Source organism: Pinus tabuliformis, chromosome 2_2, assembly GCF_031772625.1.
Source record: "Pinus tabuliformis cultivar Carrire ecotype Pingquan chromosome 2_2, CPIR1, whole genome shotgun sequence".
NCBI lineage: Eukaryota > Viridiplantae > Streptophyta > Pinopsida > Pinales > Pinaceae > Pinus > Pinus tabuliformis.
In genome coordinates, this window is record NC_142300.1 from 580,986,315 (window position 1) to 581,058,403 (window position 72,089).

General features: G+C 34.8%; 3 protein-coding genes and 1 pseudogene across 6 annotated transcripts; all 4 read left to right on the forward strand.

The window, feature by feature from the left end:
* Positions 1-13,538: 13,538 nt before the first annotated feature.
* Positions 13,539-14,018, forward strand: LOC149194002 (uncharacterized). Its single transcript, XM_089407503.1, has one exon. The coding sequence runs from the start codon at positions 13,539-13,541 to the stop codon at positions 14,016-14,018; it is 480 nt and encodes a 159-aa protein (XP_089263629.1).
* A 17,875-nt stretch (positions 14,019-31,893) lies between these two features.
* Positions 31,894-36,194, forward strand: LOC149194003 (uncharacterized). Its single transcript, XM_089404990.1, has 7 exons — positions 31,894-32,269; positions 32,367-32,411; positions 33,237-33,525; positions 33,765-34,206; positions 34,305-34,365; positions 35,926-36,012; positions 36,150-36,194. Exons 1-6 carry the CDS (start codon positions 32,036-32,038, stop codon positions 35,944-35,946), a joined length of 1,092 nt encoding a protein of 363 aa, XP_089261116.1. The 5' UTR covers positions 31,894-32,035; the 3' UTR covers positions 35,947-36,012; positions 36,150-36,194.
* On the forward strand, positions 36,069-36,929 carry LOC149194004 (protein DETOXIFICATION 41 pseudogene; annotated as a pseudogene). The gene is made up of 3 exons (XR_016255068.1): positions 36,069-36,206; positions 36,472-36,710; positions 36,820-36,929. The product of XR_016255068.1 is annotated as a protein DETOXIFICATION 41 pseudogene (transcript).
* On the forward strand, positions 36,836-39,391 carry LOC149194005 (uncharacterized). 3 transcript variants are annotated; one of them, XR_016254490.1, is made up of 4 exons: positions 36,836-37,226; positions 37,383-37,494; positions 37,763-37,925; positions 38,837-39,391. XR_016254490.1 is itself a non-coding variant. In XM_089404992.1 (3 exons), exons 1-3 carry the CDS (start codon positions 37,163-37,165, stop codon positions 37,851-37,853), a joined length of 267 nt encoding a protein of 88 aa, XP_089261118.1. In that variant the 5' UTR covers positions 36,836-37,162; the 3' UTR covers positions 37,854-38,061. The 3 variants fall into 3 exon arrangements, 2 of the variants coding, with proteins under 2 accessions (XP_089261118.1, XP_089261117.1); XM_089404992.1 differs by lacking the exon at positions 38,837-39,391 and having other exon boundaries at positions 37,763-38,061; XM_089404991.1 differs by lacking the exons at positions 37,763-37,925; positions 38,837-39,391 and having other exon boundaries at positions 37,383-37,717.
* The last annotated feature ends 32,698 nt before the right edge of the window (positions 39,392-72,089 follow it).

Genomic DNA, 72,089 nt, shown 5'->3' on the forward strand with positions numbered 1-72,089 from the left:
AAGCTTACCACCATATTTCTTAACAAGTTGTAGTGAGCTTCAAGGCTAGCAAATTGTTCTTTTTTTATGTAAGTGTAACTATAATAGAAACAAATTGAGAAATGGATTGATGTTCATTGTCATGTACTTTTGAGGTGATCGAGAATATAGAAGTTTTGCCACATTGGATTAATTCTTTATGAGATCAAATAATTCTTCTAATTTCTTGTAGCTCTTTGAATTCCATTAACACTAATTTAAAACTAGAGAACCAAACTAGAGCGTCAAACAATCCAAAAAACCCATAGAATGACTCTAATGACTTCCCTAAAGTTGCCAACAAGAAAATTAAGAGTGAAATTCAAATTGCAAAGAAAAAATAAAATCGAGGTTGTAGACGAAATTCAATTCTTGAAATAGGGGAAACCATCTAGTCCACAAAATCTCCACCAAAAGTCCCCACAAATGTCAAAATTTGAGAATGAAGAAGCTTCAAGATTCTAAACAAAAAAGATGAAATAACAAAAGAGATAACCCCCCAAATCTTAGTGTGATTAATCTAGTTGAAGAAATCTAGACCAAAGAAGATAAGGTGTAATTCAAGAAAAAAAAAATGCAAAGCTAAAATCTCCCATGTACTAATATAAATCAGAGAGAATAACCCTATTGAAATCCTTCAATCTTCGAGATTTTTGGGTGATATTGAGAGCTAGGGTTTGCAGCAGAAGAGCAGGGTTGGGCACCATGGAGAGACGAGAGGGGGGAGTTCCACTCCCTCCTACAATCAGGCAGTATCTAATAGATTCAAGAAACCTCTGGAGGCAGAAACAGGGGTTTCAGAAGAAGGGAAACAGGAAAACAGAGGCACACAGGGGCAGGAAAATACGCAGGAAGAAGCCAGTAGAGAAAAACGAATAGAAGGAGAGAATCAGAAAGCTGACACCAGAAAGCGGACTGGACCTTGTAAGCCTAGGGCAACCATCATACCCCGAGTGGTGTTAAGTGATCCAGTGCTACAGGCGCATCGGGAACACATGGCGACTTATGCAGTCATTTGTAAATTCATGGGGTTATGGCCTACGGAGAAGGCTTTACAGGCATGGATGAAGAATCATTGGAAACCTAAGGGGGATATAGATCTGCACCTTGGATCCAAGGGTTTCTTCATTGTAGTTTTTGCAAACATTGAGGATAAAGACAGGGTGTTTGAAGGAGGGACCTACTTCTATGCAGCTGCAGGCCTCTATATGCGGCCTTGGGTAATGAATTTTGTCCTGGAGCATGAGACATTCACATCGGTCCCGGTGTGGGTAAGGCTCTACTCCCTACCACTAGATTATTGGTAGCCAGAATCATTGAAAGCAATAGGAAATAAACTAGGGCATTTTGTTAAAATATCAGAGGCCACTATGCGGGGGAAGTATACCTCCTTTGCCTGTATATGTGTAGAAATGGACCTCTCTAGAGCTCTACCGGATGAAGTAATTCTGGAAGTCTTTGATGAAGAATGGGTGCAAGCGGTGGACTATGAGCATGTCCCTTTCAGATGCCGCAAATGCCATGAACATGGGCATCTATTCAGAGATTTCCCCTTAAACAAAATGGAAAACAGGACTAAAGCTACCTCAAGGAAAGAAACTGAAAGCTTTAACAAAGTGGGGAATAAAGGTAAAGGAGTGAGAAGGTACCAAAAAAAAATCAATGAGGAAAAGCAGCTGAATCAGAATAGGTACAAGGTATTAGAAGAAGAAGAGGAGCAAGATAAAGCAAACCAGGCTCTGGAGGACAACCCTGTAGAGAAGGAAAAGGAAGATAGCATGGAGGAAACACATGAAAACAACCAGCAAAAGAAGGATCTGCTGAACACTATGGAACTGGATAGGGACCAAGAGATGACCCCTAGTGAGGTGGGTACAGAGGATCATGAACTGCAAGATATTCTTGAAAGGGAGCATCTAGATCTGGAAAAGTTTCTGGAGCAAGGAACTACCAAAGGAATGGATTCGCTACCACAAGAGGAGTTCAATAGAGTACAACAACTATTCCTATGGAGAACCCAGGCGAAAGGTTTGGGAGTCAAAAGAAACCATGATAGTCAGAACAATGAAGGGTAAAAGCAATGAAAGCAACTTCGGGACTAGCTCCTAGGAACCCAGGCAGAAAAAGAGGTAGGAAAAAATAGAATGAGCTGTTGCTAGAGTGTGGAAAACTTATGATTGATTCAGGTAAGATGAAAGACCTAACTAGTTACTCATTTACAAATCTTTCTTAATGAAGCTCACAACATGGAATATCAGGGGTCTAGGAAGTAGAAAGAAACAAAGAAATCTTAGCAATAGAATGAAAGAGGAAAATCTAGATATGATTTTCATCTAGGAAACAAAATGTTCAGTTGGAAAAATAAGAGAAATACACAACAAATGGCTGATTAAATATGAATATCTAGAAGTTAAAGCAGATAAAATAGCAGGAGGAATTCTTACACTTTGGAACCCTCTGAAACTAGGAATCATTGATGCTGAAGCATCCAAAAACTACCTTTCAATGGTTATTCAACCTTTGGGGGACAAGGAAGTTTATTTGACCACAAATGTTTATGGTCCACAGAAGCCTGAAGACAAACTCAGGCTTCTTACCTCACTTGAGGATCTAAGAAACAGACATTCGGACATCCCCTAGATTTTGGGAGGGGACTTTAATATGATCAGATCCCTTTCGGAAAAAAAAGGTGGAACTAGATCACTAGGCAGAGATTCCATAGAATTTCATAATTTTATAAACAATATGAGGCTAGTAGACACAGAGACAAGTAATGGAATCTTTACCTGGAATAATAAAAGGGGAGGAGAGTCCCAGGTGGCTTCAAAACTCGACAGATTTATCATCTCGGAGGACCTTATCCTTACAGGCCTTGACCTGTCAGCAAGGATACTCCCTTTTGGTGGCTCGGATCATTGGCCTGTTCAACTTGAAGCATCCTTTATAGGAACTCCAAGAAACAGACCTTTCAGGTTTGAAAACATTTGGCTCACCCATTCGGACTTTATCAGCAATATTGAAAAATGGTGGACAGAGGATATGCATGTTCAGGGCACTAAAATGTTCCTCCTGCATAAAAGATTGAAACATATCAAACTCAGGCTTAAAGATTGGAATAAGAATGAATTTGGCAACATTTTTGAAGCCAAAAAAGTTGTTGAACGGAGGCTACATGAGATTAACCAAATCCTCATCACAGATGGCTTCAACGAGGGAAGCAAGAAACAAGCTGAACACCATCAACAGGAATGGGAGGAATTATGCAAGCAAGAGGAGATATTCTGGAAACAGAAATCAAGGGTACAATGGTTAAAAGAAGGAGAAAGGAACACAAGGTTTTTTCACAAATCCACCATGGATCACAGGTCTCATAACAGGATCTCAGTCATTAAAGATGCTCAAGGAAAGCAACTCAATACCCACAAAGAAATAGAAGCAACACTGGTTCAACACTTCCAAGGCATTTTCGAGGAACCTCTATTAGATAGATCACAATTCATCAATGACTTTACAAAGCACATTCCTAAGCTTGTGACAAAAGAAGACAATTACAATCTAAACAGGCCTATGAATGAAGAGGAGGTCAGCGAAGTCATCAAAGAGATGCAAAATGGGAAGGCACCTGGTCCAGATGGTTTCAATGTTGACTTCTTCAAAGCATGTTGGGGAATTGTCAAGCGGGATATCCTCGATGTGGTGGAGGACTCAAGGAAAAACAGAACTGTTTTGAAGGCCCTCAATACCTCTTTCATATCCTTGATCCCTAAGCAGGATAATGCTATGACACCAGACAGATTCAGACCAATAGCATTATGCAATGTGGTGTACAAAATTATTTCCAAAATAATAGCCAACAGGCTTAAGCCCCTTCTTCCTACTCTCATTTCGGCGGAACAAACTGGGTATGTGGAAGGCAGGCAAATTCTTGACAACATCATTCAAGCTCACGAGGTGGTTCACTCACTTAAGAGCAAGAGGCAGGTAGGTATGATTATGCAACTTGACCTAGAAAAGGCTTATGATAAGCTAAGTTGGACTTACATCAGGAGAGTTCTGATAGCTTATGGCTTTGACCATAATTGGGTAAGATGGGTAATGGCCCTTGTAACTACCTCGAGTTTTTCAATCCTGTTAAATGGCTCACCATCCAAACCCTTTAACCCTACGAGAGGTCTCAGACAAGGAGATCCACTCTCACCCTTCCTCTTTATTCTCATGATGGAAGGGCTTGGCAAAGCTATCAATTCGGCCAAAGCAGAAGGCAAAATCTAGGGTCTCAAACTTACCATGAACGGAGATGCTTTGACCCATCAACAATTTGTGGACGATACCATGCTGCAGGGTATACCTATGGTCAGAGAAGCTCTAGCCTATAAACAAATCCTGAAAAATTTTGCAATGGTTGCAGGCACAAAGGTAAGCCTTACCAAATCAAATATTTTCTTTTTTAACACTGACACTGCTATCTAGAGAAATATATCTAGAATTCTAGGCTTTCAAAGAGACATGTTACCCTCCAAATATTTGGGAGTACCACTAATAGAAAAATCCCCGAGCAAGACAATTTGGGATTCAATGACCAATAAGCTACAAGACAAAATTCGGAAATGGAAAAATAGGTCTTTGAACTTAGCAGGTCGGCTAGTGCTCACAAAAGCTATCCTACAAACTATCCCCATTTTTATGTTTTCATCCCTTCCAGCTCCTAAAGGAGTCATGCAGCAATGCAGAAATATCCAAAGAGATTTTCTTTGGGGCAAAGGGGAAGAGAAAAGAAAATGGGCCTTGGTGGCTTGGGAGAAGATCTGTAAACCCAAGACACATGGAGGTTTGGGACTGGATGATCCTGAAATGCTAAACAAAGTTTTGGGGGCTAAACTATGGTGGAGATGGCTAAAAAATTCAGCTTCCCCTTGGGCCCAAATTTGGAAACAGAAATATGCAATCAATTGGCAAGACAAGGACCACATTAGAATGTTTGGGCTCATTAAAGGCTCCCACATACAGAACACTACAACAAAACCCTATGATTAGCATCCCTTTTTGCTTCCTTTTTGCGTCTAGAGACCATTTTTGGTGCTTTTTGTGTCCATTTATCAAATATGGTGCAAAACTTGATGCAAAGTTTGCACCAAGTCTTACATCAAGTTTAGCACCAAGTATTGTAATAGGTTTTGCACCAGATTTTACACCAATTTTTACGCCAGGTTTTATACCAAGTTTTGTGTCATCCTTTGCACCATGTTTTGCATCAAGTTTGGCACCTAATTTTGTTTCACCAACTTTTGAATCCTCTATTGCATCCACTTTTTGCGTCTACACTTGCATCAATTTTTGCATCATTTTGTAAATAATTCTTTGCATCCCCTTTTTTCCAAGTTTTGCATCGAGGTTTGTGTCTAGTTTTGCATCTAATTTTGCATCTACTTTTGTTGCATTGACTTTTACATCTTGTTTTGCATCCATATTTACATCCTCTTTTTCATCTGTTATTGTGTCCACTATTGCATCCATTTTTCTTGTGCCAGAATTTGCACCTAGTTTGACACCTCCCTTTGCACCCTTTTTTGTTTCTAAATTTTCATGCATGATTTCATCCTCATATACATCTAGGTTTTCATCAAATTTTACATCTATTTTTGCATCCCTTTTTATATCCACTTTTGTGTCAAGATTTGCATCAGGTTTTGTGTCTCATATTGCATCTACTTTTGCATCGAATTTTGTTGCATCAACTTTTGCATCCTATTTTACATCCATTGTTGCACCCATGTTTACGCCCACTTTTACATCCCTTTTTGCATCTTATTTTGCATCTTCATTTTCTTCTTTTTTTGCATCTATCATTACATCCACTTTTGTTGTGACACAATTTGTGCCATGTTTTGTACTTATTGTTGTACCCTCGTTTGCTTCCAATTTTGCATCCATCTTCACATCCTCTTTTGCATAAAATATTGCATATATTTTTGAATCTACTTTTGCTTTGGGTTTTGCGTCTCATTTTGTATCTTCTTTTGCATGTACTTCCATTGCATCCATATTTTGCATCCAATTTTGTTTCTTTTGTTGCACTCGTGTTTGCATCCACTTGTACATCCCTTATAGCATCTTGTCTTGCATCTAAGTTTGCATCCTTTTTTGTGTCTATTATTACGTCCACTTTCTCATCCACTTTTGTTGTGCTATGATTTGTGCCATATATTCTTCCTATCATTGCAACCCACATTTTCTTCCACTATTGCATCCTCTTTTGTGTCCAAGTTTGCATCAAATATTGTTTATGTTTTTTGCATCCCATTTTGAATCTACTTTTACATCCACTTTTGATTCGTCCAATTTTGCAACTAATTTTGTGTCCACTATTGCACCCATGTTTGGCCCATGTTTACATCCCTTTTTGCATCCAAGTTTTCCTCCTTTTTGCATTCAAGTTTGTGTCTTTTTTTTTTACATTCATTTTTGTATCCACATTTGTTTCACCACAATTCATGCTAAGTTTTATGCCTACTATTGTTCCCATGTTTTCTTCCACTTTTTCATCCATGTTTGAATCCTATTTTGTGTTCAAGTTTGCATCAACTATTGCATCTACTTTTTCATCCACTTTTGTGTCAAATTTTTTGTCTTGTTTTGCATCTACTTATGTTGTGTCCACTCTTCATCCAATTTTATGTCTATTTTTACCCCCATTTTTTTTGTTCACTTTTGCATCCCTTTTCCAACACACATCATATTTTTTGCATTGATGATATTTCTTATGACATTGAAAATTATGAACAACTGATGACAATGTTAATAATTCTAATGATGATGATAACAATGACATGAATTGTGATTGCTATGATAATGACAATGATTATAAAGACGTTGGGGGTTACAACGAAAATGATGATGACGATGCTAATGACCTTGGCCATTCTTCCCAATTTTTAAATGTTGTCAAGTGTCGTCTTTCAAGTCATCATCATCTAATCATCATTATCATTATTTTCATCTTGGTCATCATCAACAACAATAATGACATGAATGATGATTATGATGTTCATGATGAAGATGAAAAACAATTATGATAAAAATTATATTAGTTATGATGATGGGGATGATGACAATTATAATGATGATGATAATGGTAGTGATGATGATGTCAGATTATCATCGATCATCTCTAAAAAATAAAGTTGTTATTTCTCTTGCATATATCATGTGTCCTAACAACCATTTTCGAGCACTCGTAACATTTTTTGGGTTGATGATATTTCTTACGATACCTATAATTATGAAAAATTGACGATAATGTCTATAATGATGATGATGATGATGATGACATGAATGGTGATTATGATGATAATGAAATGCTGACAATAATGATGACGGTGATGGTGGTGATGATGGCAATAATGAAGATGATGACCCTCCCTCTAAATTAGGGAGGTACTGATAATGAGACAAAAAAGTACTCTCAAGTTGAAATATTCATATAAGAAGGGATCTGGATTGATAAGCATCAATGATGATTTACATCATCATAGCCAACATTGTCCAGATAGCAAGGCCTTGACTAACAAGTTTATCTCTCCATTAGATCAGAGCACAAGGTTGGGAGGCATAAATTTGGACACCATTGCCTCTCTAGGCACTTACCCCACCACGATGTTCACCAGGTATGTCCTCACATGATCATTTCCTAATCCATTATCATAATATTTGACACCAAGAAATGTCAATCCTCATGACTATTCTTATCTTGGATTAATGTACTTGACTTATGGCAGTTAGTCCTAGTCAAAGTCCAAATTCTCAAAGAATATTGGTCCCAGATGTTTATCCAATCCACCATTCTCCCTACTGGTGTCTTTACTAGTCTTACGACTATTAGTCTTGGCCATAGTACATGACACATGGATAATATGGTGTTTACCCTCACTCCCTCTCAACCAGAAAGGAAACATCCACAAGCATAAGATTTTCTTAAGAATACCCATCATTTTAATAGAGAATAACATAATTAATTTGTTTTCATCACATGATGCCTTTATGATTAAGCATTCATAGATTTGTGGCAAAATATTTCCCCTTTGTCATTTGTGATGAAATAAAATCAAAAAGTGAAAGCCAAAATCATTAAAGATACATTATACTGATTTATCTAAGTCTAAGCTCTAAGATTGAAGTGAAAATTCATGTAAATGTTATATCTATGAGCTGTGCCAAAATTATGAAAACCTTATTCCCTATGTCCTATACACAAGAGAAAGAAAAGAAAGAAAAATAAGGTCCAATGAATGGTAACTCATGTATTCACTCCCTCTTTGGAAAATATATGAATATATACACTCCTAGTCACACTTTATCACATGTTTGTGATGGTTAGATAATGAAGTCCTCTTTTCCCCTTGCATTTTAACTTCATCATTTAAGCACCTAATTGAGGATCTAGGGAACGTTTGTTGCCTAAGGGTTTCATGTCTACTCCTGGTTTACTTATGTCACACTACTGTCAATTTATGTGATGGAGTGAAATACATAAGTTTGTGGAGTTATTAGAACAGTGTATTAAGTTAGTCACCACACACACATGTATTACATCTCATTGATCCACATGTGTGAGTTGGAGACTCATTGCTTGACAACTTTAATAGAGATTACTTTTTGGCTTTAATGGTTTACAAAAGATCTTGTTAAACATTGTGATTCATCCTTTCTTTTCCTCGAGACACTTGATAATATTTAAGTCACTCCCAATAATCCATGGAGATGGGGAGTATAAATTATTTGTGCTAGAAATAGAATTGGGAAATAGAGGTTTTCCATTCGCGATATTGGAGTCATAGACATTGGATACATGGTAGTAGTCCTCGATGTCAATTAACTAAAATTGTATTGTCATAATGCGAAAAGAGGTAAACATATTGGTAACCTTGATGTCTTGATCATTTCAAATAATAACTATTCCACCCAAGTATCTCTAAGCATCAATCGCTACTACTTGGAAATTCCTCCCCCATTTGCTAATTATATGAGGTAGAACCTCACTTAATATTTTTGTTTCTTATATCAACATTATTGATGGGTGTTTTGCGTACCATTTTTCTTTGAGGATTCTTTGTTTTCCTTTACTATTGAGGCCCCTCATGTTCCATGAGACTATTTTCATCGAGAATTTACACAGAAAGGAAGTATAATGTGACTAAAAAAAACATGTCTCAAGATTTAAGTGCTTGGACAATTCCACTTCATGACTCCTATATTTCCTTAACCTGGGATTGAATGGTGAACTTGATGGCCTTAAGGGAAATTGCTCAAATGAAAATCTAAAAAAGAGGTGACTTTTGACTTTATCACATACAATTCAATATATTAAAAAAAATATCCATAAAAATTTCATCAATCAATGAATCATAAAAAAAAAAATATCCAAAACAATTTCATCAAGCAATGAATCGTTGCATTATAAAATGCAATCTATAAACCTTCTGGGAATGTTTTGCTAAACCATGCTAAAAAACCAACATATTTAATATTAATATTTAACAATAATGTGGACAATAACACATTTTGATAAATTAAATAACATATTATCAAGCCTAAAAAATGTCACTAACAGAAAACTATAAAGCATGCAACTAATGGAAGTGACGACTCAAGGCCACCATAAGACAACTAATCTATTAAGACCAAGATTAATGAGGACAAAGATTTACAAAGGAAAAAGGCAAACCTATTTTAACTTTATTGTTTTATTAGGTTCAAGATGAACATTTCAAGATATAATGAAGAACATAATTAGTTTTATTGCATTAAGAAAACCCAAGCACATTCTATAACTTATCAAGGAAGAGATGTATAATACCCATCTCAGTGACACAACACATGGCATTAAGTTACTTTTTTTATACATAATTTAAACTATTTTCATAAAATCACAAATTTAGCATGAATGGAATGTTTAAAATCCATTTTTATAAAAACAAAATATAATTTTTCTTATAGAAAAAAAATACCAAAAACTAAATATATTTTTTTAGAAAATAAAAAATAACTAAAACTAAATATATATTTAAAAAAAACAAAAACATAAGCAAACTAGAATTTGAATTTGACACTCTTGTTCACTTTCGGAAACTCATATGGTGGAATGTGATCTCTTTATCCTCATCTTTAGCTTTTTCCTAAAAAATAAAAGCATACAAAAGTGGGAAAGAGCCATAAACCATGGGGAAGCTTTTTTTTAAGCACAAAAGCATCTAAAAAGAGGAAAAGGCCATTTTTATATGAAGAAATATTATTCACCCAAAAGATTTTGCCCAAATTGAACTAATGATGAATTTGGGAAATCTTCATAGCCTTCACTTTCCTATATATTGGAGGCTTGGCCATTGAAAAAATGATGGGAATTCTTGTATTGTCACGCTGCTCAGATCTATCTTGAAAGGGAGAGTTTTGGAGCTAGGAGTTGGGGGAGGTGCTGCTGCAGCTACATCTGATTGTTGTAACTTTCCTCCAACTCCTTTATTAATATCGATCAGTTGTCTTCCTTCCATATGTTTCTATTCATTCTTTACTTATTTTGTTTAACTAATGAATGTACGGGATTTTGGTTTATATTTATTTATTCAATAATATTTATATGTTTATGATAGTTTCAATTATCAAGATATTATGCTATGAATATTGCTTTATTTTCTCTCTTATGTGTGGGACCAAGCTTTAGAGCTAGCTAGGAGTGCTTCCTAGCTATAGTAAAAACTCCAGGAAGACTTGCATGCGAGGACTCACAAGAATTCCTTCTCTTTTTATTAATCTATACTCTACATCTTGTTCTATTAAGAATCCTGAGCCTTAGAACAACCTTTCTCTTAATTGGTCTGTCCTAGGTTTCTGGGATAAACTGAGAGGGTTTTATGTTCATTTAACCGTGCATTAAATCCTACAGCAAAATAATATTTAGAAACTTTAATATATTTCACTATGTAAATGAAATTATTAAAATGAACCCATAGAGGGGGTCATAAATGGAAATAAAAGTAAAACTCTAAACAATAGGCAAAAAGTAGATTTAACCATCAATGCAAAATTGGGAGTAGAATTGGATGTGAAACTAGCCATCAAAACAAGATGCAAACAATGACACAAAAAGGGTTTTAAAGTAAAATTAAAAAAGGGTGCAACACTAGACACAAAGAAGGGAACAAAATAGGGCATATGAAAGGATACCAAAATGGGTGCAAACAAGGATGCAAAAATGGACACCAAAATGAGGATAGAAAGAATGGTGTAAAATTAGGATGCAAAATTGGGTGCAAAAAGGATGTAATAAAATACACAAAACAAGATGCAAAATGGGACTAAAAAAGGGTGAAACCAAGGATGTAAAAAATGATGCATAACTAGATGAAAATTCAAACTAAAATCTAGGTGCAAAATGAGATGCAAACGTGGACACAAAATGTGGCAGGAAAAATGATGCAAATTTGGATGCCAAAAAGGATGCAAAATTAGATACCAAAAAGGATGAAAATTTGGACATAAAAAATGGTGCAAAATTGGACACAAAAAAAGAAAAAATGGTGCAAAAATGGGCATAAAAATGGCTCAAATTTGGATGCAAATTGAGATGCAACATTGGATGTAGAATGAGGTGCAACAAATAATTCAAAACTTGGTGCAAAAACAAATGAAAAAGTAGACAAAAAAAATCGCTCAAAATTGAACGTAACAATAGACACAAAATGGGATGCAAAGGTGGATGCAACATAGGGTTCAACATAGGATGCAAATTTAGATGCTCAAAAGGATGCAAAATTGGATCCAAGAAATGGTGTGAAAAATGATGCTAAATTGGATGCAACAAATGATGCAAAATTAGATGAAAAATATGGTGCAAAATAAGATGCAAAAAAGGGAGATAAATAAAATGCAAAAGTGGATGCAAAAATGCATGCAAAATATGGCACTAAATCAAATTCAACATATGGTGCAAAATTGGATGGAAAAAATGGTGTAAAAAAAGACAAAAACTGGCGCAAAAATAGATGTAAAAATAAGTACAAAATTAGAAGCAAAAAATGGCATAAGACGATATGCAAAAATTGGCACAAACTGGATGTAAAAAATGCACTAAATCAGATGCCAAAGATGGTGTAAAACTCGATGCAAATTATGACACAAAACTAGAAGAAAATAATGCCACAAAAGAGGAAGAAAAAAATGATGCAAAAATAGAAGCAAAAAATGGCACAAGACTAGAAGCAAAACCTGTTGTAAAACCAAATGAAAATCTTGGTGCAAAATATGATGCAAAAAATGATGGAAAATTTGGCGTAAAAAAGATGCAAAATTTGGTGCAAAAAATGACGCTTTAAAAATTATACAATAGAGCCAGATTTAGCGCTAGGTTGCTCATCCCAATTGAGAAAAAAATGCACTAATATCTGGTGCTAAATCTGGCGCAAATTGTCTATTTTGTTGTAGTGGAACAAAGCTTGGGAGAATAGAGCCATTGTGCAGAAACACAGTTTCTGGGAAATAAGAGATGGTAACCTTGCTTGGTTCTAGGAAGATAATTGGCAACAGGAACCTAAACTGTTAAGAGAAGAATTCATCAATCTCAAGAACGATACTGACAACAAAGGGTTACACAAGGTAAAGGACTTCTGGGATCAAGAACGAAGAGAAGAAAAATGGAGATTATGGAAGAACCTAGTTTACAGTGATGACTCCCCGTTAAAGGCACATGCAGAAGCTTTAATGGACATCTTGGAACATCAACAGATTTAGACCAGCTGAGATGGGGCAATAACAATGAAGGTAACTTTAACCTCAAAGAGGCCAAGCACATAGCCCGCGGACTTGACTACCCTAACCTTGATGGGGTATGGAAGGACCTATGGCAGAACCAAAGTTGGATGAAAATCAAACTGTTCATGTGGTTAGTGCAGCATAAAAGTATTATGACCTGGGAAAATCTTAGGAAAAGAGGGGTACACGGTCCATCTAGATGCCAGCTATGTGAATTACAAGAAGAAACCATGGATCATCTACTCAACCTCTGCCCATTCACTTCCACCTTGTGGGACGGGGTAGCTTCAATATTCAGACAAATAGATAGGGACTTGAGCAGCATTACCAGTACTCTGAAGAAATGGAGGAAAAATTTCTCTGACAATGAAATAATCAACAAAGCTTGGGCATTAGTTCCAGGCTTTCTAATATGGGATGTCTGGAAAGAACGCAACAACAGAATTTTCAAGAACAGAAAAGGTTCTCCCTAGAACATCATGGCTCAGATTTTAAGACAGCTCAAGGAGACAATAGGGACCCTCATTAAAAACCCCCCAGAGGACCAACCTAAAGAGTAAGGATGTATAGATACTACGACACTTGGGTCTTCAGGGGCTTGCCCCATAGGGCAAAAACAAGAATGTAAGTCATATAATTACTGATAAGGATTTCTGGCAACCACCCCCTCAGGGATTTTAAAATGCAATATAGATGGGGCCTCTAAAGGTAACCTGGGTATGGCGGGGTATGGAGGAGTAATAAGAGATGAAAATGGTTACATAAAAACCATCTTTCATAGCCATTTGGGTAAAGCCACTAACAATATGGCAGAGCTTATGGCCCTTGAGAAAAGTCTAGAAATCTTGAAGGACTTAAATCTTCATAATGCCATAATTGAAGCTGATTCCGAATTGATTATTAATTTGGTCAGGAAAATTTGCTATGGCTCTGCTCCAGATAAAGTCTCGAGACACTGGCGGCTTCTGCAAGTTTATCAATGGATTCAATCTCACCTGCAGAACATGAGAACCCTTAGTTTTACTCATGTGCGCCGTACTGCCAACAAAGTAGCAGACATTCTAGCTAATGAAGGCGTGCGCTGGGCCAAGAGTAATAAAATTTATGATTGGATAGAGACACCCCAAGGCAGATTGAGGGAAGAATGTCTCAGACAGGCTAGCGCGGACAGGGAGCTCTATCAAAACAGGGGAAACTAAAAGGATTTGACTAAAGGAAACAGGGGAATTCTGATTTTTTATGGTGAAGCAGTGCATGGATAACAGGTCTTTGGGAGGGAATTTGCACCCTGAATTCTTCATCCCCAAAGTTATCGGGTGGTAGTCTTTTTGAACCCAAAACTCTTCATGAAAACTAAATTCCCTAAAGAAGAATCAGCTTTGTCGGGTGATGGTTTAACGTGCTCGCAGTTAGGCAGATTTGCTGCAATCCCAGGGATTTCGCAAGGCAACTTGCAAGGTGGTTACCGTGCCTGTGTGACACGAACTTAAATTAAATGATGGCTTTATTTGACTTTGGGTCCGGGTGAGGTGTTATCTTCCGTGCTTGTTTCGCTTCAAGGTGGGAATCGGTGGATTTCAGGCGGACTACATGCTCGAGGGTTATCCCCCCATTCAGACCCAAAATCCTTATAGAGTGGTCCCTATTTCCTCATCGGGTCTGATTCTAGTTTTAAAGTGTTTGCTTGTTTTCGCCCCGATATGAGCCTCATCTGTCAGATCTCTGAAGGCGGATCGAACGGTCTCGGCTTTTGTTTGTATTTCGAGGGTATTGTAGTTATGTTTGTGGGCCCTTGGCCCGGTTTTTAAGCCTTTGGCTTGGTGCCCTAGGCTTTAAGCGAATAGTTATTTCTATGGCCCACAGATCCTTTGGGACTGTTGTAATTTATGTAATTTGTTTTTATGATTCAATAAAATAGAAGGTACGACTCTTACTTCAGCAAAAAAGAAATCCTTCAATCCTCATTTTCACTAGATCAAGAATGATTGTTGCCAATTTGTAAATAGTAGTAATTCTGTCAAAGTAGCTAAGTAGGTGAGATAACATTCCATAGTCCCTTTGACACCTTACTCGATATTTTTGCATAGTCCCACCTTGCCTATGATATAATTCATACAAGAGTTCAAATCACAATTTTTCCATGAGCTCAAGCATGTGAGGGGGTATCTCAGGTCTCTTCATGTTTACTGCCTGACATTGGAAATGAGGCAAGTGTGTGATTGACATGTGGATTATTAATGCAATGATACTTACCATGTAATGCATAGAGTTTAATTATGGTATGGCTTGGCAGTTTGTTGAACAATTAGTCCTTAATCTCCCCAACTTCTAACATCTTGGCTTCATTTGTAAGAGGATTTTTGTTATATACCTAGGGGGGATAATATGGGGTACAAAGGGAGGTACCCAAGGTAATAATGTAATAATGGGATGGACCATAGTAATAAATAAGGTGGTTAACCCATATCATGTAAGGGACCACAAGTAGTTAGTAATAATGTAATGGGCCCATGGTATTAGTTCGGTGGTATGAGGGAACCATGGTAATGACCCATGGTATTATATGTATGAGGCCTATATAGAGGCTAGAGACTCCACATGGAGAGATGTCAAGGAATATTGTATGAACAGGCATATGGCTTGTGGAGTGTTCTCCTTCCTTAAGGAGTGAATGTATGGTGTGGCCCTACCTTAAGGGTTTTGATATCAGACCTTATTATTTCTTGGGTTTATTTCTATTATCATATATTTCTGGGTTAGATCTATAACAAGTGGTATCAGAGCTATAACAAGTGGGATCAGAGCTATAACAAGTGGTATCAGAGCACTTTCTTGGGCCAAAAGTGGAGAAATATTTTTTTTTTTATTTTTTTTATTTTTTATTATATCTATATCTATATCTATATCTATATATATATATATATATATATATATATATATATATATATATATATATATATTGCAGGAACTTTCTGGGGTGGCGAGTTTGCAGATTAGATCTGTACGTTTTGGGGAAAAATCTGCAAAATCTAATTGTAGATCTGGATTCTTTGTGAAAAAATACCCGATTCAAAAAAAAAATCGGTTGAATCGGAGTCCGGATGAAGGAGATATCGCTGATCTAAAACTCAGTGGGGTTGCAGACAATTTTTTGAGGCAGCGAGTTTGCGGCACAGATCTGGATGTCCTGATGCAAGATCTGAAAAATCTAATTGCAGATCTGGATTCTTTGTGAAAAAATACCCAATTTAAAAAAAAAAATCAGTTGAATCAGAGTTCGAATGAGGGAGATATCAGTGATTTAAAATCAGCGCTTTTTTCAGAATTTGGGTGACAGCGGGAGAGTTGCAGTGCAGATCTGAAATTCTAGTGCCTGGATTAGGATTCCTATCACATGGGCAGATGCAGAATGGTTGTTCCATTTCCAAAAATAGGTCATAATAGGGATTCTGAGCAATATTGACGGACTTGTGGCCATTTTAAATTTTCGCCAAGTAAGTGAAATTTTTTCAAAATATTTTTCATGGCGGATCCTAAGTTTACAGGGAAAGATGATAGCCCTACTATTGAAGAATTCATACAAAGAATAAAGTTCAAATATGGGGTATTTTGGAAGGCTATAGTATGGCTTAATTTGACAGAAGAGGCTGACATATGGTGGAACTCACTTGGCATCAAACAGTGGTCCGAATTTTCGGATGAAGAATTTGAAAAACTCCTTATGGACAAATGGTCTTGTGCTAGAAAAATGAATGAGACACGTCAGGGGTTATGTTCTATTGGTGTCTCCTTATTGCAGGTTCATGGATTGATTCAGAAGGAGAAAATAATTGTGTCTATAAATTCAAGTTGCAAGCAAAATCTCGTAAATGTCAACTTGGCAAAAAAATTACAAGCGCCAGCAAAACACATTGAAAACACACAGGATGTGCAAGTTTATAGAGATTTGAAGCTTTCTATGGATAAGTATGTGTTTCATGGTGATTTTTATACTTCAGATATGGGTAATATGGATGTTGTTTTGGGATACCCTTGGATGGAATCAGTGGATACTATCAATATTAATGTGCAAAAGAAATTCCTGAAGCTCTGGTATAAAAAGAAGAAAATTACATTACAGGATATTTCCATTAATAAACATGTAGAGTCCACGAAGGTTGACGCAGGAGATGTTCCAGGGACTGACATCTCAGATGATGAGCAGTTGATTATCGACAATCAAAGACAAACAGAGGCTGAAGCTGAAAAGGTTACTGGTGCTGACACATCTGATGAGGGTTCAGTGGTTGAAGTAATATTAGAAGATAAGACACCACAGCAGGCACCACAACATGCACCAGATAACAGTCAAGCTCTAGTAAGGGGTGAATTAAAGAAAAAGACACCGTGGGTTAAAACTTCAACATATCATCACCCACATCACCCCGCAAGACAACAACCAACAAGATGGCAACCAATTAGCCACAAGGACAACAACCCCCACATGACAGATAAAGAGGAGCGAAGATCCACCAACTACACATCAACACAGAAGAGTTGTCACGGTCAACTCCCATCTCAAGCGAGCAAGGCACCAGCGATATCGAGGGTTCGCCTTTCTCTTGGATGGCTAGATGCACGTGCATGGTAATGATTTTCCTATTGATTGTTTTCCCTTAGGATCTTATCGAAGGAGATCATTGGAAACTGTTGACCTCTTCGTGAGCTTGGCCAATAAAGAAGTAAGCTTAAAATCAACTAAGATGGCTTTCATGGTCATCAACTCTATAATTATGCTTAAATATCCCACCATTGTAAAATATTGAATTCAATAATCTAGAACCATGAACATATCTTGATGTAAAACATATGCTTAAACTTAACTAGTAACTAAGGTTCGTAATTCCTATATAGAAGTTCACTTAATTTTTCCTACAAGATCAATGAAGATCCTCTATAGTTACTACCCCTCATCATATAAAATTGTTACCTCTCATATTCTTAACTTTTTATGATAATATAAAAGATTCCTTTAACATGGAATGAAAATGTCATCAACTCTCACACTTTTTTTCTTGCTATATGACAATGTCAAAAGGCAATTTTTTTTGTAAGCTCTAATTATTGTATTAACTGAATAAATATGTATAATACATAGGTTGGGATGGCGCCTCAATTAGCCCTGATCCATCAATCTGGAAAGTTTACCATAGACAATAATCGAGACCTAATCCTAAGTTTATCAAAATGAACTTGTTGTGCATGACATAGCAGGTGATTACATCACAAAAAAATGGCATCAAAGCCATGAAATTGTGTCACCTGAGAACATAAAACATAAAGACTAGATAACATATAAATAAAAACGATAATTGTTGGTTGCAACATACCCAATGAGCATGTTGAAGCCAGTTATCTGGAGCAAGACACACAAGCTAGCTTCGAGGTGGAAGGTCTCTATTATGATGATTGCTTCCATTCTTTACATGCACTCATCCATAATTTGGTAGAATAAGCATAACTCTTCCATGTAGAGGAGAAGCTTGTTGCGTCTTTCGTTGCGATCAAAGAGGACCTTTCCAAACAATTTCTAAGGTGTTGGTATAGATCAATGGTGTGGAGATACCAATTGTAATGTGCTCATAGAGTACCCAAGTTTGGAGCCCAATTCACCACTTCCTCTAAGACTTCTGAGTTTGAAACTTCACTTCTCCCATCCATAGTTTCATGTTCAATATCAACAATCTCATGTTGGGAAACCAATGGTATGTGCTCACAATACCTATCAGCTGAAGCTTAGGCTTGATTATGAGCCTAGGTGTTACTTTGAGCACCACGACTTCCAACCTCCCTCCTGGAACGAGCCCTTTGGTGTGGCATAATGTCAAAGCAAGGGATGTTACAATCGCCTGTGAGAAGGCAAAGGAAAGCATTTCGTTAGTAGGATATGGTGCAAGGGTGGGCAAGCTAGTAGGGGGAAAAAAGGATGTAGTGAGAGAAAGAAGGGAATAACTAGCAATGACTTGAATATGGAAGTATTGAACATAATAAACTAAACCAAAGATAAACCATAAACAAGACCAAACTTCAGTTGAGAAACCCAAATGCATGACAATAATGTATACTTGAGAACACTAATGGTGAGGAAGAGTTTGCTCCTTCAAGCTTGAGCATGCATCGTTGAGTATAAGAGCCCACTCAAGATGAATTTCTTCTTGAGACAAAAGAACCGTTGACATGAAAATGAAAGACAGTGGAGGGGGGGACGAAGCCAAGAGGGCTTGGTCCTTTAGTTTTATTGGTGACTCTCAGATTATACCTCAAGCATTTTCTTACTTGCTCAACGACCTTTCTCTTCCTCATTGCATAAATCATTCTCCATAATGGGAACATTTCAAAACCTCTTGTAGTTTTAGCGTGGTATGTGTTGGGATAAAAATTGCCATTAATGGCAACCCTCATTTTCTTCAATTCCATCATTGCGGTTTGAATGTGATGTAATTGCATAGGTGAAGGCTCAAATGATGTGAATTCGATGTGCTCTTGCAATTGCATAGGTGAAAGCTCAAATGATGTGAATTCGATGTGCTCTTCATGCCCACCTTGAACTGATAACTTTTCGACCATATTTTCCATTCTTCAACTGAAATGAATCCAAGTGGCATAATATCAATTGTTTCGCACAAGCTTGAGAAGTTGATCATTGCCATTAGTTTGGGACAACGCATAAGGACACCTCCATGAAGGAATGTAAAAGGATAATAGAACCTAGAATATATATTTTTTATTTATTCAATATTTTTGTTTAAATAAACTAATAAGATATTTAATATCATGTAAAAAAAAGTAATATAACATAAAATATATATATTTTTATTTATTCAATATCTTTCATTTAATTAGATAATAAAGATATTTAATATTTTTAGTTTAATGTGACAATTTAAGTAATTAATTTTTATGTTGATTTTTTTTAAATTCAAGTTTTCGTCAATCTTAAAATTGAAGAAAGTTCACCTTTTTCTAATATATATTTTTTAATACACGGATTCAGGTCTCAATTACTTTTCAACTTATATTTTCATATTTAATTTCTATTGCATATCTTTTTAATAAATTAACTTTCGATTTTATATAAAAGCTATGTGGATAGGTGTGTATAATTTTATAATAAATTAATAAAATATATAAGTTTATTTTTTAGTTTTAATAAAATCTCTCAACATAAGTCATAATATGGACATAGATAAATTAAAAAAAATTAAAACGAGTGTGTTTTAGTGTGATTTTTTTGGAAGTTTTTTATGGATTTTTTTTGGGAGTTTTTTATGGATTTTTTTAATATAATTTTTCTAAAATTAAGTAGGAATTTATTTACATCACAAATTTGATGGATAATCTTTGCGCAATCCATATAGAGTAAAAAACCAGTTTAAATAACACAAATCAAGATTTTACTTCAATTTTTTTTCTGGATTCGGATTTTGGCACCGGAAAATCCAAAAAATCAACAACTCCAAATTAAAAGAGCCAAGTCTAACATAACATTGTTTTTATTGAAATATTTATTCTTCTTGTAATTTCTCATTCTTTTATTGTAAGAAAAATGTGAAAAAAACTCTGAAAATAAGTAACTTGCTAAACATTAAATGAGGGACTGTATATATCTACAGTTAAATTTTGGCAAATCAATTATGCAAAATAAACATATACAAGATCGCTTATTTAATACCCATTGTATAGAAAAGGCTCTGCAACACTTCATATTTTCATCCTCTTTAAGCTAAGCTGAGTTTTCACTCTGGTCACGGGTTTTGACCTATACACCTCGATAACTGTAACTGTTTGGATGCGCTAATTTTCTGGTAAATCCTTCGATGGAAGCAGTGGCATTTTGCTAAAATTTCAGCTGTGTTTGTTGGAATTTACGAACATTTTTATTCCCCTGCATTGTTCGTTTACAGAGCCTAGATTTCTGTACAATCCGGGCCCCTGATGAAGAATCCTAGAATTGCTACTGAAACGCTGTAAAAAATGCTGCAGTAACAGCCAAAAAAACACACTCCGGGGAAGCCATGAAAAACTTTGAATGTCAAGAAGACTAGGGCAGGCATGGCTAAAACCCTAAAACCAGGTTAGAATTACTCTGTTCTCAATACTTATTACAGTATTGCGCCTATGTGGATTTGCTTCTGCTCAAGGATGAAGTGCGTAGCGCTGAGGCATGGGGTCCTGGGTTCTTGAATGTCACTGGATGGAATTCTTCACGGGTATGCATTCAACGCACTTAAACTTTTGATATTTAACTTCTTCACATTCGAACTGTGATTTTTTTAAAAAAGGAAATATGATTGAGGTATAAATACGTTATTTTTTTTGGATATAAAACTTCTTCACATTCGAACTTGTGATTTTCTTTAAAGAGGAAAGGCACTTAAACTTTTGATTTTTAACTTCTTCACATTCGAACTTGTGATTTTTTTTAAAGAGGAAATATGGTTGAGGTTTAAATACGTTATTTTTTTGGATATAAAATTTGTTATTTTTTAAAGGAGGAAATATATGTTTTAGGGATTTGAAAGGAAAATATATGTTTTTAATTATTAAATTTGTTTAAATATTTATTTATTTATTTTTAAAGAAAAAATCAATTTTTTAGGTTGTGAATATTAAGCCAGTCATTATTTATATAAGAGTGTTTTTCTTATGCTATGAAATCATTACAACAATAATTATTAAGACTTAAAGTTAGTATGTTATTAGTGTGAATTTAAATTTGGGTATGGATGATAAAAATAATGATTTACCCAACTACATAAAATAATGAAATTGATGATTTAACTTATTATTATTATTATTAAAATTCAATATAATTTTTTAACATTATTTATTTAAGTGTTTTTTTTATGTGAAAAAAATGTAGCAAAGTATTATTGATTGTAATTTAAGAACTTTCATGAACTTTATCATGGTATGATGACACTATAACTTGTGTAACTTGTTTTTGTAAATTATAGTGCAACAACTTAAGAACTTGTTGAATTTTTGGAATGATCCATCTTAAAACAATATGATTAAGGAGCCCATTGCCCCTTTTTAGTTCTAGTAAGTGCATTCTTATTAAATTGACAATAAGCTCCAGGGAGTGCATTCTTATTAAATTGACAATAAGCTCGAGTAAGTGCATTCTTATTAAATTGACAATAAGTTTTGTCATAAGTCTAGTCATTAAGTAAATAAACTTGTTCAATTATTTTTTATTGGATATTAACATATATTTTTTAACTTTAAAATTGATAATTTTATAAAACTCAAAACTAATTAAATTTATCCATGATTATTATTTTTTTTTTTTAAGAAAAAAATGTAGTTTTGATATTTCATGGGAAATAAAAAAGTACAATAGCAACATCCTCGATAACTTAAAAAACTGTGCTGAGAATAAACATATTTTGAAACTTAACTAAATTTTATTTGAATAAGATCAAACAGATTAAAGGAAAAAAACAAACAACACATTACCATTACACAACGTTGAGATAGAAACTAAATGGACATCTAATAGCGAAGCGTCTTTGTATAACAGATCCGCCATGGCATTATTTTTCCTATATGTATGAAGAACCTAACAAACAACACATTACCATTAGACACTTTTGAAATAGAAACTAAACTGACATCTAATAACAAAGCGTCTTTGTATAACATATCCGCTATGGCATTATTTTCCCTATATGTATAAAGAACCTGCCCATCATCATATTGCTCTTGTAAAAGAACCTGCCCATCATCATATTACTCTTGTAGTTAGTAAATTTCATTTGCCGCGATTCTAAATAAAAAAACTTTTAAATTAACACTTTCATTAAACCAATCCATAATTATTTTTTTAAATCCTTATACAATCTAAATAAATAACATAATCTAATAATTAATGAAGCAATTTATTTAATGCTCATAAAAAACCTTGCAAGTTACTAATTTGATTGCTTTATACTATTTGGGCTAAAGGGTTACGTTGCCTTGTAATTTCCTTACCACTCTATTTACATTCAAACGTTACGTTGCCCAGGCTTATAGTATAGGCCAATCCACATATTTGAAATTTGAAAACCTTTCAAAGGTATTAACAATTTGCGTTTAAAGGTATTCGCAATTTGCGTTTGCTTTTAGAAATGAAAGTTGTGTACAGTAGATATTTATAGGTACAGGAAAAGCAAGCTTTACTGTTTCAGAAGAAAAAAGAGAATACTTGTATGAATTTACTTATATGGTGGATTCATGTGGGTTCCATTGCAATATTTATATGGTCATGGCACTCGAAAGAGATTGAAGTTTATTGTTACCAATACGGAAGACAAGGAAGGAGTGGCAGTGACCTTTGTGGTTAGAAAGTGTGGTGATGGCATGATCATGTGAAATGATACTTAAAGTGTGGAGATAGCATGGTTATGATCATGTGAAATGATACTTAAAGTGTGGAGATAGCATGGTTATGTCAAATCATACTTGAGTGGTTAGGTTGGTCACATCTATATGATTGTGGTGTGGCAAAATAGGAAGGATATAAATATCTAAAAATTGAGTGGGAATAATGATAACTAAAGTCTCTGAGGTTAAATATCTAAAAATTGAGTGGGAACACTGATAACTAAAGTCTCTGAGGTAAATGAGGATCTCAACCATATGAATTTATAAAAAGAAATTATTAATTAAAATTATTTAATTATATTTTATTTAAAATATATTTAAATAGGGTGTAAAAGGGATCGTAAGGTTAGACTATGCATTTTGAAAAGAATTATTAATTAACAAAGTAAATTTTCAATGAATATTATTAAATAAGATAAATTAGTAGTTATTTTAAGTATATTTCACTACACATAAGTAGTAATGTGTCCTTAAAATAAGTGATAGGTGATTTAAATATGGTCATAACACATGTACACCTTGTCCATGTGCCTTATATGTGAAAGGTGCTCATTAAAAGGGAGCCTTAGAAGATAAGTAGACACCCTCATCTTTAATAAGTGCCTAAAAAGCCATAACATATAAAGAAAATTCATCCATTTTGCCTCTACATATGTTGGATTCAATTGTTTGCCCATCACAATATATAAAGAAAATTCATCCATTTTGTCTCTACATATTTTAGGCTCAATCAATGTTTGTTCATCTTCTATTTGGAAAAAATGAGCAACTAAGATTATAATGCAATCTTTTCACTTTCAGAATTAATCTCTCTCAAAATCGGCCCAATGATATAACGGTTGACATTATGAAAATCATGCATTAGGATTATCTATTTGAATCCATATATTTTTTAAATTAATTGAAACTAAAATTTGTATTGATCAAAAGGAGCTGCATGTAAACTAGTAGCAATATACAATCTTTGGAGTTGATAGTTTACCATCAAACTAGACATTGATTGAAACATTACAAAATTTCTAATTTGAGTTTAAAAACCCAACTTTGGACTTTCCAATACTAAAGATTACTACATGAGTACAATAATAAATTCTTACAAATTGATTACATAATATACTATGAAAACAAAACATAAATAACTACTAAGTTGAATTCTCACATTTACACTTGATTATCCAATGTTTATCGGGTGCCTGCTAAGCCTTGTGTTTCTGCTTCTTTCTCTCTGTGTTCTTTATTTGTTTTTCATCTTCTTGTTAATGGAGGAGAAGGATGAGAGTCCTTTAATAAAACTTCCGCAAAGGAGGGAGACCTAGTGACATCAGCCTCCTCTCCCTCTCTTTCTTCACCTGACTTCTCAGCCTTTGAAGCATACTTTTTTACTTTGGAGGCCAGCTAATGCCCCAGTTGAAGGGAAAACTTTATTGGATGGAAGCGAAACCACTTGTTATGGTTCCACATATTCAATATTTGTGGCTAAATTTCTTAAATTCTTTTGGATTTTTTGAGGAGGCATAGATTTGCACTTTGTGTTGATCTTGAGAGAATCTTCCTCATTTGAAACTATCTTGAATGAATCAAACTCTTCATTATTATGAGAATGAAGAGATTGCTTAGAAGTTGGTTGAATTTCTTCAGCTTTGGGGCAACTTTTGAAAAAATTTCAATACTCATGCCAAGAGTTACATTTAAAGGGAATCTACTCAGAATCGAGAGCCTAAAGATGACTCCAACCCTCCACATTAAGTTGAATCACCTACGATATTCCTTTTTCAAATTCGATTTGCACACAAATCCTAGCACAGAGAAGGATATTTCCTTTAAACTTGTCATGGGTTATATAACGACCCACCTTGTCTTTGATGGATTTGAAAATGTCATCATTTGAAGAAATTAGAGGAAAGTGCGACAACTTAACCCCTATTGGGATGAAGAGATTTTCATATGAGGGTTAAAATCAAGAGACCAATGTGTAACAAATAGACAGCTAGAGCCAATGAAATAAGTGCTAAAATGGAAGATCAGGTCTTATCTTCTATTTTTCTAAATATAAAAACAGACATTTTCCACAACAAAAAATGGTTCAGTGCAATTTCTTTTTTAAAGAAACGGTTATGATTTCTATTAATAGTTGTCTGGTTTGAAGGCCAGAACCTTTACATCTTTAGTAAGAGCTTCATCAAGAATGTTTAAGAACATCCAAAAAAAGACTTTCTTTCCTCTTGGTTTGGCTACCTAAAACAATGCTAATCTAATAGAGCCCATACATTCACCAAAATACTCCTAAAATAGCTACATACTGGTGGGCCCTAGTATTGCACCAAGAGTGTTGCAACTCCCAAGGGCTTCTCAACTTAAATTATCAACTTGGGGTTCATAAAACTTAGAGGTAACAATGTTGTATGAACAATAGGTTAGGTTCTACTCATGCCATCCTCAGTCACGACATCAGATTGAGGTGTTCAAAGATCATTCCTCCAGCTTAACTATAGTGAAAACTCCTGATGAAACTGATTTTAACCCTAAAAATGAAAATGCCATTCATTCAAATTGTAGATGTTAATTAACATTACATGAGAGAAGAAGGGCTAGTTTATATGCATAAGTGAAGCTACTCTATTTTGTACATTTCATCAAATCAATTACCTACTTGCATGTATCATTGATCTACTTTTACATTTGCTTGAGAATCATAAATCTAACTTGTAACATGCTTGTGAATTAAAACATTAATTCTACTCTATTTTGCAGTGAGTAAAAGAGGAGGTTGGAGTGGTCTAAGAGAGTCTCTAGATCATCAATTCACAAATTGCGGGTCATTATTCATCTTAACCAAACGAAGGTTGAAGTAGAGAGAAAAATAAATGAAAGAAAATAATACTACAGAAACCTAATAATCAAGAACCCCTTTAAAATTTTAATTATAACATTTTAAAATTTAATTTTTTTATGTTTTTATTGTTTTCTACTTTAATTTAACTATATTTAAATTAAACGAAAAAAACTAACTACCGTATAACCTTAAAAATTACATATAATATAATATAATTTATATATATTTTTTTATTATAACAAATATATATTTCAATTTAATTTTATTATTTACCATCCTAACTCACCATACTCATCATACTCATGATTTGTTTCGTTTTCTTTTATTTTATCTAAAATTAGTTGTTTGTATTTTGTTCAACTTTTTGAAAAGGCTAATAATGATTTCTTACGTAACAGTAAATGATCTTTTCATGGAAGAATAACAAAATAAAACATTTTTCAGCCGGCCAAGAAAATAATAAATAAAAAATATCACATTTTCAACATAATAACTAAATAAAACACCTGAGTTCATTATAAACCAACACAAATAGAAATTAAAAATTATGATATCCATTTGCGAAGCTAACTAAGGCAATGATCTTTTATAGAATAATTTAGAAAAATAGAACACCAAAGATTTAGATCTTTTATAGAATAATTTAGAAAAATAGAACACCAAAGATTTATATATAAGATGCTATTATATATATATATATATATATTTTTAAGAAGAAAAAGCAGTGTATGGATTATATTATGTATTTGAAAATTACAGTACACTGATATATAGATATTGGTGGACCATAAATCCCGATTATGTCCTCGATATCAGAGGGAGATGTATAGAACATCATCATCACTTGGGGCAACAAAAAACATAGCAAAATTTAGGACTATCCAGATATTCGGCGGACTGTCGGAGATAGATATATCCGAAAATATAGGCCTTATAGCAAAACAGAAAACTGCAAGCATTATATGTCGGGCATAGGGCTGAATCTCATATGAGCAGGAATCCATAGTGATGACCCGATGCCATATACTGATTGGAGCATGCATCCCTTTCTTTGACAAAGCATCCACATGTACATTTTGATTTCGCTTTGTATGCACAATAGGAAATGTAACAGACTTCCATAAAGATGCAATCCTATTCAGCCATCCTGAAAGGCTGTCATTTGATATTTTCTGCTTACCATTCACATGATCAATGATAATTTTTGAGTCCCCATATACATTTATAGGTCCAATATCCATGAAAGAACAGAAGATGAGCAGACCATGCAGGGCCATGGCCTCTGCCTTATTATTTGTCCCTTTACCACCATTCCAGAAAATGGAGAAATGGAGATCATTTGAAAGAGCTATGAACACACCACAAGTGCATGTGCCATCCTTTGCTGCACCATCAAAATGTGCTCTTGGAAATAAGAGCGGCTGTAGGACAGAGGAAGCCATCTGTAGGTTTTTCTGTTGAGGCATGATATGTTGGTAGGTGAAATAATCTAGAATAATCTTGTCTATAATTCTTCCAAATAGCTCACTGTTATTTTGAAAGATTCTTTTGTTCCGCCACTTCCATATGAACCAAATAGTAATCAATGGAATGGGACACCAGTTAAGTTTTTGAATAAAGAAATTTTGTTATATATGAATAAAGAAATTTTGAAACCAATATATATTTATTTTAATTACAGAGAGGGATCAAATTTATTATTGATATATTTTTAAGTACATATCAATATTAATTTATATTAAATATTTTATTCTATACAACACTAAAATATTTTGTTTTAACATTTTTTTTTTTTTTATATATAAATATACATGAAGTTGATATTATATGTTAAAAATTTTACTCATATTTTTTTTTTACTTCTAATGACTTTACATGAAATTATATTAGGTCATATGGACAATTAATTAAATATGCATAGCATTTTTTTTTTTTATTATTATAGCCCACATTGATTTTCTATTTAGATAATATTTTATTTTTTATTTTAAGAGGGATAGACATAATTACACATCTCTTTCATACTCGGCTGCAGAATGAGTCTCTAGGCTCAATAAATCATATCTGAACACAACAATTTAGAAATAAATCATAATTGAACAAATAAATTTAGAAATAAATCCTAATCATAAATTAATAGTTTATATAATTTGTATAATTTAGTTTTTGTATTTTCAATTTATACCTATAATTAAAAGTGAGGAATTTGTATTATCCAAAAGTTGTATATATATATATATATATATATATATATATATATATATATATATAATTTCAAGTAATATGTATAAATTTTTATTTATGAAATGAAAAACTTCTATATATCAATATTTTATTATTATTAATAATTACTATTATACAATTTATAGCAAATATTTAAGTGTTTGGTAACTTTACAAAACATGAGTTTCATAGAAAATGTGACAATTAATAGCCTCTTTTCGGTTTATGTTTGTTGAGACAAAGTCCTAATTCCTTATCTCCATGTCTTCAATCAACTAGTGTATGATATCATTTCCTTTTAACTCCCCATTAGCTTGAATTCACAGACATTCACTAGTTGGATTGCCTTGATTGTGCATCTTTGCAAAGGCTTACCACCATATTTCTCAAGAAGTTGTAGTGAGCTTCAAGGGTAGCAATTTGTTGTTTTTTTTATATCAACGTACCTATAATAGAAACAAATTGAGAAATGGATTGATGTTCATTGTCATGTACTTTTGAGGTGATCAAGAATATAAAAGTTTTGTCACATTGGATCAATTCTTTAGGAGATCAAAGAATTCTTCTAATTTCGTGTAGCTCTTTGAATTCCATTAACATTAATCCAAAAATAGAGAACCAAACTAGAGAGCCAAACAAGTCAACAAACCCATATAACGACTCCAATGACTTCCCTAAAGTCGCCAACAAGACACTTAAGGGTGAAAGTCAAACTGCAAAGAAAAAAAATCGAGGTTGAAGACGGAATTCAATTCTTGAAATAGGGGAAACCATCTAGTCCACAAAATCTCCACCAAAAGTCCCTATAAATGTCAAAATTTGAGAACAAATAATATGAAATAACAAAAGAGATAGCCCCCCAAATCTTAGTGTGATTGCCTAATCTAGCTTAAGCAATCTAGACCAAAGAAGATAGGGTGTAATTCAAGGAAAAAAATTACAAAGCTAAAATATCCTATGTACTAATATAACTCAGAAAGAATAACCCTATTGAAATCCTTCAATCCTCATTTTCACCAGATCAAGAATGATTGTTACCAACTTCTAAATAGCAGTAATTCTGTCAAAGTAGCTAAGTAGGTGAGATATTCCATAGTCCCTCTCACACCTTACTTGATAGTTCTGCATAGTCCCACCTTGCCTATGACATAATTCATACAAGAGTCCAAATCCTAATTTTTATATGAGCTCAAGTACTTGAGGGGTATCTTGGGTCTCTTCATGTTTATTACCTCACATTGGAAATGAGGCAAGTGTGTGATTGACATGTGGATTATTAATGCAATGATACTTACCATGTAATGCATAGAGTTTAATTATGTTACGACTTGGTAATTTGTTGAACAATTAGTCCTTAATCTCCCCAAATTCTAACATCTTGGCTTCATTTGTAAGAGGATTTTCCTATTGATTGTTTTCCCTTAGGATCTTATCAAAGGAGATCCTTGAAAATTGTTAACCTCTTCTTGAGCTTGGCCAATAAGGAAGTAAGCTTGAAATCAACTGAGAAGGATTTCATGGTCATAAACTCTATAATTATACTTAAATATCCCACCATTGTAAAATATTGAATTCAAGAATCTAGTACCATGAACATATCTTGTTGTAAAACATATGCTTAAACTTAACTATTAACTAAGGTTCCTAATTCCTATATAGAAGTTCACTTAATTTTTCCTATAAGATCAATTAAGATCCACTATACTACCCCTCATCATATAAAATTGTTATGTCTCACATTCTTAACTTCTTATGATAATACAAAAGAGTCCTTTAACATGGAATGAAAATGTAAAAGGGCAATTGTAATATCTAATTATCGTATTAACGGGATAAATATGTATAATATATAGGTTGGGATGGCACCTCAATTAGCCTAGATCCGTCTGTATGGAAACTAGACCATATGCAATAATTAAGGCCTAATCCTAATTCTATCAAAATGAACTTGTTGTGCATGACATAACAGGTGATTACATAACCAAAAAAAGGCATCAAAGCCATGAAATTGTATCAGCTGAGAACATAAAACATAAAGTCTAGACATCATAAAAATAAAAACGATAATTGTTGGTTGCAACATACCCAGTGAGCATGTTGAAGCTAGTTGTTTGGAGCAAGACACACAAGCTAGCTTCGAGGTGGCATGTCTCTATTATGAAATATGATTGCTTCCATTGTTTGCATGCACTCATCCATAATTTGGTAGAATAAGCATAACGTTTCCATGCAGAGGAGAAGCTCGTCGTGTCTTCCGCTACGATCAAAGAGGACCTTTCCCAACGATTGCTAAGGTGCTAGTGTAGATCAATGGTGTGGATATACTAACTGTGGTGTGCTCACGGAGTACCCAAGTTTGGAGCCCAATTCACCACTTCCTCTAAGACTTCTGAGTTTGAAACTTCACTTCTCTCATCCATAGTTTCGTGTTCAATATCAACAATCCCATGTTGGGGAACCAATGGTATGTGCTCACAATACATATCAGCTGAAGCTTGGGCTTAATTCCGAACCTGGGTGTCACCGTGAGTACCACGATTTCTAACCCCCCTCCTGGAACGAGATGTTTGGTGTGGCATAGTGTCAAAGCAGGGGATGCTACAGTTGCTTGTGAGAAGGCAAAGGGGAGCATTTTGTTAGTAGAATAAGGTGCAAGGGTGGGCAAGCGAGTTATATATATATATATATATATATTTAATTAATTTTGCTTAATATTTTAAATTTACTTAAACAAGTGAATTAGTTAATTTTACTTTTATACTTTATTTAATTAATTTTTTTATTTAATATTTTTAATATGTAATTAAATTCTTTGATTCTTTCTTCAATCTCTACTCACAATTAATTACCCTCGTAACGTCACCTTCCATAAAATCATATTTTTTATTATTGTCCATCTGTCTAATCATTTATTAAGGTTTGATTTAATTAACTAACCCTCGTTATTTTTCCGTTTCTCTCTACATTAATGCTTTCCAACATTACAACATAGAAGACCAAATTTTTGTCCATCATAGAATTTAAGAAAGCTCACATTTTTCTAATTTTTTTTTTAATACGCGGATTCATGTTTCAATTACTTTTCCACCTATATTTTCATATTTAATTTCTATTGCATATCTTTTTAATTAACGTTCCATTTTATATAAAGACGATGTGGATAGGTATGAATAATTAGGCCGATAGGCCTTTCTTTGAAAGGGACCTTTCGTCGTCCTACTCCTTCTGACACTGACACCTGGCGAAATTCGTCTCTGTTCAGGAAACTACTATAGGTTGACACCTGGCGAACTTAGTCTTCGTTCAGGAAACGACTACCTCAGACACCTGCCGCTCTTCGTCTTTGTTCAGGAATATCGGCCTCATCCATCCCCTGGACGCCTTCCCTTACAATCTTTTCTGAGCTGCTGGAGATCCGTTATCCGTTTCTTGACAGAGACTATCAGTTTCTTGACAGAGACGAAAGAAAGGGCCTGGATTTGTATAATAGATGGGATTTGAGCATCGGATTTACGTTAGATGACGGTGTCGTGCCTGGCAGATCCGAAGGGTTTATTTTTGGCTGCTATTTGATATCAGAGTTCTATTTTTGCAGGGTTGGGGTGTAGCCGTTTTAACAGGGTCCCTTGTTTAGACGCAGTCTTTAAAACGAATCCTGTAATTTTCTGAGCGAGAAAACGTTGAAAGGAACCTTCTTTGGAAATTATAAGCCTCGTACTGATTTGCCAGGCCTTGTAGAGATGTATTTGAATGGGGTACCTGCTGTTACTTTGGTTTGGTATTTGGATTGGAATAGCGATGAAGAAGCGGTACCAGGAGAGTCCTCCTTGGCATCACGCGAATGAGAGTGATGGCGGTTCCAACTCCAAGAAGAGGCAGAAGCAGCAGCAGCAGCCCTCCAATGGAAGAATTAGGCTCCCACCAACCAATTCAAAGCAGGCATCTTTTGAAGATTCATCTCTCAAATCAGCAACCCCAAGGGCGGTTAGTAGATTCAACTGCTCTCGTATTGTGTTTTTTTGGTCTCTCAGCTTTGTTATTCATTGAATACAACATTAAACCGTTTTCTTGTATTTTGCAGAAGTCCAGCAATCACAGTAAGCACAGGGCTGCCAAAATAGCCAAGGTGTGCTTTGCCTTACTTTAACTACATTTGATTTTTGATTGTTCTTATCAAACATTTGCTTACTGTATTGGGGCATTCGTGGATGATAGGGGAAAGGATTGAAATTTTAACTTTCATCCATTTACACAATAAAAATCATGTATTTGCATTGAAAGTGACTGCTAATGAACTTGATTGGAAGGACTAAAACTGGATGTCGGGGTGTAGACAACCAATCTACATTTTGTGCACAAAGATAATTTAATTTCTTCTTCCTTCTTGACAAAGAAACCCAGCAAATAGGCTTGTGCAGTGAACTGTTATAATCCCCACCCAACGGTTCATACTGGTCAAGGGAATCAAGTCTAGCAAATGATAAGTCCTAATGAGGTAATCAATGTTTTGGATTAATACTCCTTTAGCAACATAAAAAATTCCAGATTTTGAAGACTGATCAGTTACCAAAATTAGAGGAGATGCCCAAAATATTTCCTTATTTAATTATGAGCTGTTAAACTCATAGAAGCATAACAGTTGAGACAAAAGCAACACAGGATTAAGTTGAATATTGGTGGGACTGGAGGTTACACACGTGATACTCTGCGTAACACATAGAACTTGCTTTTGTTTGTACAAATGTTGACAATTTTATGGATCCTCCAGTAGAGAGGCATGAGTGATGTCGATATTCCTTTGCATCATAGGTGGATACTCAACAACTGGGAACCTGCCTTTTTACCTGCTTGGGGGATCTCAAGCTTACCATGATTTGTTCTACTACTAAAAGATGGTATGCCTGTCGCTCATGATCATGCTTGTATGCTAAGGTTTGATTAATGCATGCAGATATCCCCATCAAAGCAGGAAGTGGAAGTTGCAGAAACTTTATATGATCTTGCAAGGATGTTTGTAAATCAAGCAAGACCTAATGAGCCAATTCGTGAAGTTAAGGTGGATCCAAAGCTAGAGTGGCAGCCTGAGGTGAAACCTGAACCAGCAAGTGCTACTTCATTATTTCCTGCATCTGATGCAACATCAGCTCAATCTATACAGCACGCTCCATCATCTGGTCTTGGACCATCTGTTGCTGCTGCCAGCTCCCCATCATCAACTCAGACTCCTGTTCACTCAGGAGGTATGATTTTGATGCTTATTCCTGTAGATACTGAATCCACATTGTGAAGACAATTCTTTCTTAATCTACAATTAATTGAATTAGGTTATAATCCCAGCTTAATTCCCATGCTCTGTGGTCCCAACACTGCAAGTGCGGACTTGATACATTCAAAGCTATGTTTTAGCTGTGTTATTTTACTTCCAAAATCTTCTTTCATTTCACTTAACTACTTTCATTTCACTTAACTATATTGGCAGCACCCAAAAAGAAACGGCCACATGGCTCAAAGGTGAAGGTTGGGGGAAAACCAGTGGCATCAACTGCTACTAGCCCATGCATATCGGCCACTTCATTGGGAGTTGCTACAGAGTTTGTTGATGCCAAACAAGTTCAGCAACAGACACAGTCTACCAGAATACCTTCAGCAGGATCAATAGTAGTCCCAGAGATATCATTGGCAACTGGCTCCTCTACCTCAACTACTGTGCCAGTATCATCTTTGCCAACTAAACAATTGCAAACAGTGGACAATAACTCTGCAACGAGTGATAAAAAATCATATAGAATTGAAGTCAGTGGCCATGCACTGGTGGACAACACAAGTACCAAAGAATCTGTAGCTGTTGCTGACAAGAGCGAGGATGTTGTTGGGAGCTCTGTTGCCAGAGAAGACATGACTAAAGTTGAAAATGAGGAAAGGTAAGTTTAATTTCTGGCCTTTGTAATTCTGAATATGTTGGTCTAGCATAAATGCCACTGATGTGCTATTCTAACAATGTTATCCATGTTGCTCACAGATCAATGCCATCACCCCCAGTTGAAGTTGCTTGTACTACAAAAGTTGAAATTGATTTGATGGTAAGCTTTAGGGTAGTCGCTTTTGCAACTTACGGATATATTCATGTGTGTTGGAAGTTAAATGGGCAGTCCTAAATGGGTTGCTTGTGTTTAATTTAAGAAAGGCCGGGAACAATCTTCTAGCTTCTGATCATGTATTATCTATTTTGAATTCTTTTTGGGACATATTGTACACATAATTGTGTCCAACCTGGATATTGAATTGTATTTATGTGACGATGGCTGTCTTTGGCTTCTTTGCTATTAGAAATAGCTGTTTTGACCACTTTTTTCATGAGAGTTAAAAGTTGTATGGTTTATTCGTTATTTTACAGGTCCTTGCAATTTTCTTTTACAGTTCCCTGCATGCATCTGCCCTTTTTTCTTAAAAGAATGTTCAAAATTAATTTTTGTAATTCTCAAAATTTCTATGATGTGTTGTACCAATCAATTTAAGTGTCATAGTTACACTTTCATTTGAGGGAAAAACTTTTTTTTTTGTGATTTTTCCAAATTGTTGAAATGTTCATCTTTTTTTCTTTTTAAAATAGAAATATTGAGAAAATAAATTAAAAATATGTAACTACATATATGTAATTTTTTATTTCTAAGAAATATAGTGAAAATATATATATATATATATATATATATACTCTCACATGAAAATAGTGGCTGTAAATATCATTCCAATTAAAATTGGACAAAAAAATTTCACACGTTTTCTTCTTCACTCTAAACTTTCTATCATCGAGGGATCTGTTCTGTTTATATCAGCTTATAACTATTTCATGATAGCGGATATATTTTAGAGATTGAATTATATATTTTCAAAATTCAATCAATATAAACAAATCAAATAGTTGAATTTTGCAATATCAATAAATTGACTTTTCTTATATCTATAAAATGAGCACTTGATTTCTAAGGCGGTGGAGGCCTTTTATGAACTGGACGTGGATTCCATGAGGGCGGCGTCTCGGATGGAGAAGTTTAGTCATCTGCCAGAGGTCCATGATAATAATGACTGGAACTGCAATACTCCTGGGCATCCTCTACTATTTTGCAGATCCAGTATTGATTGCCATAGGGCAGAGTAAAGAAATCTCTGCTGCAGGAGGTATTTTTGCCAAAGGTCTTATTCCTCAGTTGTTTGCTTTTGCCCTCAATTGCCCCATGCAGAGGTTTTTGCAGGCTTAGAACATAGTGGCCCCTATTGCCTATATTGCTGTTGGGACATGTCTATTCCATACATTGATCACCTGGGTGGCAGTAGACAAGCTAGGATTTGGCCTGCTAGGGATAGCCTAATAGTGAGTTTGACTTGGTGGGTTCTGGTCATTACTACTGCCTTGTATATATTCTATAGCCCATACTGTAGGCATACATGGACGGGCTTCACCTTGAAGGCCTTCACAGGACTCTGGTCATACTTCAAGTTAACTCTGGCATCGGCTGTTATGCTAACGTATGCCTTAATACTCTTTGGAAGATACACAAACTATCTAAATTATATCTGGGTGTTTACATAATAGCTTAGCCTGTTTTGACAAGTTTTGTTTTGTTCCACACCTGATTTTGCAGTTTGGAAATATGGTACATTGAAGTATTGGTGCTTGTATCGGGTTGGCTGCCAAATGCAGAGGTCGCTCTGGATTCCATTTCTGTTTGGTATGAGACTTTCCCATTTAAAGCTAACTAATTTAAAGCCAAATACAAGCTCCATGCCTATGCATTGTCCCAACTTTGTTAGATAGCTATGCCAGTTAATATATCTCTAACGTGCCAGGTTTTGAACATATATGCAGCATGAATTATTACAACTGGGAGTTGATGGCAATGTTGGGTCTCAGTACAGCTGCAAGGTATACATTTATGATTTATAGTAATATATTGTTTTATTGGGGCATTTTTATGGCTATTGCAGATTTTGGGAATATCTTTAAATCTGACCATCGCCAGAGGGGTCAAACAATTGACCCCTCTCCTGGAGGTAGGATTCTCCAATATTGGGCAAAACTGCAATTCACATAAATTCAGCAGTTTTATATAGCATGGTATACCTTTTTTTTCCCATTTGCTGTATCTAGAAATTGGTTTTCTTTATTGTGGTATTTATATTATTTGCAGTATAAGAGTGGGTAATGAGCTGGGAGCCAGGAGACCTAAAACTGCAAGATTTTCAGTTATAGTTGTGGTGGTCACTTGCTTCATAATAAGTGTCATACTTGCCATTGGGATTCTGATACTGAAGAAAGAACTCGCCATGACATTCACAAGCACCAGTGTGGTTATACGCGCAGTCTATGCATTGATACCTCTACTTGCAATATCTGTTCTCTTGAATGGCACCCAACCTATTCTCTCAGGTTGGAATTTTCAGTATCAACAATTTATTTGCAGCAGAAAGCTGGTAGTTGATGTTTGCTATATTTAGGTTATATTTTCGTTGACATCATAAAGGTATTGTGATTGCAGGGGTGGCATTTGGATGTGGATGGCAAGCTGTGGTGGCATATGTGTTACTTTCATGCTACGATGTATATAGCTCTTTACCTGATCTATTCATTGGCAGGTGGGCTCAATAACTGTTCCAGAAGTTATTGAAAATGCATCGTCAAACCAAGATAATGATAATCATGAACCAGTACCCAAAGCTAAGAATACCGAAATTTACGATGAAACTAAGGAATCTATTGTAGAGACAGGGCATGAGCAATGCAAAGATTGGTATACTCAAAATAACAATGAGAAAGTTGGGGAGACGGGAGAACCAACAGATTATTTGAGCAAGAGGGAAAAGGAGGATGTGGATAAACAAATGCTGGAGGGAGTTGCCAAAAAAGCTGTGGAAGATTTAATGGATCAGACAGTAGATGGATCTGGTAGGTGGAATGCATTTCAATAAAATTGAAATGGATTCTGTAACTTAATATATCTGCTCTTTTTAAGTTGCTAGCGGGGATTCACTTATTTTCCTTAATTGCTTTTGTTTCAATGCATATTTATTGTTTCTGTCATTTCTTGTGCTGTATAAACAGATTTAGCTTTATTGCCTTCCATGACAACCAGAACAGAAAGTAGCGCTACAAGTCTACCACTATCCGTTTCTTTGGGTGTCACTGGCTGGCCTGGCGGGGTTCCTTCATCAGGGTATTTGCACAAAACTTTGGTTGCCTGTTTAGTGTCTAGAGAAATTTTGATATGTTGCATCAAAGCAGGGTATATTCACATTTTATTTGAAATCTTTCACAGGTATCACTCACTTGCAAACCATAATTGTAGATAATACTGTGTGGTCATATTTCCCAGTTTTTTTTTTTTTGTCCGTACCATGACGGGAGCAATCTATGCTTATCATATCTAATTAGAGTTATAATTATGGTTTTAATCTTTCCTTCCTTGATTGTTAAATTTGCAGGAGCTTGAACTGGATAAATTTGTTACAGACAAGGTTTCTTTTGCTGACATCAACAAGGCATTTGATCACATGCTTAAAGGAGAGGGTCTGAGAACTGTAATTAAAGTCATCCAGGATTAGTGACAAATATGAACACAGTTGGAATATCTCCAATGTTATGAAGGCATGCTGAACTATTTCAAACTGTTATGTGATTAATGTCGTGGCTTTTATGTGTAACTATGGTATGCAATTAAAGTCCTGGAAAGCATGTAAACAGTTATAATAATTTTAGGGTAAGTATGATGTTTAAGTTTTGACACTGCTTCCAAAACAGCCATCCAAAAGTTCATTACTATAATAGCTTGATTAGAAATAGATTGAATGAGAAGGTCCAGATGGGGTATTCAATCATCTCCATCCATCTGTTCTGCATCCTCAGTGCTTACTTGAACAATATATCAGCCTTCATATTTATCCCTTGCAGACATGCTGAAAAGATATTGACATGGAATTTTTCCTTGCTTCTCTGATTCCGTCCAATGATGGGCCAGCTGCAAATTTTCCTGATTGAAATTTCCATTTGACCTCTCTGCAATGTGTTTGGAATCTCTTATCACCTGTAGACAATTTAAACCTTTCTCTATTGCTATTTTCAGAATCTACCAAAAAGCATAAAGTTCTGCTCTGTTGTTTGATCCATCTCCTACAGCTCTGCTTTGAAACTAATCTCGTAATTGTCTCTTAAAGTAATGCCTCATGATCCACAATAGCTGGGATTACCTTGACAAGCCTCGTTGAAATAACTCCACACTATTGTTATATATCTATTCTTGTGTCAAACTTGATTAGGAATAACATCTTTGTTTTGAATTCTTTTCATTTCTTGCTAGCCAAATAGCTTAAGTCACTGTACAAGGACAGTCTGATGCCCACATGTAGTTAATACAAAATGTATTTTGAAAACTAGGATTTAGCTTTGTAGTGCTTGAATCATCATTTCATGTTGGTTTTCATTTGTTAGTAGCCAGATCATTTCTCTTACAATATGATTGTAATATCTTTTGTTTCTCTTCTGTGGGAAATTTTGTACAGGAGTTCAAACAATGTATATAAATAGAAAGATGCAGAAAATGACAGTCAAATTTTGTACTCAGAATTATGACAAGAAAGCCCCTGCTGGGTTTGTGAGGAAAGAGAGCTTCAACACCAGTTCTGTCTCCAACCGCCAAGATGATCAGTGCGCTACTAACATGTTTAGTGAAGAATTTTTGCTATTCTCTTGTAATCTATAGGCCCCCAAAGCTCCTCATAGATGAGAATATTTGCAGGATGTTAATATTGTTGTAAGTTTGTAGTAGTTGTGGAATGACTTACTTTTGTGCAACTTCTCATCTTCAACAACAAGAGTTTCTGTGGTGAATAAGCAGAATCCATGTCCTGCCTTGTGAAGCAGCTCTCCACTGTGATAGCGTTCTTTGTAATGTCTCTGATAAATCCTTTAGACTTCTATTTCATTCTGTAATATGATGGGATTCACTCTACAAGATTAGGGCATTCACTCTACAGAGTCCATGTCATACCTTCTGAATCAGCTCTCCACTTATGTTAATTTTCTCTGTAATGACCCTAATAAATCCTATATAATGAGATTTCATTTTGTAATATGATGGGATTTCACTCTACAAGATTGGTTTCAGTTTTACTTGCATTGTGGTATATGAAATTTCTCAATTTTACTTGTAATTGGATGGGATTTCATTCTGTAATATCATGGGATTTCCCTTTGCAATATTTGCTACTAAATTTTACAATTCCAAATTAATAATCCTATCGGCCTCTCTTTGTACCTTTTGGGACAATTGCTAGTTTTATATCAATTAATGCTGAAAACCGTATATACCACCCGTTACATTAATAATATATTAGTTGCTATGGTTAAGTGTCCACTTGAACATGGTTTGCTGTAGCCCACAGTGTCCGTATCAACAACCTCGGACAACTCGAACACCACCATACAGAAATAATTTAAAATTTTATCAAAATTTACCGCTGGTGTGTTATTTAAGCTGGCAAACAAATAATAATACTGTTATATTTATTTTTTCATCAAATAAAGGTATCTATTGACAGAATTCATCTGGACTTCGAAGTCACTACCAAAATTGATCTTAAAATGATAATACAAAATCTTCGTAATCACCTAGATTAATTTTTTTATTAAGTGACTGCACTTTTATTTATGATAAAAATAAAATTATAATAATATATGTTTTTAAGTATTTTTTTGTGGTTTTTTAGTTTAGAATAAGTTTGAAAATTGTTTTTACTAAGTTACGAGTTTGTTTTTTTCAGGCATAAGAAAATAGGTTAACGGCCTAAGATCTAGAGGCATATGAGAAGAGTGAAAGCTTGGCCCCAAGATCCAGAAACATATGAGAAGAATGAAAGCTTGCCCCCTTACAGACCTCGAGTAGTGATTACAGGTGGTGTGGTTTTACAATGATGAGTCAATTTGCATTTGCTAATTGTAGCCAATAATGGTTGTCCCCACTATTAATTTGACAATTAAGTTATAATAGGTTAAAAAAATAAAAATAAAATAAAAAAGTATTTTTGTGGCTTTCTTAGCTTCAAAATAATTTCCAAAATTGCAAAACATTCTTATCAGTCTATTTGGTAAAGAAAAAAGTGAAGTATGTGTGTTACGACATGGAAGGTGTGCCTCCAATATATAAACATTTTTACAAAAAAACTATCATTTCACAATCACGTGTATGCTTGATAATCCAAAAAGTGAAATGGAGATGAGTGAATCTAGTCATTCCCAAGGATCAAGGAAAAAATTTGTAGGCTTTGGTCCAATTCCAATCTGGTTTTTGAGAGAGTGTCTCCTTCTAGATTTCTTGACTTGTAGATATGATCACATGAAATGTGAGAGAAAATAGTATGCCAGTGCATGATTTCTTGACCTGTAGATATGATCACATGAAATGTGAGAGAAAATAGTACCCCAGTGCATGATTTCTTGGTAGAGTGGTAGAAGAGTATAGTTTCTTATAATTATTTTTTCCTTCATCCAATTTATGACCACTTGTGATTCCCCATAGATGTCAATTTTGTTAATCCTTTGAAGGAAAGTTCACTGAAGAAGAAGTTTGAGAGTAAAAAGTTCCGTGAAGATGTTTGTTTCTGGCCGAATATGGTAGGAGAAAATTATGAATTGGTTTTCATTCAAAAAAACATTCCCTCGCCACTCCCATAGATGGGGAAAGTTGTGTTGCACCTTCAAAAAATCCTATAAAGAGTCCTTTTGAATTATGATGTTAAGTGGGTGAACTATAACAAACGGATGAGAGTATGAAGGCATAGAGTTTTGTAGGGCCAGGTGTTTTATGGAAACTTTTATGTAGGAGTGCCCTTGATTGTCAAAAATAACATGCTTCCTTTCTACCCAAATCCCCTGGGCCAAGATCAAGGGTAGAGCTCTGTGCTAAGTCTTGTGTTTTGTTGTAAGCCAAGATTTTAAATAATCATCTATAGTGATTCCTTTCCAAATATAAGAGGGGCCTTCTTGAGTTTGTATTTCATACCAACATGATTGAGCAAAGGGACAAGTAATGAATAAGTGCACAATAGATTCAAATGCTTTTGAACATAAAGGGTACTTGCTTGGACCATGGAATGATCTCTTTTGAAGAATGTCCTAAATTGGAGCCTTGTTTTGAATAAGTAGCCACATGGATAGTTTTGTTTTAAGGGGACTATTAAATTTCCATAATAATTGTCCCCACCAAAGAGGCTCCAAAGGGGCAGAGTTTTGGCCCTGCAACAAGTAGCTAAATCTTGGGGAGTGAGCTCCATGAGGACTAGGAGACCAGATGAAAAGGTCTTCATACATACTGATGCTTACCAAGGTTGTCTTTAAAGAACCAAATAAGATATCCCATTCTTCAATGAGAGCCCCATCCAATGATAACTCATTTGAAGAGAGTCATGCATGCTACTCTCTATTGGAAGTTCCAATTGAGACTTGGTTTAAAGCACAAAAGCCTTCTTCATCGAGTTTCTGTATTAGAGGATTTGATAATAAGTGGAAATTATGGCTCACTCTCTAGGCATCTTTTCCAATGAAAATATTTGACCCAATGCCTACTTTCCATCTAAGACCCTTTCCGATAAGTGGAAAGGCATGTACTGTTTCTTTCCAAATAACAAAACCTTTTTTAGCTGATTTAAATGGGGATCAAATCCAATCTAGGATCAACATAGGAGAAATAGATTTGAGAAGCATAACATATGACTAGAAACCCATGCCTTGGATGAGTTTCTAAACACTTTTAGCGACTAGTGCTTTTGAAATCTAGTGTAAGTTTTTTAATCCCCACTCGCCAAGCGATTTTGGGAATGTCATATATGACCAAGATATGAAAGTGAAAGTTTTTTTTGCATTTTCTAGCCCACAAGAAGCATAGGGAGAGCTATTTTTTTTTGTGAAGAATGCCAAGTGAAATCCAAGATAGGGAGGCCCAGTAAGTTGGGATCACTTCAATTACCGATTTACAAAGTGTTAATTTGTCATCTTGTGACAACCATCTATTACACCAGGATCTTATTCTCCTCTCAATTTTTACCAACTAGTTCCAATCTACTTTGGTGTAATTGTTTGGTTTTAAGTAGAAACCAAAATATTTTAAATCCCCTCCAAAATTTTAGGGTTAATGGCCAAATTCCTTAAGATGTTGTCTTTCTCATTATCAGAGAGACCATTTTCTTAAACGAAGGATTTCTTTACACTAATAATCATGCTTATGGCCAAGGAGAAGAGGTCAAGGATTTCCTTTAAAGTGAGAATATGGTTCAGTTCCCCTTCCAAGAAAATAAGAATGTCATCAATAAAGAGGAGATGAGATAGGGAGAAATTATGAGAGATAGTGATACCAACAAAAATATTATGAGCTTTGGCACTTGCGATAAGGCGACTAAGACCTTCAACTACAAGAAGGAAAAGGAGTGGTGAAAGGGGGAAACCTTGTCTCAAGCTCCTTTAGGGGTTGAATAAAGGGGAAGTCGACCTGTTGATTAGGATTTCCATTGAGAGTGAACTTATACAATTGAGAACCTAAGTGACAAAATCCAAAATTAAGAAGAAGAAGTTTGATATAGAGCCAATTAAATTTGTCAAAGGCTTCTGATAGGTCCTCTTTGAATATTATTGAGAATAGATGGAGTGCAAACCTTCTTGAGCTAGGCTTGTAACCCCATGCATTTGACAACCATCTAGGAATCCAAATTAGTCTTGTGCAATATGATTAGTTAGAAATAATTTTAAGTGAGAGGCTATAGTTTTGGTGATGATTTTATAAATAATGTTGCAGAGGGAGATTGAATGGAAAATATCAAAGGAGGTGGGGTTATCAAACTTAGAAATCAGAGTAATGAAGGTTATACCTGAATTTTCCTAGTTGGATATGGAGTATTCAGTTACTCCAAGTATATCCTCCCTTATAAAGTCAAAGAAATCAAGGTAAAACTCAATGGGAAGGTCGTTGGGGCCAAGGATTTTACCCTTTTGGAATCTATGCAAGACTTTTCCATTTCATGCTTTGATGCTTCTTCCATGAGAGACTCATTTTCATCATGATTTATGAAGTTGGGAAAGTGAATTATGACCTAAAGGATCTTGCCAATTGAAACTCAACTATCTTGACGAAATATTTTGCCAAAGTAATTGCATCCTTTCCTTCCTATGTCTTCAAAGGATGTGACCTTTATCCATCCTCCTTTGACATCTCCTTAATTGTATTGATTGTTTTTTGTGATTGGCTATTCTATGGAAATATTTTGAATTTTCATCTCCAAATTCTAGCGAAAGACCTCTACTTTTTAATCTCCATTCCTTTTCATTTACAAGAAGGATTTTTCTCTTTTTATCTTAAAGAAGTTTTAACTCCTTTTTCTTGTCTTCTTACAAGGAAATATGATTGGAATTCTCCAAAATTTCATGTATCATAGATTCTACTTTTTGTAAATATTTATTGACATGTTCCCTTTTTTCCCCAACTAACAATGTCGTTTTTTCTTTAATGTTTTAGATTCTTTTGAAATTGAAGGGGAGGGGATTATTTTAAGTTTGTATTGAAAGGGCACCAAACATTTTTATATTTTCCCGAAGAGAATATTTCTCAAGCCTGTTGGACACCTAATCCTCTATGGGTTGGTGTGGAATGTGAACAACCACCGGAGTCGAAGAGACCACTTGGAATATTAATCCAAGGGTCACACCAATGTACTATATATGTCTGTGTGTGTGTGTGTGTGTGTGTCATTGTGAATAATAGAGGCAATTCAATTTTTATCATTCATATTCTGTCTTTGACATTGTCATGTTTAACATGGTATTAGAATGGGTGATCTCTGGCCCTGCTCAAGTATGAGCCAATTGTTTATGTGAGCTTTCTTTTCTATGGCCTTTCTATACATGCAGTCGTGTACCTCTACCTATTGTCCTGATATAGAAAAAAAACACTAGTGTTTTTCCCTCATACGCAAGGTCACAGGTCTTAGATCTTTGCCTTTGTAACTTCTCTGGAATTATGTCTCGTTTAATGTTGTGTAATCATTCTCCTTTGTAACATATAGCTCAACATTCAAACGTTACTTCTTTTGAAATGTATAACTTGGCCTTGATGATCCTGACATCTATGCACTTGCCTAAATTATCACCATCTGTACCTCACCTATGCCTCTACCGGTTCACTCTATTATTCTTAGCCATCAGTTATGACATTTAGACCTAATCGTTCTCTCTCAATGGGCTGAAATGGTTCACAACTCTAAATGTCCTCCTCTCTACATTCATATAATTGTCGGTTCTATGATTCTGAGTGTAACGCACATCCCAACAATCTAAAAATAGAGGCATGTGTATTTTAGGAGCATGTCAACTTTGTATCCTTTCTAGAACCTGCCTGCCATTAATTTCTCTCTTGAAACTGTCAGTTATAGACATAACATTTTTCTGCTTTGCTTGGGAGCTCGCCTGACAGACCATTTCATTACTTTGAACACCATTCTACTAAATGATTCTCTACCTACAACACTGTGGAGGCAACATCCAATCACGAAATAAAATATTGACTATTTGAGTTTCCTGCGGCGATCATAGTCCGAAGGTTGTTTGGGTTTGATGAAAGGGAATGCATGGTGATCATTCGGTGCAGCGTGGCGGTATAAAAGAGGATAAAGGGGGAGCTTCTTCCTATTGTTGATGAGAGGTGGTCGAGATTGTCTAGTATCTTGGTTTGTCTTATCTCCTTCCAAGTTCAATATCAAAATCGATGCTCTACAATCTATACTATACAAAAATGCGATGAGTATATGGTCAGTTTAAATGAGACAAGAAAAACGTGCATTGGAAAATATATTAATTAACAATGTATAATGTTGCAAGGAATATTGAAGGCCTACATACAAGCAAACTTATTTAGCATTGGTATTTGTCCCTCTATGTTGAGGCGTGCAGTGCATTCAATATTCATGCTCTCTGCATTGAAACGACATGAGTCTGGAGTCTCTGTGCATTAATTAAGTCATGGTATGTGCATTGATCCATATGCGTTGAATCACAGTGAGTGGGTTGAGCAGTGGGGTCATTCTATTGTTTTGTTATGTGCGTATTACTTATATCAGTCTCTTGGGTTATATGTGGTGAGATATATTCATATATGCGCATACTACCTTTCTCCATTCTATGAGTTGGGCATTGCCATGTGTTGAACGTTGGTACATGATTGAATGTTTCTATTCAACCTTGTCCAAAGTAATAGCTGACTATGCCTCTTGAATTTTTCACATTTGGTGTGAGTCTCTTCGTATTCCAGGACACATAGTCCCTTCATATTCCAGCATGCATGCCTTCGACATCTGTATTGTTACTCTCGAAGTATAGTCGAAAGTGAGCGGGATACCAAGCAGGAATGAATCCACCCTTGAGAACATAGCAGCACCCACTTGTTGCATGAACAATTCCAGCACATATGAAGCTCACATCGTCCATCCCCATAGTTTCTTTAACTAAAGTAGAGCTCCCAGATCTGGCCCGCACCCACGCTGAGAGACTATACTTGACATCTTGCCTTAGTTTTCCAAAGTTTGTAGAGGCCGCCAATACCATTCCAGCTACTCATTTCATTATCAAAACTAAGATTTCGAAAAATCCCTCCACCATAAAGAGACATAATAGGATAAGGCAGACATTGTGTAAAGGTAGAAGCATCGGAATAGGGCACCCCATGTGAAGCAACCGCTATGTTTATGCAAAAAATATCAAAATGTTAGTGAACAATACCAACTTCATTCCTAGAATAATGCTTGGTGCAGGGCGTGCCATAGCAGCAAAATGTTGAAGAAGAAACAACAACAATTGGATCTGGAAGTGAACAATTTGCATTGAATTGGTAAGTCAGAGCATTGAACAGTCTTAAATCTCCTGGAACCTATGGTTAAATATCCCTTCTCTCCACTGTGAAGTTGCAAACACTTGCATACACAATGTTGAATTGGTATGTGTATTGAGATTTAATTGGATTAGTTTGTTGCCTATTATACAAGTATCATAAATATATATTTTATGCTACAGAGAGAGTAAAGTTCTTATTGCAGTGGAGATTGGAAAATATTTGTAATCATTATGATTGCCAACTAATACTTATTTTCTAAAATGGCTCTGATTGGGATGTATTAGAGTTATTAAATATTCTCACTCATTCAATTGTTGATGAGATAGTGAAAATCAGCAAAAACACTCTTTGTGATATTAAAACATGTCTGCAGAATGCACGGGAAAAAGATTCATTTTTTGGAGCTTGAACCCCAGCTTCAGCAAGATGAATTACAACAACATAAGCATCATAACACCCATCAGAAACAAGAAATGGCAGATGTAGTTCCCATTTCAGGAGAAAATTTGCATGCAAAAGAAGAAATTCAGTCTCCACTTCCGAAGCCAATCATTAGACCTTGGGAAGAGCTTGTCCATAACAAGCACATAACAAGTCTTGGATATGACAAGGATGTGTCCATTCATATTCCAGATTAATCAAAGCCCATCCAGTTTCAGAGTGTTGGATTTCTTCATGGCGGTTCACCTTCACCTGTTCCAGATTTTTCTCTTCCACATTCGCAGCCAAAAGTTATTAAATGCTAACGCTGTGACTGATTTAGCCATATAAAAAATCACTATTCTGATCTTCATCCATGTGAATATTGTCATAAAACCACTCATTCTTCAAACATATGCTTAAAAAACAAGCCTCTTGCAAGAACACAAATTCATCTTAGATGGATCTCTTCTTGGAAATGGGCTTCAACATGCAAGAATATATCTTAGTCATATGTTAGAACTTGTTCTAGAGTATTGAACAATCTTGTAGTTGAGTTTTCTCCATCATCTTACCTTGTATCTAACAGAGGTGGAAGTGATGTTCATCTACAAGCTTCAAAGCCACATCAAACGAGCCTGAGCCATAACCTACCATACTAGATTCAGAATTGTAGTGAGAGACAAAGATGCCCCTGAGCATGCCTTCAGTTGATGATCAACCCTAAACCATTTACGAAAGGTTGAGACATCTCTTCAAAGAATTGGGGACACTTCCTCTAGAAGAAGACTTCAACTTCTTGCCAATTTTGGAAGAGCTCCAGGAAGTGCATTAAGAATTCCAGAGTTGGTGGTCATCATTAAACCATCATAGGTTGAGACCTCCCTTTTCAAGTTGACGTTCTCCCTTTTTATGCGAGGTGAGACCTCCCTTTCAAGGTTGAAGGTTTCCATCTTCAAAACAAGAGGAGAACTTCCTCTAGCATAAGACCTCAGCTCCATGCCAAATTTGGATGAGTTTCAAGAACTGCACTAAGTGTCCCAATGTTGGTGGTCATCCTTAAACCACCCCCCTTATACCAACATTTCAGAGAGCACATTCAGCCTAGTGCTGCCATGCATTTTTGTACATTTTGTATTACAACTCTCTTCTTGGACTCATACGTACCCCTTTAGACTAAGGGGACGAATGTTGGACACCTAATCATCTATGGGTTGGTGTGGAATGTGAACAGCCACCGGAGTCCAAGAGACCACTTGGAATATGAATCCAAAGGTCACACCAATGTACTATATTTATATGTATCATTGTTAATAATAGTGATTAGGTTTTCAAATTTAGGCTCAAAAATCAAAGTATCAGAATCTTGATAAACATAGCTTCAGATCGAAGAGCTCTTCATTTTGAATACAATGGTGCAAATGACACTCAAATCTGAGCTCGTATACAGAACTTAGGGCAAGTCAAAGTTCAGTTTTGACTTGGACACATGGCAGGATTGGATGATGTGACAAGACCCTTCAGTGAATGAGGAGGCGCCAAGTGGCAGGCCACCATTGGCCCCCACATATCGTAAGTCGCGGGCAGATCGTGATAAAGAATTAGCCCTTGAGTAGGGAAGGGTTGCGATGCGATAAGTCGCAATCGCACATCGGCGAAGGGAGTGAAGTACTTCAGAATCGACCCCTGACGAGATCAGGGTTGCAATGTGATATCACAATCGCAAGTTGAAATACTACAAATTCCAGCATATCCAAGATCATTGGTTTTCTGCTCATTGCAATATCTCGAACGCGATAAGGTTATAGGCTCCGGTTAATACTTCCATTGGGTCCACCACTTTGCTATCACAATATCGCCCACTGCGTACAAAAAACTTGAGCCCGCCGGTCCTCGCAATCGCCGATTTCAATTTGCGATAAGACTCGACCGAAAGATTATGGCCTGCCATGCGGTGAAATTTTCACCCAGTTAACGTGTTTTTGGGGCTAATTTGTAGGATCATACCGAATGTGGAGCATTTTGTGGAACAGATAGTGGGGAAACTAGGAGAAGTCATAACTCCTTCAATTTTACATCAAATTGGATGCAAAAAGAGGCTAGAGAGCCATTTTTTGAGTATTTTGGACTGATTGGAGCAGGTTTTAGAAGCATTTGAGCATTGTAAACACAAATTTTTACACTTTTGAGCATAATAAAGAGGCCCAAGCCATTGGAAGTTGGACAAAGGAGACGTAGCCCATGAGGGGTGAACTCCTTTATCATGTTCTTGTTGTAATGTGTTTTTGATGATGTTCTATACATGTTTATGTTGTTGTTCAATTTTTTATTATTTTTTTATGTTAAATTGCTCATAAAATTAACATAAAAACTCTTCATTTTACTTGCAAAAATTGATGAATCCTTAAGCACAATGAAGAATTTTGTTTATAATCTGAGGAGGATCTTAGCACTATAAAATAATATTATAAATCATATCAATTTGGTATCAAAGCACTAGGTTTTCTTTGTGAAAGAAGCATTTAATTGTTTTCAAGTTTATGTCATGCTTGCAAGGTTAAAACTCAAAAGAGGTGAATGAAAGCTGGTTGGAAGCCCTGAAGTTGGCCAAGGTGAAGAAAATAAAGGTTGCCACAGTCTCCAACACCAGTTCAGCCTGAAGTTGTAGTTGAGACTCCAGAGATCATGTCTTATGAAGGAGAACCTACAAACATGACAAAAGATGAGAAGTCCTTCAGAAAGGATTTCTTTGATATGAAAGAGATGGTGAAGGTCCTATATGAAGAGAGGAATAGCAGGTTGCAAGGAGAAAGTTCCAAACCTCCTAAAGGAGAAGGCACTTCAGGAGGAGGTAATGGAAAAGGAGGTAATGGGAATGGAGACATGATCTGAAATGAAGCAGATTAGTAATGATGTGCTAATTCCCCATTCAAAATATAAAAATTTGCTTGAGGTTTGTACTCCAAAATAGCAAGTAAAATCATGAATTTTATGTGTGTTTACTTAAGTTAGTTTCATGAAGAAAACTTAAAACATGAAACCAAAACACTGAATGGAAGCATGCATCAAGTAGTAATACATCAGCCATTGTTAAAGGAGTTCACCCCTCCTAGGATACATCTCTTTGGATTAGCTCTAAAGGCATGACCCCTTCTCATTATGCTCAAAATTCTTCAGCAATAAAGAGTACTTGAGTGTGCTGACAAAAAGAGTGGTTAGTTTCGCCTTCAAGGAAACATTCTTCTGCAAAGAAGTCTCACTATAAACACATGACAACCTACAGTTAGTCATGAAACAATAAGGAAGCTAAGGGCTCTCAAATCAATACCCCATACTCCAACTTCCAAGAGCATAAATAGTACTACAATCCCTTCAAGTACTTAAACAAGTCCCTTTCTCCATACACATATAGATCAAAGAAGAAATAAAGCTACAACACTATTGTAATGGCTGCTGTAGAAAACACGTGGAGGCTGGAAGACCCATGCAAGGTCATCTCCATCTTCATACTCCTCCATAAACTAAATCAACACTCTGGTTGACGAGAGCACCCATAGGCTTCACTTTACAAAAATCCTATCCAGAAGTGTTCCTTTGATCTTAAAACCTATTCCAATGAGTTCAGAATGCCAAAAATGGCTATCTAGCCTCTTTTGCATCCCATTTGGTCGAAAATTGCCTTAGTTATGACTTCTGCCAGTCTTTCCACAATTTTCTCCTCCAAATCTGGCTTATTTCTAGTTAAATTCATTATCCTCAGTTAAAATTGGAAGTTTCGCCGAAATTGGCTTTCCCGCCAACTTTCCTGCCTATCTCGCGGTTAAGGACCGAGTGGTCACATGTAGAGTGGCTTTTCTAGCGGTACAGGCAACATTTTCACACCTTGTCAAATATCACAATCACAATAAGCTCGGGAACATAATTGACAGTATTGGCGGACCCGACGACATATAAACTACAACACATAAACATATCACGTTCAGGTAGTCTATCGCAATCAGAACTTTATCGCTCATCGCAATCGGCGTTAATTGGCGGTAACATAAATATCATCGGCGTTTTGGTGTGATATACAATTGCGATTATCACAAATCGCAACCCTTCTTTGCGATTGCGATATATCGCATCGCGACCCTAACTCCATCGGGGGCCGATTCTTTGACTCCTCTGATATGCAATATGTGATATCGCAAATTGCAATCGGCGCTGCTGGGCGGATGATTCTTTAACCTGATCAACCTATGACCTGCAATTTGTGATATGCGAGGGCCAATGGTGGCTTGCCACTTAGCGCCTCCTCATTCGCTGGGACCTTTGCCACATCATCCCAATCCTGCCATGTGTTCAAGTCAAACCTAAACTTTGACTTGCTCTAACTTCTACATACATGCTCGGATTTGAGTGTCGTTCCCACCATTGGATTCAAAATAACGAGCTCTTCGATTTGAAGCTAAGATTATCAATATTTTGACACTTTTATTTTTTGGCAAATTTTGAGCTCCTAATCACTCTTCCCCACTGAAAAACTTTTGGTCTCCAAAAGTTTACTTTCAATTGTTCAACATTTGAAGGTACAATTTTTTCATTTTTCCAAACTCGATCCAATCAATGTTTGCAGTGCCATGACTTGTACTTTTCTTGGTTTTTTCTCAAGCTAAACTTAAAATATAACTTGACCAAATAATTCAAGTTCGATGTTCTTCTCGGCTTGTCCATGTCTCTATGGCCATCCACAACAACATCCTTTCCAAGAAGAATTCCAAGGTGCTCATCTGCAAAATCCTTATTGAGGATAAGATCCTAAAAGACTTTTCCAAATGAACCAAAACAAGCCTCACATAGTGAATACTTGTATAACTTGTGTGCTAAACACATTTAGAACATACTAAATGTGTTGTAACTACTCATACAACAGTTTGAAAATCAATGGTTTGAGAAGGAATTTTACAAAATGGAATAAACTTGACTCCCAAATTTTCCAATCAAATTGACTATCAACAAGCCAAACTAGCATTGTAATGCTTAAAGAAAACATTGTTGCATATAAGTGATTTATCTATGAACATCACTTTTCAAATTACCCAACTTTGGGGATATGCAACTAGTGCAAAACAAAATTTTACAAACTTCAGATGGACAAATAGTCCACCAATTTCTTACCCAACTAGGTAAATGAACCCCCTATTTGAACTTTCTCTTCTTCTGAAGCTGCTTCAGGAATGGTCACATCTTGCACCACTTTTTCTTTTGTTGCCTCCTCTTATAGTGCTTGCATGATTTGCTTGCCCTTACCAGGATGAAGTTGTGGAAACAATTTCCAACACTTCTCGACACAATGCCCACTGATATTGCAGTGAGTAAAAAAGTTCTTTTGAGCTCCTCTCGGATCACTTGCCTTTAACCTTGGATGAGATTTTCTCTTTTCGGTCTCAATTCCATTAGACAAAAACATCTTCTTGATGATTACTTTCCTTTTATCGCACTTATTTACACAATGGTTAGATGAAAGGAAAAATGTGCATGGAAACATATTCCTCAACATGTTATTCAAATATGCATGTTGTTTTCCATTATGAACAACATTCAAATTAACAGAACGGATATACCTCTGTTTGTTGTCCTTTGGCTTACACTGCTTGCGTGGCAAGAAGAATTTAGCTTCCCTTCTTCTTCAACGTTTTCATCTTTCTTTGCATACGATTTGCACTTCGAGTCCTCCTTACGCTCGAGGAACCAAGCGGGAACCAATTCTGGATGCAACTCCCAACATATTACCTACTCATGTCTTCTCTTATGGCAAAAGGAACACAATACCCATGAGCTGTCGCTGGAAGACCATTCTTCTTTTGCTACATAGCTTAAGCCTTCGTATTTAGGCCTCTCCATGGCCTCAATTGGATTTTTAATGCCTTCCTGGTTTACTCCAAGGCCTCCTCCCTTGTAATCCATCTTGGTCAAGAGCTTTGATCCAATGCCTTTACTGTGTTTTTCAAAGGTAGCAAATGAATTTACATCAACACTTTCACATAAGGAAGAAGCATGTGAATTATTACCATTTTCCACATATTTTGATTGACATACAAATATGTTTTTGAACTCCCTTTTGATTCTAGATGTGTCCTCTTGGACTCTTTGGCTCTCTTCTTTCAACTCCTTGAATTTAGGTGCTGATAGAACCTCATCTTCCACATCATGTGGACAAAAGGTACAAACTTTTCCATCTATCTTCTCTGAAGGAATTTCTACACTAGCATCTTGCATAAGAGTTGTAGAAAAACATGAAGATTGTGGAGAAGATGGTGGTTTATCACCATTCTTGTTACCTTCTTCCCTTGGAGAACATTCTCCTCTTGGAGGTATAGAGCTCTCACCTTGAAATTTGGTATTCCTCTCTTGATAGAGGACTTTCACCATTTCTGCCATGTCTAAGAAAGCCTTTCTAAAAGACTTCACATCCTCTGACATTCTTGCAAGCTCTCCTCCTTGGGACATGATTTTCTTGAAGCTTCTACTGCAATTTGAGGTAGAACTTGGTGGTAGAGATTGTAACAATATTGCTCTCCTTTCTAAAACCTTCTCCTCACTTGAGCTTCAAAACACATTCACTTGCAAACAACAGTCAATTTCTCCTTTCACAAAGCAAACCTATGCTCTGATACCAACTTGATATAAAATGGAGTAGATTAGTAATGCTGTGCTAATTCCCTATTCAGAATATAAAAATGTGCTTGAAGTTTGTCTCCAACATAGCAAGTAAAAACATGAATTTTATGTGTGTTTACTTAAGTCAGTTTGATGAAGAAAACTTAAAACATGAAACCAAAACATTGAATGGAAGCAAGAATCAAACAGTAATACACCAGCCATTGTTAAAGGAGTTCACCCCTCCTAGGCTACATCTCCTTGGATCAGCTCTATAGGCATGACCCCTTCTCATTATGCTCAAAATTCTCTGGTAATAAAGAGTACATAAGTGTGCTGACAAAAAGAGTTGTTAGTTTCCCCTTCAAGGAAACATTCTTCTACAAAGAAATCTCACTCTAAACACATGACAACCTACAGTTAGTCATGAAACAATCAACAAGCTAAGGGCTCTCAAATCAAGACCCCATACTCCAACTTCCAAGAGCATAAATAGTACTACAATCCACTTGAAGTACTTAAACAAGTCTCTTTCTCCATACACATATAGAGCAAAGAAGAAATAAAGCTACAACATTGTTGTAATGGCTGCTGCAGAAAACACATGGAGGCTGGAAGACCCCTGCAAGGTCATCTCCATCTTCATACTCCTCCATAAATTGAATCAACACTCTGGTTGACTAGAGCACCCATAGACTTCACTTTACAAAAAAACTATCCAAAAGTGCTCCTTTGATCCTGAAACTTGTTCCATTGAGTTTAGAATGCCCAAAAATGGCTATCTAGCCTATTTTTGCATCCCACTTGTTCGAAAATTTCCTTAGTTATGACTTCGATCAGTCTTTCAACAATTTTGTCCTCCAAATCTAGGTTACTACCAGTTAAATTCATTATCCGCAGTTAAAACTAGAAGTTTTGCCGAAATCGGTGGTCCCGCCAACTGTCCCACCTATCTCGCGGTTAAGGGCCGAGTGGTCACATGCAAAGTGGCTTTTCCAGCGATAAAGGTGACATTTTCGCACCTTATCGATATCGCAATTGTAATCAACTCAGGAACATAATCGGCAGTATCTGCGGACCTGGCGGCATATAAACTACAACACATAAACATATCACGTTCGGGTAGTCTATCGCAATCAGAACTTTATCGCTCATCGCAATCGGCGTTAATCGGAGGTTACATAAATGTCACTAGGGTTTTGCTGCGATATGCGATTGCAATTATCGCAAATTGCAACCCGTCTCTACAATTGCGATATATCACATCACAACTTTGACTGCACCGGTGGTCGATTCTTTAACTCCTCTGATATGTGATATGTGATATGCGATATCGCAAATCGCAATCAACACTGCTGGGGGGGCGATTCTTTAACCCAATCCACCTATGACTTGCGATTTGTGATATGCGAGGGCCAATGGTGGCCTACCACTTGGCGCCTCCTCATTTGCTGGGACCTTTGCCACATCATCCCAATCTTGGCATGTGTCCAAGTCAAACCTGAACTTTGACTTGCTCTAACTTCTGCATACGAGCTCAGATTTGAGTGCCATTTGAACCGCTGGATTTAGAATGAAAAGATCTTCGATCTAAAGTTAAGCTTATCAAGATTATAACACTTTGATTTTTTGGAAAATTTTGAGCCGCTGATCAAGAAAAACCTCCACCCTCTCCACCATTTTCTTCATCTTCTTCTTCACAAGCATCTTCACCCTCTTCCACTAATACAACCCTTGCTCATACTCATCATCATTCTTCAAAAGGAACTGGCAAATCACCTTTTTTAAAACTTGATGTTAAATTCAAGTTGCCCATTTATAATCGTGAAGTGAAAGCAAAGAAGCTTGATAATTGGATTCGTCAATTGGAGGTCTATTGTAGGATTCAAAACCTTCAAGAGGATGACATAAATATTCAGTTAGCTTCCTTGAGAATGGAGGGTGCAACACTAGTATGGTGGGAATCAAAGACCCAAGAGGAGATAAAAAAAACATGGTAAGATCTCAATTTCTCGGAATGATTTCATTGTTGCAATCAAAAGACAATTATACCCCCTAGCCTATATGCAGAAAGCCATCATTAATTGGAAAAACTTTAGACAACTTCAAGGTCAAAATGTGCAAGATTACACCCAAGAATTCAGAAAAAGGTCTTTGATGTTAGGTGTAGATTTACAATCACAGGACACTTTGCTGAAGTACATAGGGGGTTTACATAGTTACCTTAGGCATACTATATTAATATGCTAATCCCAATAATCTAGATGATGTGTGTGTGCAAGCCACTCATCTTGAGGCAAGAGGGAAAAACACCTCAGAAGAAGGTACTAAAAATTCGTTTAAGGGTAAAGAGAAAGGAAAGGGTTTCAAGGGAAAGAAAAATGCATCCATTAAAAAGGAAGGAGAGAAAACAATTTGTAAACATTGTTCTAGAGAGGGTCACGATGAAGCTCACTGTTGGAAGCTTCATCCCAAAATGAAACCAAAGAAATTCAACAACAAAGGAAAAGAAAAGACAACTGCAATCACTCAAGAAGAGGATTTGGGATCCGAATCGGGTGATGAAACAAAAATCACAGCCATGGGGTTTCAAGGAAAGGAATCCATTACCAGCACTAGCTCTTCAAACTCACATAATGAAACTCCAAACGGAAAGAGGAGAATAGAACTGTTTCACATAAGGGTGATATCAAAACATAACAAGATTGATATGCTATTTGATAACGACTCTCAAGCCAATCTTATGTCTGAAAACATTGTCAAGAGTTTAAATCTGGAAACCGTTCCACATCATAAACTGTATCCACTTGGATGGGTATGTGACACTTCACAATTGCAAGTTACTAGAATGAGATTCGTTATTACTGCAAATTTCATAGATGAAGTGGAGCTTGACGTTGTGCCGTTAGATATTTGTGGCATGGTTTTGGGCAACCCGTACCTTTATGGCAAAAAAGCTATCTTCCATCGACATGAAAATAAATATCATTTATTCAAAAAAGGAGTAGAATATATTGTGAGAGATCACAACAAGAAAACAAATCTTTCGATTGTTAATTCAGGGTAGATGAAAAGACTGGTGAATTCGAGCAAGAATTTTGTGCTTCTTATGATCAAACCCAAAAATCATGTTGATAATGAAGCTTTTAAAGGTTCTGATTTGAATTTGAAATATGAATTGGTTGACGTAGTTCACCAATATGATGAAATGTTTCAGGAACCAAAGGGATTACCTCCCAAGAGAGGAATCCAACATGAGATACAGTTGCAACAAGAGTGTCTCCTTCCTAACATTGGCATGTACAGGATGTCAGTGATGGAAAACGCAAAAATTAAGACGCAAATCTAGGGATTGTTGAATAAAAGGATCATTCAGCCTACTCCTTTACCATGTGGTGCACCTCTTATTTTGGCGCCCGAGAAGAATGGTAAGAATTTCCTTGAATGGGTTTCAAGGAGTGGTTTTCATCAAAGTAGAGTTTTTGAAGGAGATATAGGGAAGACGACATTCAAAACTAGACAATGTTTTTTTGAATGCCTTGTTATGCTTTTCGGTCTTTTCCATGCTCCTACTACTTTTACACATATGAAGAAAGATGTCTTGAAGCCATTTCTAGACATGATAGTATATTTGGATGACATTTTAATTTTCAAAAGATTTCATTATGAACATGTCATGTGTGAGAAAAAAATTCTTGATGTCGTATGTCAATAACATTTATTTCTGAAGATGCCAAAGTATATGTTGGATAAAACTTATTTGATGTACTTGAGCCGTGAAATTGGTTCTTCCAAGCATGTTCGTGTTCCCAAAGGCTTTTTGGCAGTCTGCGTGGGACATGGAGAAGGTGAGCTGAAGCTAGACCTCTCCAAGATTGATTATGTAACAGTGTGTGGTGGTATTGACTCCATTCCGTAGACATGGGTGAAAGAATCTCACATCCCCATGAAGACGCTGATTCCTTTGCTCTGCTCGCAATTTACGCAGGCATGCACAAGATAGTCATTTGGATAAGAGGTTTTTTGGGAGTAGCCCAATGTTGGAGGAGAAATTTTGTTAATTTTTCTTCTATTGTAGTTCATTTGCATACGTTGGAAGTTGTGCAAAAGGTCTTCCAGTGGGCATTTGATGCATTTTATGCTTTAAAACAAAATATCAATACAAATCCAGTACTTGATTTTCCAAACTTGAGACAATCATTAAAGTTTCAGGTTGTTGTATGTGACTATGCCATGGGTGCAATCTTTTTGCAATGTGGTAGGCCCATTTCTTTTCATTCAGAAATTTTTAATGATAAAGTGTTGAAGTTGCAGCGACAAAGGAACTTCCGTTGGATGGGTTTTCTTCTACTATTCCACTCGGTCAAAAGGTATAATAAACATATAAGCGACAAGTTCTTTGATGTACTTTCCAGGCCTATAGTTTGTATAACTAGTTTCCTCAAGCATCATTTTGTTTTACATGAAAGTTATGTTCAGAAAAATACATACTTTCAAGATGTATATTCAAGCTTGAGTCAAAGGAATCAAGTGGAGGAATTTGTTTACCATTTGCATCATAATGTATTGTATCATCTTGGTAAGAAGGATGTTGCTACTGATAGTAACATGGACAAAGCCAAAGATTTTATTGAATGACTCCAAATGGTACATCAAATAGTGCAATAACAATGTGAAAAGGTTAAAGGAAAGTACACAGCAAGGCAGGACAAGAATCGTGGAGATCACAAGTTCCAATTCAATGATCAATGGATCAAGATTGGAAAGGAGAGGGAACTGTACCCTCACCTACTAAACAATTGAAAGTGATATTTTTGGGTCCAAAAGACATCCAGTGGGGAGGAGTGATCAGGTGCTCAAAAATCAAAGTGTATAAACTTATCTTCATATCGAAGATCTCATCACTCTGAATCCAATGGTTTGAATGACACTCAAATATGAGCTCGTATGCAGAAGTTAGAGAAACTCAAAGTTTAGGGTTGACTTGGATACATGGCAAGATTGGATGATGTGACAAGGCCCTTCAACTAATGAGGAGGCGCCAAGTGGTAGGACGCCATTGGCCCTTGCATATCGCATATTGTACATCGCAAGTTGTAGGTGGATCGTGTTAAAGAATCGACCCCGAGTAGGGAAGGGTTGCAATGTGATAAATCACAATCGCACATCGACGAAGGGAGTGAAGTACTACAAATCGGCCCTTGGTGACATTAGGGTTGCGATGCGATATCACAATCGTAAATCGCAATATTACAAAGTCTCACATATCCAAGACCATTGGTTTTCCACTGATTGCGATATCCCAGATGTGATAAGGTTATAGGCTCCGGTTAATACTTCTGTCGGATCCACCACATCGCTGTCGCAATATCGCCGCCGCGTACACAAAACTTAAGCCCGCCGGTCCTCGCTGATTGCGATTTGCGATAAGACTCGACCGGCAGTTATGGCCCACCGCGCGGTGAAATTTTTGCCCAGTTAGTGTGTTTTTGGGGCTAATTTGTAGGATCATGCCGGATGTGGAGAATTTTGTGGAACAAATAGTGGGGAAACTAGGGGAAGTCATAACTACTTTAGTTTTCCACCAAATTGGATGCAAAAAGAGGCTAGAGAGCCATTTTTTAGTATTATGGATTGATTGGAGTAGGTTTCAGAAGCATTTGAGCATTGTAAACACAAATGTTTACACTTTTGAGCATAATAGAGAGGCCCAAGCCATTGCAAGCTAGACCAAGAAGATGTAGCCTAGGAGGGGTGAACTCATTTATCATGTCCTTGTTGTAATGTGTTTTTGATGATGTTCTATACATGTTATGTTGCTTTTCAATTTTCTGATTTATGTTAAATTGCTCATAAAATTAACATAAAAACTCTTCATTTTACTTGCAAAAATTAATGAATCCTTAAGCATAATGAAAGCATATTGTTTATAATCTGAGGAAGATCTTAGCACTGCAAACTAATATTCTAAATCAGATCAAATAGAGGCAATTCAATGTTTATCATTCATATTCTGTCTCTGACATTGTCATGTTTAACAAAGCGAATGAAGATTTAATTTGAAGGGCCTAATAGGTTTATTGGAGGGTAATTCAATATCTAAGAAAATAGGACAATGATAAAAGTCACCACCCTAAGATACACATTGAAAAATATGCATATTTCAATCCAAAAGATCTTCAGATAAGTGAAAATGGTCCAATAGCTTTACAATTCTAGCTTCCCTTGCTTGGTGATTGCTCTAGGTTAGCGTTAATTTTGGGGGAAGAATGTAAATAAGGCTTGTAAAATCTAATTTGTCTATGAGAAAATCCGCTAGAGGATCTAATTGGGAAGAAGGGCCCCATATTTCCAAGATCCCTAAGGTGAAATTAAAATCTCTTCCTAGGATGATATTGTTTGAGAAGAAACGGGGGGGATTAATTGTGTTGTGTCAGAAAGGTTTTCTATTGGAGTAAGGACCATACAAATTTATACATGTGAAAAGGGAATTAGTATTCTTGGAGCGTAATTTAGTGGCCAAACCTGGGAGAATAGACCAAGCTAAAAATAATTGGAGATGTTCATCCTTCCAACCATAGATAAGGCCCCCAAATTTCCTAATCGCATAAGTAGAGACGATGTTCTAGGTTAGAAGATGAGATTTGAGTAATTGGGTAGCTTTACATCCATTCATCATATTTTCTTGCAGGAAAATAATGTGTGGGGTGTAGACATCAATCAATCTTTTAATTTGAAAATTTCTTAGAGGGACTGGCCAATCCCCTAAAATTTAAGGAGATAATTCTCATTTTGAAACCTTTGGAGGGGCATTTGATCTAAGATCCCCAGTTATGGATTTCTGCTTCCCCTTTTGGATCTCAGAATTTGCTTGTTTTTGTGCAAGTGAAAAAAATGATTTTTTCTCTCTACTAGTGGCCTTAGAGATGTCTTCATCATAATTTGCATATGGAATGAGGGAAACATGTATATCCAAATTCGATGGTGGGGGGGATGTTAGATCGAGATATGAAGTTGTAAAGAGAGGAAGGGCGAAATGTGGGAGGGGTAGGGAAATATAAGTTAGGGAGAAAGGTTATAGAGGAAAGGGGATGGGAATAAAAGTCAGAAGGACCAAGAGAATGGAGAGGAAACAAGGGGGAGGAAGAAGGCAGAGAGAGCCCATAGGCGAAAAACCTTCTAAAAAGTGGGAAGGTAGGGGCAGGGAAGAGGAGGACACCATAGGCACTCCAAATGAGAGAGACAGAACATTATCATAAAAATGACTCAAAAAGGGCATACTTGTGGAGGGAAGACCCTTCACACTAGTGGAGGAAGGAGTCAACTCCATTGGTGGAGCAGGAGGAGAATTTTCCTCTGTGTTCATAACAACCCTGAGTATCATTAGAGGGTCCAGAGAAGGAGGAGTATTCATCTTCTCAGCTACAACATATGTCTTTCAAACCCATTGTTGTTTCACTTTTTAAAGAGGATAATATTTCCCTAGATGTACATAAGCATGCCATATTCCACCTTTGAATGGGATCCGCTCGTAGTTTATAGTTTGATGATGTGAGATCTAGCCTGATTTTATAGAGATTGCATATGGGATTCAAAAGGTGAGATTCACACCCACTAGGATTCAGGCCATCCCCATATATCCTATTTTTTGAAAAGAAAGATCTTCCTCATAGAAGAAACCTATAATATTTCCAATCTCTTTGAAGGCCTCTTCTAAAAAGAAGATGAGATTCACATCATCCAACTGAACCTAAACAGGAACCACTAATTTTTTTTTAGATCTAGCATAATAAAGTCTGAATGCCCCATTGCCAACACCGCCAGAGAATTTTCTAGGAATCATCTACCCCATCCATCACTTTTCCATACTCATACAACATGGGGAGTACCCCAAAATAAGAGCGAATTTTTCCTCTTTCTAGAGCGACCATGAACATTCTCTTGCTAGCAAACCTTCCCACAATCATTGTTTCTTACATTTTTGAGATGTTGTTCAACTTAATGTCCTTGTCGATAATAAGGTTAGGCTCCTCTACATTTCTTTTAATGCACTTCCTGTTAAACCTAGTGGGTTCTTTGTTAGTGAGGGAGAAAATGACTGCTACGATGGTGTACTACCTCCATTGTGCATGTATAGGGTTAGAAGGCTCCTTAGGAAACCATACTAGGTGGAGGTATTAGAGAATCTAGGGTAGTAAAATGGCAAGAAATGGGGGACAACAACTGACTCACAAAATGGAATCTTCACATCCAAAGAAGAATAAGGTGAGGGGAAATCACTAGAGGTTGTGAGGGGGCAACAATTTTGAAGGAAGCTAGTAGAAGAGGGAATGGGAGTCAGCTTGTCCTTGAAAATGGTGCCAAGAAAGGGATCCATAACATTCACATTCTATGGTTGTAGTGTAGTACAAGAACTGGATGATGGCTTAATTGTTGAAATGTGCTCCCTTTGATGTGATGGTCGTGGGCCATTTTCGTCAATCTCTGCTTGATTAGGGGAAGAGCCATTAAGCATCGAGGACCAAATTTTAATCCCCTCTAAGGGGTCCTCCATAAAATCAACCAATTCATCTTCTATTGTGACCAATCATGAAACAATAAATTGCTATAGGGGCTATGAAAATTCAGAGCTTGTTGGCAAACAAAGACTACAACAAGTGCAAACCCCAACACAACCCATGAACCCTAGTTCACTTCTATCCTATTTGTTCCAATTGTAATGACATAATTGTATAACATACCCTCTCCATCACATAAATTCAATTTAATTAATAAATACATATAATAATATTTTTAATATTATTATAATATATAAATTAAAATTAAAATATAATAATATTGAACGATCAACTAAATTGTTAAGAAATACAAACCTCTTAATATTATAAAAAAATGTCATTATCATGCTTGTTTTCTAACTATACTACAACATTTTAATATGATATTTCATAGTTTTGGTGTAAAAAGAATAGTTAACTACTTTGGGCTACTTCAAATTAAATTGATTAATTTAATTTAAATTTTTAATTTGCTAAAACATACACATTAAGGATGAGGTTGGGGACATTTTGAAGTAGCATAAAAGACTAATGAAATGCATCTGGACTAATTTAAACTTTTATTTTGTAATAGTGGAATTCATGAAATTTAGTTAAGTTTTTGACACGATTGTATTGATACGAGGCACGAAGAAGATTTATTTCAATCAAATTTTTTAGTATTATGGTTGAATTTATCTCACCTAATTGAGTGAAGCTCTATTTAAAAATATGCACTTCATGTGTTTGCTTCCTTTTTAAGGATTCTGGATCAACCTAGAAAAAATAAATTAAAAGCAAAAAAAAACAGTTGGTAAGTGTTTTTAGTGCTTGGCCTTATAATGTGTCAAAAGGAATATTTGCATGGTTAAAGACTTGACTTTCAACCAAATGAGTGATTAACTCTCATGCAAAAAAACAGTTGGTAAGTGTTTTTAGTGCTTGGCCTTATAATGTCTCAAAAGGAATATTTACATGGTTAAAGACTTGACTTTCAACCAAATGAGTGATTAACTCTCATTGTTATCAATAAGTTTAGATTAGTTAATATAGATAATATTATTTTGGAATGTGTATGAAGCTTATTTTTGATAATGTTTTTCTATTGAACTTTCGTGTAGTTCAGGTTTGATGGTGTCATTGAAAATGAGAACATGTTACCATGCTAAGTAGATATGAGAAAACTTTAGGTTACATATTATTATACTTCAAGTTGACATGAGAAGGTAGTTTGAATAGGCCTTAGCGAGTTTTATCTGAGTAGGAAGCTTGGTTATTTTCATTTCAAACTAGAAGCTAGCCTTCTTGGAATTGAAGAAGACTTTATTTTCATGGTTTCTTATTATGAGGGCTTTGCTTATAAATAAAAGATTTGCATTCATGGTAGCACAAACCTAGTATTACCTTCAATGTTGATGTGTTAAGACCTTGAAACATCTACTTTGATTTTATCGTTACCCAAGTTTGTGTGGCCCTAACAATGTCTTTGAGCTAGTAATACCCTCCTCCATCCATTTCATGACACGTTGTCTTGTTAGGCCACCAACCCCCTTGGGTGACACGTTGTCTTGTTAGGCCACCAACCCCCTTGGGATTTAGTGTTTCACTTTCCTTGTATACTTGTTTGCGTTTAAATGTTCTTTTTTATGCACAAAAAAATGCAACGAAGTATTATTTATTGTAAAGAACTTTCATGAACTTTATCATGGTATGATGGCACTATAACTTGTGTTACTTGTCTTTGTAAATTATAGTGGAACAACTTAAGATCTAAATGAAGTTTCATCGTTTGCAAGAATTTTTAAACTTGTTGAACTTTAGGAATGATCCATCTTACAACAATATGATCAAGGAGTGCATTGTGCCTTCTTGGCTCTAGTAAGTGAATTTTAATTAAATTGACAATAAGCTTTGTCGTAAGCCTTGTCATTAAGTATTATTATTATTATTTTAAATTTGATATTAATTTACATATATATATTTTTAACTTTAAAATTGATAATTTCATAAAACTCAAAACTAATTAAATTTACTCGTGATGATTAATATATATATATATATATATATATATATATATATATATGAAAAAATACAGTTATGATATTTCATGGGAAATAAAAAAGTACAACCCTTTGGCTGCATAGCAACACATTGGATAACTTAAAAACTTGTGCTGAGAATAAAATCCCAAATATATATTAGACCTTAAACATATCTTGAAACTTAACTAAATTTTATTTGAATAAGATCAAACAGATTAAAGGAAAAAAACAAACAACACATTACCATTAGACACTTTTGAGATAGAAACTAAACTGACATCTAATAGCAAAACGTCTTTATATAACAGATACGCCATAGCATTATTTTCCCTATATATAGAAAGAACCTATGCATTATCATATTGCTCTTGTAGTTAATAGATTTCATTTGCCATGATTTTAAATAAAAACCCTTAAATCTAACACTTTCATTAAATTAATCCACAAAAACTTTTAAATCCCTATACAATCTAAATAAATAACATCATTCAATAATTAAATAAAGCAATTTACTTAATGCTCATAAAAACCCTTGCAAGTTACTAATTTGATTGCTTTATACTATTTGTGCTAAAGGGTTACGTTGCCTTGTAATTTCCTTACCACTCTGTTTACATTCAAACGTATGAGCTTCAAACTTTGTGCCCACGCTTATAGTATTCGCCAATCCACATATTTGAAATTTGAAAACCTTTCAAAGGTATTAACAATTTGCGTTTAAAGGTATTCGCAATTTGCGTTCGCTTTTAGAAATGAAAGTTGTGTATAGTAGATATTTATGGATATAGAAAAAGGAAAATACTTATATGAATTTACTCGTATGGTGGATTCATGTGGGTTCCATTGCAAATTATATGGTTATGCCACTGGAAAGAGACTGAAGTTTATTGTTACCAACACGAAAGACAAGGAAGGAGTGGCATTGACCTTTGTGGTTAGAAAGTGTGGTGATAGCATGGTCATGTGAAATCATACTTAAAGTGTGGTGATAGCATGGTTATGTCACATCTATAAAATTGTGTTGTGGCAAAATAGGAGGGATATAAACACCTAAAAATTGAGTGGGAATAATGATAACCAAAGTCTTCTAGATAAATGAGCACTCTCAACCACATGAGGAGTTATTATTATTATTTTTATAAAAAGTGCTTATTAATTAAAAAACATATATTTAAATAGTGCGTAAGGAGGGATAGTAATGTTATATTTTATTTAACCTTAAATGATAAAAATATTATTATTGAAGATAATTTTATAATGAAAATTTATTACTATGGAAGATAATTTTATAATGAAAATTTTGTTAAAATAAAATTATAATATAATGCTAAATTATGTGATACTAAAAGAATTAATAATTAACAAGTAAATTTTTAATGAATATTATTAAATAAGATAAATTAGTAGTTATTTTATGTATATCTCACTATACATAAGTAGTAATGTATCTCTAAAATAAGTGATAGGTGATTTGACTATGGTCATAACACATGTACACTTCGTCCATGTGTATTATATGTGAAAGGTGCTCCTTAAAAGGGAGTCTTAGAAATCAAGTAGAGACCCTCATCTTAAATAAGTGTCTAAAAAACTAGAATATATAAAGAAAATTCATCTATTTTGCCTCTACATATGTTACATTCAATTGTTTGTCCACCACAATATATAAAGAAAATTTATCCATTTTGTCTGTACATATGTTAGGCTCAATTGTTTGTTCATCTTCTATTTGGGAAAATGAGGAACTAAGATTCTCATGCAATATTTTCACTTTCATAATTAATCTCTCTCAGAATTGGCCCAATGATATAAAGGTTGACATTATGAAAATCATGCATTAGGATTATCTATTTGAATCCATATATTTTTAAAATTAACTAAACTAAAATTTGTATTGATCAAAAGGAGGTGCATGTAAACTAGTAGCAATATACAATCTTTGGAGTTGGTAGTTTACCATCAAACTAGACATTACAAAATTTTCAATTTGAGTTTAAAAACCCAACCTTGGACTTTCCAATACTAAAGGTTACTACTTCATGGATGCAAGAATAAATTCTTACAAATTGATTACATAGTATATTGATCCTCTTCTGTTAGCATTTTTGTGCCTTCCAAGCACATATGTTGCTTAATTACAAGGGAATTTTTTATTAGCGTTGAATAGTGGAAATGCTTATCCTTGATATCAACTCGACGCTCTTTAATTCTAACTTGGAATTGACACCCAATTTCTCCAAAGTAACATCTGCCACATGAGCACTCAACCTTATAAACCCCTTTGCACTAATGATGGTCGAGGGCGTCTTTGATGGATCTCATTTTTTGCTTAGTGGTTTCCACTAGTAGATCGAAAGAGGTTGTGATCTCATTCCTTCTCACGTCCTTCACAATTGTATTATTGACAACTTGAATGTAAGATAGATGAGCTAACTAGCAAGAGTTATGATTGCTAAGGGATTAAGGATCACCTTTTGCTCTTTTCATAGATCTTCTTATTACACTTATGATATCCTTATTGTTGTATCTTATCATATGCTTTTGAAGCCTTTGAACAAGTGATGTTTCTCTTATTCAAAATGCTCCATATTAGAGATTTTGATAGCCCTCATAGAGAGGGTTTACAAAACTCGTGGCCAAGATGTAAAGTTCTCATGACCAAGTGGTGTGAAGAACTCGCGGTGAGGATGTGAATTATAAGGCATTAAATACCTAATATTGCTTTCATTAATACACCGAGTCATGGCCCACTTTTTAGTGTCTTGGTAAAAAGTAATTTATAATCATATCACATCTTTACTTTTTCATTTTTTAAATTATTATCTCTGCCACAAGAAATAGATATTGTATTAAATTTTTGGTCAAACTCATATTAGATTGGGTTTAGCCAATTTTTTTACAAAAATTCTATTGTTTAACATTATAACTTGAAATTTATTATTTTTTAAAAATAATTAAATTTATTTATTTCTATTGTTCCTGGCATAAATTTACTAACCAATAATATAAAAGTCCTATCACTCACTAGACAACAATTATAAAAAATTTAATATATAACATGTGGTTGACCATTATGAAAAATTTAATATATAACATGTTGTAGATTATACGTACCACCTCAACACAATCTTCTTTATATTATATTAAAGCATATGGCTAATAACTGCTTTTTAATACATGTACCGTGTAAAGGGGTTTTCCTTCACAGGTTTTTCTTATAAGTAATAAATAATAACATATTATACAAAATAAACAAAAATATATGTGGTGAGAGGAAAGTTTCCAAGATATTGTTTTGAGTATAGAAAAATAGAACAATATAAAATTTAAATGATATTGTGTTATAAAATTTAAATGATAATAAATTTATATTGTTGGTATTTGTTGAATATGTAAGTTTAATTTATTTTGTAAGTGATTATATTTTATAATTGTTATTGTTATTAATTATTTGAAGTAGAATTTGTTTATGGTCAAGAGATTTGGTTAAGAGTTTGTGTTTATTATCTTTATATTTTAGAAGGTTGTTAAATTTTTGGCTCCTAACTTATTATGTGTTTGAAATATTCTAACTATCATAAACTAAAGATTTATATATATATATATATATATATTATTGATATTAATAAATGTAAATATGTTTTTTGTTTTTTTGTATGTGAAAATAATACTTAATCTTCTATTTTTCTATAATATTTTTATAATTTTGGCTACTCTAATGACATGATTTTTAAGTCAAGCGATTAATAAATATTAATGACAAAACAATCAATATTTTCCAATTCATATATTAACCTATACCCTAACTTAAGGAATGCATTTTTTATTCTTTTTAAACATTATTAGTTGCGGTATGATATAGTATCAAGCTTTACAACACAAACAATCTAAATTCAAAACACTATAGAACACAATTGTTGTTTCTAACTTTGAGCAAGACTTTGATACCCCGTGTTACTCACCATATAAAGTAATATCGTAAAGCTACTAATCATTAATTTAATTATATTTAAACTAAACGAGAGAGACTAGCTACTATGTAACACTTGTTCTATTCACAATGGTTCCTCAAAGTCATATAGCTTGAGTTGCCAATTTAGATTAGTTTTATAATTTCAAAATCTACAAAGTAGTAGAGAGCTCATCGCTTGCTTAGCCAATCCTCAACCTAGTTGATGGATTAACATAAATGACATGGTCATTTGGAATTTCTCTATGCCCAAATGAGGTGACTATATTCATTTTGTATGCATAAATTATAATTTGCAAATTCATGGATATGCATATTATATGTGTATGTGTCAATTATAATGAATTAAAATTTGATATCTTGCTTTGTAGTTATTTTAAAATTTATTATTATTATTATTATTAACCAAAGTAATATTTTTTTGAGAATCATAATTCTGAAAAAAAAGTTTACTATGTTACACTAAATATAACTAGTTTTTAAATGCCACAAACATTTCAATTACAACATATTTTTAGAGATTCGAAATTATTTAGTCGGAGGAAATTCCCAAAGGGTTAAGTAGTCAAAATCATAACATGGCTAGATTTTTACCTATGGAATTTTAACCGGTGAAATTTACATCATGAAGTACTTAACAATATACCCCACATCACGAAATAACTTAACAATACACCCCATCACTATCTGTTATACACAATGAACTTATTTTTATAAATTTTAAATATTAATTTCATTATTAAATTAATTTTAATTGAAAATTTACAAAATTTACAAAATATTTATTTAATTAATAATAATTTAAAAATATATTAATTTTTATTAAATAAATTATTTAAAATATAAAAATATAACTCAAAATTTCCACCAATTTTTCCACACTATATAATAATAATAATAGAAAAGAAGCACCATTAAAAATTTAAAAAGATTGTATTTTTTAAAAAGATTGTAACTCAAATGCAATAGTATAATAATTTCAAAAGACTAAAATACGGAGGCGCTGAAATGGACACCTTGGAAGGTTTCCATATAATAAGTTACTAATGATTAGTCTACACTTAGTGCAACTCCTCCTTTTCGCAGCACTTCATTAGTTGAATATTAAATCCATACCTTTTCACATAAGGACATATAAATCACATTGTTTTTACAAATTTAAAATACACAAGCACATATTTCTTATTAAAACTTGGATATGATATGATTTATGTTTATTTTTTATCATAACAAATATATATTTCAATTAAATTTTAGCTGTTATAATCCAACTTACCATACTTATATATATATATATATATATATATCACAAAATTAGTTGTTTGTATTTTGGTGAGACTTTTAAAAATGGTGTTAATGATTTCATAACATTCGTGCATAACACGCAATGATCTTTTCATAGAATAACAACAAAATAAAACACTTTCCAGTAACAGCCAGGAAAATGATAAATAATAAATATAACATTCCAAGCAAAATAACTAAATAAAACACCTAAGTTCATCATGAATAAACGTAAATATAAATAAAAATTATGTCATCTATCTGTGAAGCTAACCAATGTAATGATCTTTTATAGAATAATTAAAAAAATAGAATTGAAATTTAGAAATTAGTATATATTTATTTTAATCATAGATATTATTTGAGTTGTGAGGGATCAAATTTTTTGAGGTGTAAATTTATTTTAAAGTGTAAAAAGATGTATCTTTTTATTGCTTAAATTATATTTTAAAATGTTATACAGATTATATAACATGTGCATTGAGCCATTTTATCAACTCACATTAAACTGATTTTTTGTTATTGATATATTTGTAAGTATATATTTTATTCATAACCCACATTGAATATTTTATTCTATACAACATTAAAATATTTTATTTGAACATTCTTTTTTTATATATAGATATATATGAAGTTGATATTACATGTTAAAAATCTTACTCACATATATATTTTTTTTAACTTCTAATTAATACTTTACAGGAAATTATATTAGGTCATATTGACAACTAATTAAATATGCATAGCATTTTTTATTTTTATTTTTATTATAGTCGACATTGCTTTTCTATTTAGAGAATATTTTATTTTTATTTTAAGAGGGATAGACATACTTACACATTGCCTCTAGGCTGTAGAATAAGCCTCTCAACTCAATAAATCATATATGAACACAAAAATTTAATAATCATATATGAACAAAGAAATATAGAAATAAATCATAATCATAAATTAATAGTTTATGTAGTTTGTATAATTTAGTTGGTGTATTTTCAATGAGAAGAAATTGTATTATCCAAAAGTTGATATATATATATATATATATATATATTTTTCAAGTAAAATGTATAAATTTTTATTTATGAAATGAAAAACTTCTATATCTCAATAATCTTTTTATTATTATTAATTACTATTATAATATTTATAGCAAATATTTAAAAGTTTGGTAACTTTACAAAACACGCATTTAATAGAAAATGTGACAATGGATAGCCTCTTTGAAGTTTATGTTGGTTGAGACAAAGTCCTAATTCTTTACCTCCATGTCTTCAATTAACTAGTGTATGATATCATTTTCCTTTAACTCCCCATTAGTTTGAATTCACAAACATTCACTAGTTGGATTGCCTTGATTGTGCATCTTTGCAAAGTCTTACTACCTTATTTCTTAACAAGTTGTTGTGAGCTTCAAGGGTAGAAATTTGTTGTTGTTTTTTTACCAGTGTACCTATAATAGAAACAAATTTAGAAATGGATTGATGTTCATTGTCATGTACTTTTGAGGTGATCGAGAATATATAAGTTTTGTCACATTTGATCAATTCTTTATGAGATCAAAGAATTGTTCTAATTTCTTGTAGCTCTTTGAATTCCATTAACACTAATCCAAAACTAGAGAACCAAACCAGAGCATTAAACAAGTCAACAAACCCATAAAACGACTCCAATGACTTCCCTAAAGTCGTCAACAAGACACTTAAGAGTGAAATTCAAACCGCAAAGAACAAAATTGAGATTGAATACGAAATTCAATTCTTGAAATAGGGGAAACCATCTAGTCCACAAAATCTCCACCAAAAGTCCCCACAAATGTCAAAATTTGAGAACAAAGAAGCTTCAAGGTTCTAAAAAAAAGATGAAATAACAAAAGAGATAGCCCCCCAAATCTTAGTGTGATTGCTTAATCTAGTTGAAGCAATCTAGACCAAAGAAGATAAGGTGTAATTCAAGAAAAAAAATGCAAAGCTAAAATCTCCCATGTACTAATATCTCTCAAAAAGAATAACCCTATTGAAATCCTTCAATCCTCATTTTCACCATATCAAGAATGATTGTTACCAACTTGTAAATAACAGTAATTCTGTCAAAGTAGCTAAGTAGGTGAGATAGCATTCCATAGTCCCTTTCACACCTTACATGATAGTTCTGCATAGTCCCACCTTGCCTATGATATAATTCATACAAGAGTTCAAATCACCATTTTTCCATGAGCTCAAGCATGTGAGGGGGTATCTTGGGTCTCTTCATGTTTATTGCCTCACATTGGAAATGAGGCAAGTGTGTGATTGACATGTGGATTATTAATGCAATGATACTTACCATGTAATGCATAGAGTTTAATTACGGTATGGATTGGTAGTTGGTTGAAAAAATAGTCCTTAATCTCCCCAACTTTTAACATCTTGGCTTCATTTGTAAGAGGATTTGCCTATTGATTGTTTTCCCTTAGGATCTTATCAAAGGAGATCCTTGAAAACTGTTGACCTCTTCTTGAGATTGGCTAATAAGGAAGTAAGCTTAAAATCAATTGAGAAGGATTTCATGGTCATCAACTCTAAAATTATGCTTAAATATCCCGCCATTGTAAAATATTGAATTCAAGAATCCAGAACCATGAACATGTCTTGTTGTAAAACATATGCTTAAACTTTACTAGTAACTAAGGTTCCCAATTCCTATATAGAAGTTCACTTAATTTTTCCTATAAGATCAATGAAGATCTACTATACTTACTACCCCTCATAATATAAAATTGTTACCTCTCACTTTCTTAAATTTTTATGATAATATAAAAGAGTCCTTTAACATGTAATGAAAATGTCATCGACTCTCACACTTTTTTCTTGCTATATGACAGTGTAAAAAGGCAATTCTTTTTGTAAGCTTTAATTATTGTATTAACTAAATAAATATATATAATATATAGGTTGGGATGGCGCCTCAATTAAACCTGATTCGTTAGTATGGAAACTAGACCATAGGAAA

Excerpts from the sequence above, each read along its gene's own strand:
- LOC149194003 (XM_089404990.1), top strand. The coding sequence starts at position 32,036 with ATGGGGTACCTGCTGTTACTTTGGTTTGGTATTTGGATTGGAATAGCG. Across the intron at positions 32,412-33,236 it reads GGGCTGCCAAAATAGCCAAG|ATATCCCCATCAAAGCAGGA; the intron begins GTGTGCTTTGCC and ends TAATGCATGCAG. Across the intron at positions 33,526-33,764 it reads GACTCCTGTTCACTCAGGAG|CACCCAAAAAGAAACGGCCA; the intron begins GTATGATTTTGA and ends CTATATTGGCAG.
- LOC149194005 (XM_089404991.1), top strand. The coding sequence starts at position 37,163 with ATGCTGGAGGGAGTTGCCAAAAAAGCTGTGGAAGATTTAATGGATCAG. Across the intron at positions 37,227-37,382 it reads TCAGACAGTAGATGGATCTG|ATTTAGCTTTATTGCCTTCC; the intron begins GTAGGTGGAATG and ends CTGTATAAACAG.
- LOC149194002 (XM_089407503.1), top strand. The coding sequence starts at position 13,539 with ATGGCGGGGTATGGAGGAGTAATAAGAGATGAAAATGGTTACATAAAA.